The sequence below is a fragment of the Triticum urartu genome, chromosome 4, assembly GCF_003073215.2.
Source record: "Triticum urartu cultivar G1812 chromosome 4, Tu2.1, whole genome shotgun sequence".
Classification (NCBI taxonomy): domain Eukaryota; kingdom Viridiplantae; phylum Streptophyta; class Magnoliopsida; order Poales; family Poaceae; genus Triticum; species Triticum urartu.
In genome coordinates, this window is record NC_053025.1 from 609,635,109 (window position 1) to 609,706,498 (window position 71,390).

General features: G+C 45.4%; 4 protein-coding genes and 1 long non-coding RNA gene across 8 annotated transcripts; 1 reads left to right on the forward strand and 4 right to left on the reverse strand.

Moving 5' to 3' along the window:
- Window positions 1–17,788: 17,788 nt before the first annotated feature.
- LOC125554409 lies at window positions 17,789–18,933 on the reverse strand. Its single transcript, XR_007304406.1, has 2 exons — window positions 18,850–18,933; window positions 17,789–18,273 (listed from the first exon to the last, which is right to left on the reverse strand). It is a non-coding gene; the product is annotated as an uncharacterized LOC125554409 (long non-coding RNA).
- Window positions 18,934–27,807: 8,874 nt separating this feature from the next.
- On the reverse strand, window positions 27,808–31,820 carry LOC125553182. Of its 3 annotated transcripts, XM_048716973.1 has the most exons (4): window positions 31,606–31,820; window positions 31,276–31,444; window positions 30,080–30,242; window positions 27,808–29,172 (listed from the first exon to the last, which is right to left on the reverse strand). In XM_048716973.1, exons 3-4 carry the CDS (start codon window positions 30,141–30,143, stop codon window positions 27,971–27,973), a joined length of 1,266 nt encoding a protein of 421 aa, XP_048572930.1. In that variant the 5' UTR covers window positions 30,144–30,242; window positions 31,276–31,444; window positions 31,606–31,820; the 3' UTR covers window positions 27,808–27,970. The 3 variants fall into 3 exon arrangements, with proteins under 3 accessions (XP_048572930.1, XP_048572929.1, XP_048572931.1); XM_048716972.1 differs by lacking the exon at window positions 31,276–31,444; XM_048716974.1 differs by lacking the exon at window positions 31,606–31,820 and having other exon boundaries at window positions 31,139–31,277.
- Window positions 31,821–36,406: 4,586 nt separating this feature from the next.
- On the forward strand, window positions 36,407–38,649 carry LOC125553184. Of its 2 annotated transcripts, none has more exons than XM_048716976.1 (3): window positions 36,407–36,706; window positions 36,839–36,913; window positions 37,311–38,649. In XM_048716976.1, exons 2-3 carry the CDS (start codon window positions 36,911–36,913, stop codon window positions 38,460–38,462), a joined length of 1,155 nt encoding a protein of 384 aa, XP_048572933.1. In that variant the 5' UTR covers window positions 36,407–36,706; window positions 36,839–36,910; the 3' UTR covers window positions 38,463–38,649. The 2 variants fall into 2 exon arrangements, with proteins under 2 accessions (XP_048572933.1, XP_048572932.1); XM_048716975.1 differs by having other exon boundaries at window positions 36,407–36,694.
- A 5,031-nt stretch (window positions 38,650–43,680) lies between these two features.
- Window positions 43,681–46,050, reverse strand: LOC125554410. The gene is made up of 3 exons (XM_048717973.1): window positions 45,838–46,050; window positions 45,619–45,696; window positions 43,681–44,032 (listed from the first exon to the last, which is right to left on the reverse strand). Exons 1-3 carry the CDS (start codon window positions 45,989–45,991, stop codon window positions 43,884–43,886), a joined length of 381 nt encoding a protein of 126 aa, XP_048573930.1. The 5' UTR covers window positions 45,992–46,050; the 3' UTR covers window positions 43,681–43,883.
- A 5,164-nt stretch (window positions 46,051–51,214) lies between these two features.
- LOC125553185 lies at window positions 51,215–53,824 on the reverse strand. The gene is made up of 3 exons (XM_048716977.1): window positions 52,510–53,824; window positions 52,276–52,422; window positions 51,215–51,699 (listed from the first exon to the last, which is right to left on the reverse strand). Exons 1-3 carry the CDS (start codon window positions 53,428–53,430, stop codon window positions 51,364–51,366), a joined length of 1,404 nt encoding a protein of 467 aa, XP_048572934.1. The 5' UTR covers window positions 53,431–53,824; the 3' UTR covers window positions 51,215–51,363.
- Between the last annotated feature and the right edge of the window lie 17,566 nt (window positions 53,825–71,390).

Sequence of the window (71,390 nt, forward strand, 5' to 3'; positions counted from 1 at the left end):
CTAACATCCAGAGAGGTTGATCTGGAGAGTCAGACAAGCAAACAGTCTTAACAATCTCAGTGAGTTCCTCCCATCTAACTAACGTATTTTCTGTGACACATCTCCTAAATGTTAGCCGTAGCTCACCATCTACCCAGACCTGGGCCAGGGTAGACTCCTATTGTTGGCAAATACTGTAAAGATCCCAAAATGCAGTTTTTAGAGAGCAATCTCCTGCCCAAATGTCATGCCAGAAGGCAATGCTATTCCCATCCCCAGGAACCCATCTATAGAAGTTCTTAGCAGCTGCAAGAGCCCAAGATAAACTTTTCATAAATGGAGAACCAAGAACCACCCTAGTATTAAAAAAATTAGGACAAGTGGTATTATATTTATACTTCAACACTTTCTTCCAATCACTGTCCCTCTCATCATAAAATCTTTTTCCCCATGATGCCAAGAGAGCCATGTTAAATTCTCTAAGATTGGGTACCCCCAAGCCACCAAACTCCTTTTTCCTAAAAAATCAGCCCCCAATTAGCAAGGTGGTATTTATGAGAATCCCCCATGTTACCCCAAAAGAAGTGAGACATTTGAGAAGTAATCATATCAATTGCCCATTTGGGAAATTTCATAATAGACATAAGATAAGCAGGAATACTAGCAATGCATGTGGTAAGCAAAATCAATTTCCCTCTGTAAGATAGAAATCTCCCCAACCATCCCAAGATGTTCTTAATAATCCTATCAATAATGGGTTGAATGTCCTCCCTCCTCAACTTTTTAAAGTGAAGGGGGACACCTAAATATTTGAAGGGGAAATCCCCCATCTGGCAGCAAAAAACTTGGACAAACTCATTAGACAGCTGTTCAGAAATATTAATAGCATGAAAATCACTCTTATGGAAATTAATTTTCAAACCAGACAGATGTTCAAAGCATGAAAGAATCCACTTCAATTTTTTTGCATATTCCAGCGAATTCTCTAAAAACAAGATGATGTCATCAGCATATTGCAGGCTGACCACACTACCGGGGAAGGCCTGTGGCAGAAGCCCAAGAATTAAACCAATACTTGTAGCTTTTTGAAGCATTTTTGAAAACACATCAGCCACCAAATTAAAAAGAAGGGGTGAGTGAGGGTCATCCTGTTTCAAGCCCTTCCCCTAGAGAATTGGGGACCATTAGAATCATTGATCCTAACTTGGAAGGTGCTTTGATGAATGGTGGAGATCACCCAATCCACCCATTTATTACCAAATCCTCTAGATAGAAGCATCTCTTTTAAGAAATCCCAGCTCACTCTATCATATGCTTTCTCATAATCTAACTTAAGAACGAAGCCAGCAGTCCCAGATCTATGAACTTCATGAATGACTTCATGAGCCATAACCACACTTTCTAAAATGAACCTCCCTTTGATAAACGCAGTCTGATTAGAGGAAATTAGTCTGTCACATTGGGGAGAGGCCCTAGTGGTCATAGCTTTAGAAAAAATCTTAACAGCACAGTTACTAAGGCTAATGGGCCTGAAATTCTTCATGTCTTTAGCCATAGGGATTTTGGGGATAAGAGTAATAATGGCATGGTTGAGCTTATATATATCAAGGATACCTCTTTCAAAATCTCTAACCATCCACATAAAATCTTTCTTAATCAAGTCCCAAAAGTTTTGGTAAAATAAAAATGACAGGCCATCAGGGCCAGGGGCACCACTAGCATATGAACTCATCACAGCTTGCTTAATTTCTTCCTCAGAAAAAGGTCTCTCCAGATATTCTCTCTCATCAGCACTCACCATTTCATCCTCAGACCAGAAGTTAGTATTCAAATGGATATCAGGTTTGGGTTCAAAGGCAAATAACTCTTTATAAAAAGATGTAGCCACCTCAAGCATTTCTCCAGTCGAAGTGACCACACCATTAGGACTATTCAACTCAGAAAGATGGTTCTTTCTGTGTCTGTGATTAGCGAGAGCATGAAAATAAACATTATTCCTATCACCCTCTAGGATTTTTCTATCTCTAGATCTCTGCCAAAGGGCAGTCTCCTCTTTCTTCCACAATTCATCCAGCTCTTTCTTAATCTCTCTCATCCTGTCATAATCAGCAGTAGATAGTTGATGGGTTTCAGACATGACATCCAATATATCAAACTCCAGAATGAGTTCCTTCTTCTTTTTCTTAAGAGCAGCCTCCCTATTAATATTCCATCCCTTAGTTTTTTTCCTAAGATTCTTAGTTTTACACAACCAATTCTCAGCAGAGGATTTGACTGAAGAAACAGAATTCCATGCTTCCACCACCATTTGATGAAAGTCTGGTTGTGAGAGCCACCATTTCTCAAACCTAAACGGTTTGGGGGTGGTTGGGGCTCTGGCACCAGTATCCAGGACCAAGGGAGTATGGTCACTCCCCACTCTGGGGAGAGCAACTAAAGTAGAAAAAGGGAAGTGTGTATCCCAGTTCACAGAAATGAACACTCTGTCTAATACAGCAAAAACATGGGAGACCTGGTTGTTAGACCAAGTAAACACCCTATTGGAGATAGAAATCTCCATCAATGCCCATCTATTGATCCAATCATTAAATAAGAAAACAGTCTGTTGATTAACCAAACCACTACTCTTCTCCTTATCATTCCTAACCAAGTTGAAATCTCCACAGATCATAACTGGATAAGAAGCATTAGACAAGGTATCATGTAATTCAGTAATAAAATCTATCTTAAATTCGGGGTAAGGAGACCCATAAACCAACACCAACTGCCAGATGAAACCATCAGACTTATTTTTAATGGTAGCAACAATTGAAAACTTTTGATTAATAAAACCAACCACTTCAAAACAAATTTTTTTTGAAACCCACAAGGATCCCACCCGCATTATTATCAGCTGGCAAGAAATGCCAAATAAAATTATCAAATTTATCTATAGACTTGAGGAAACCCTCAGAAATGATCTCTCTATTAGTCTCTTGAAAACCAATAAAGTCAGGATTAGATTTGGCAATAGTATCACACAGGCACTGAATCTTTCCATGCTGGCCTAGACCCCTAATGTTCCAAATAAGACCTATCATTAATTAATTTTAAAAGGATGGGACAAGCCACAAGGCTTACTTTTAGTTAGCACCATAGGTGTTTCCCTAGAAGCATCAGCAGTGCCCACTGGTTCCAGGGGGCATACCATTAGGTGTACTAACCAAATCACTGGGGTCAAAATCAAGGTTATTAGGCAGCACAATTTCAGGATTGTTGTTGGCAAAAACCAAACACCTCTCTTTATCTACCTCTATCATCTCATCAATAGTAAGGTTTTTTTGATTATCATCCCCCCCAATCACCAAATTCATTTGACTCATCTGGTTAGCAAGAATATTTTTATCCATAGTAGAGAAGGATTTACCTTTGAATGTGGGTGGGATTTCCAGATTCTTCTTTCTCTTATATGCTGCAGCTTTTTCCATAATGTTAATATTGCCATGGCCTCTGGTAGCAGGTCTTTTTGCAACAACAGGTCCCCACCTTGACTTGTTTTCCTGAACAGCCTCTCCATTTTTAGCTTGAGAAAGTGATTCCAGCAAGAATCTCTTCCAAGTTTCACTCTGGAGAATTTGAACAGCCTCAGGAGGGAGAACCCCCAACTCATCTTCTATTCCCTCATCTTCAGAGTCACACATGTCCACTGATCTTAACAGATCCTCACAATATTCCATATTCTCAGTATTCTTCTCAGGGGTTATGTTAACAGATTTTCCTTTAATTGGAGCAGGAGTTTTGTAGGCATCTCCCTCTTTTTCCTCATAGTGTAGGTCTTGATCTGTCAGTCTACACATATATCCAGAAGCATGTCCATGTCCATCAGAAGATGAACCCTTAGAGTTAACTTTTGTGAAAGCATATTCCAGAATAAAGTCCTCCTGGTCAGTGTCTATGTTATCTTTCATGGGTGCATCCACCCTCCTTTGAACATCAGATTTTCTTGAAGAGTTTTGTTTGGATGAGAAATTGGCCTTGTCCAGTTCATCAATGGCTAGGTCACCACCTCCTGAACCATCAGAAATATGGTCACCCTGTGTCCCTTCCTGTCCTTCTGTCTGGTTCTCCTCAGCCTTCTCATCTTCCTCAAAATCCTCCTCATCTCCATCTACATCAATGACAGAATCAACCCCACCTGTTTGTTCAAAACCTTCCACAGTAAAGCCAAGTAAAAACAATTTCTTCTTCAACTCAATCAGTCTTTCAAAAGGAATTTTGGTAGGGTCTCTGCAAGCAATCTTGACTCTGACATTCTCAAAAAAAGTTCTGAACATCCCATTCCAATCCACATCTGTAAGGGCCCCAAACAATGAGGCAATTTGAGCAAACACTTTCCAAGTACACCACTTTGGAGGAATCCCTTCAATCAGCACCCAAGCTTCAATCAATTCACCAAATGGTTCACATCCACCTTTCCATTCAGTAAGAGTCACATTAACATCCTGTGGCAGGGAGAACCCAGGCAGCTCAATAAGATCTTCCACTTTTTTCCAAGGAGGGAACCTGACCAAGAAAGTCTTACTAGACAACCCTTTGATTTGCGAGGGCCAATTTTTAGATTTGCAAAATGTAGCAGAAAGCAATTCCCTCAGCTTAGCACCATTCACTTCTCCTTTCAAGATGTTAACCACTGCACAGTTTTGGAAGTTCAACCACTTGGACTCATTTGCAATAGGGACATCCACATGGTAGAAACCAAGACCTTGAGCTCCACTACCAAAAAAGGCAGCAGTAGGTTGAACCTTAGACCAAGCTGCACAATTGTTGACATTATGATTTTGCTGACAGATAAAACAGGCCTTCGGCTTCACACAATTTCCAACATAATGCCCCGGTCCACCACAATTGAAGCAGATCATGTCCTTATACCTAGGGTCAAGGACTTGTTCCACCTCAACCTCCACAGACTGGGATGACTGTACCTGAGCAGATCCAGCAGTAGAAGCTGTGGATCTGGTAGGCTTGGGAGCAGGAGCCTGCTCCTTTGTTGCAGGCGCAGTTGGTTTCCGCCCAGCAGGTGCAGCAGGCTTCTGCCCCACTCCCTTGGCTGGAGCAGCCACTACTAGGAAAAGGGCTATAGATGGAATTGACACTAATGGCGCACCAAACATGTGGTGCGCCATTACTATATACTAATGGCGCACCATGTGTTGGTACGCCATTAGTGTGGTAGACACTAATGGCGTACCACGTCCACGGTGCGCCATTAGTAAAAAAAAATTTAATTTTTTCAAAACTACTAATGGCGCACCGTGGGAGTGCTGCGCCATTACTAGTTGAACTAGTAATGGCGCACCACATCCACGGTGCGCCATTAGTAAAAAAAATTTAAAATTTTTGTCAAAACTTCTAATGGTGCACCGTGGGAGTGGTGCACCATTACTAGTTGAACTAGTAGTGGCGCACCATGCCACGGTGCGCCATTAGTAACTTGGCCACCACTTCCACCGAATGCACCCTCCCTGTGGATCGCCTTTTCAGTTTTAAAAAAAATAAAAGAAAATGATGAAAATGTCAAAAAATAAAAGAAATTAAGTTTCCCATGTGATATGTGGTCTAGTTGTTGGGAAAATTTGCAAATATGAATTTCGACTTCATTTGCAAAATCTCTCGAGAATTTGTAAAAATGGGCATAACTTTTGCATACTAACTCGGATGAAAAAGTTTTTTATATGAAAAATCATCTACTCGAAAAGTTACATCCGAATTTAACCGGGAAACCCCGTTAAACATTTTCAAAATCCTCAAAAACCTAACAGAAAAAAAAGATACGGGGCTTTTAAGATCTCGAGAGGCAAAAAAATTCAAACTTACTAATGGCGCACCTGCCCATGGTGCGCCATTAGTATCTTCCCGCCTTCAAAATTCAAAATAGGTCAACAAAATAAAAAAAAGTTACTAATGGCGCACCTGCCCATGGTGCGCCATTAGTATCTTCCCGCCTTCAAAATTCAAAATAAGTCAAAAAAATAAAAAAGAAGATACTAATGGCGCACCTGCCCATGGTGCGCCATTAGTATCTTTCCGCCTCCTCTCCTCTCCTCCACTCCCTCCCCTCCTCTCCTCTCCTCCACTCCATCTTCCCTTCTCTCTTCCACCATACTACCCTCCTCCTCTCCGGCAACCTCCTCCTCCTCCTCTCCGGCGACCTCCTCCTCCCTCCTCTCCTCCCCTCCCCTCCCCTCACGATTTATCCTCCCTCCTCTTCGGTGAGCTCCTCCTCCCTCCTCTCCGGTGAGCTCCTCCTCCCTCCTCTCCGGTGAGCTCATCCTCCCTCCTCTCCGGTGAGCTCCTCCTCCCTCCTCTCCGGTGAGCTCCTCCTCCCTCCTCTCCGGTGAGCTCCTCCTCCCTCATCTCCGGTGAGCTCCTCCTCCCTCCTCTCCTCCCATCTCCTCATGGTTTCTCCTTCCTCCTCTCCGATGCTCCGGTGAACTCCTCTCCGGCGACCTCCTCCTCCTCTCCGGCGATGTAGGCGAGCGCCTCTCCGGTCACCTCATCCTCCTCCTCCTCTCCGGCAAAAGAACACGGCAAAAGAACGTACAAGATCCAAAAACGGGAACAAAATTTGAAATAATATCGTGCAAAAAAATGAGCAAAAAACGAGCAAAAATGGGCAAAAAATCGCGATCCAGATCCAAATTCAAAATTCAAAAATAGCAATGGCTCACGGTGGGGATTAGACGGTGCACCACTACTATTTTCCCGCCTTCAAAATTCAAAAATGCTAATGACGCACCATGGTCTATACTAATGGCGCACCAGTGGCCTGTACTAATGGCGCACCGTGGCCTATACTAATGGCGCACCAGTGGTGCGCCATTAGTATACCAGATACTAATGGCGTGCTAGTAATGGCGCACCAGTGATGCGCCATTAGTAGGCAAAACTGGTGCGCCATTAGTAGGCCTTTTCCTAGTAGTGAGCAGGGTGGTTGCTTCCCCCAGCACGACGATCTGCCATCTTCACCCCACGCTTAACAGCCTCAGCGAAGAAGATAGAACTAGGGCCAATCCCCTCACGAGCAACTTTGATTTGTCTGGGAGGTGGGTCGAACGGCCGACGAGTTGCAGGAAAACAATCCGCAGCCGAAAAGGCTTTGCTCTCAACAAGGTCTCTCTGGTTCCAGCAAAGGAATCCGGATTTTTGGTGGTCTTGAGGTCGAGGGGTAGGGTTTCTGGGAGGGCGGCGGCGAGGGGGGGAGGGAATGAGCCAGAGCTGGCCAAAGTGCTCCTCAACGTTTTCTAGGTCTTTGGCTTTACGCAATCCCCTCGTGTTTTCTGCTTTCTCCTCAACGACACGCAATTTGATCGTTTGCCCAGGCAAAGCTGGATTCACCCCACGGGAACGGCACAGAGCCCCCGTTCCTGGGACGGGGTTGGGATTTAAAACCTGGCCGAGCCCCTCACCGGAAAAATTCTCCGATGAGGTCTCGCCCGCCGCAGAAGCAGCATCAGATTCCTTATTGTACTGGAAGCCAAGAGGGAGAACCCCCGAATCTATCTCCACATTTTGAACTAACGCATTAGGAACCGAACCCAATTGTTCAATCGAACATACACCCTTATGCATCCCCCGGCGGCGCAGTCGAAAATCCCGTAGCCTAGTTTTATGAGCTGAATTAGCACGGAAGTGTAAACCCAACTCACCAGGACATGGAGGAGGATCAATGGCTCAACGTTGTGCCCGAACTGGTTGGGGAAGACGATCTACTGACGACGTGGAGGCCAGACGGTCCCCGCAGGGATGAACTCCGGTGGGATCCTGGCGATCCCCTCCCACGAAGGCGGCCTGATGTTGAGCCTCGAGGGATTCGCCGTCCTGAAGTTCTCCCAGCGGGGGGCCTGCCGCGGATCTGACGATTCCGCCTCCTGAATCGCCCAGAAGAGGAGCTCCACATCCTCGCAGCCGTCGTCTCCGATGAAGCGCGCGCGCTCGACGAAGTTCGCGTGGCGGAGGATGTGCATGTGGATCTTCCCCCACTCGTCGCGGTCGGGGAAGCGCTCCATCACCACCCGCCTCATCTCGCGGCGAGCCTCCGGCGAGTGCAGATCGATCTCGGGCAGTGGCGCTGCAGCTGGCGGCGGAAGCGCCCACGGCTCCGCAACCCGTCATGCTTCTGGTCATGCTTCGGTCATGCTCCGGTCATGCTTCTTCTCTGCTCCGGAAGCGCTGCAGCAGTCGCGCTCCGGTCATGCTTCTTCTCTGCTGTGGATCTGGGGCGGGGAGAGCTCGGTGAGGTGTGGGGGTGGGTGGGAAGTTGTGGATTTAATGGCGGCGTCGGCGCTTCGCCCGAGAGGAAGGAGAGGGGGCGGGAGGGGGGCGTCATTTCGCAACCTAAATGTAAGTTTTTGTAGAGATTCCATTAGGTGGACTACATACGAAGCAAAATGAATGAATCCCCACTTAAAATGCATCTATATACATCTGCATGTAGTCTATAGTGGAATCTCTACAAAGACTTATATTTAGAAATGGAGGGAGTAGTTGGCATGCATGCACGTAGCTATCTACTATGATACTTTCATTATGAGTAGCCTTAAGGATGCGTACATTTTATTCTTTCCGAATCAGTTGTGTAGGCCATAATTCAGCTGCCTCCAGGAATGTATCCATCTACATAAAAAAGCTTCTAAGCGTAGGGAATGATGCACTGGCGTTAGCTGCCCCCATGCATGATGGTTTTCCTTAATTTGCCTGTCTACTCCAACCTCCAAAAGCACATGTCGTTGTCCCAATGTCTCCGGTGACTATATGCATGAGAGCCAATCAACACATGGTAAGGTATTACTAAATTCAAAATAAAAAAATTGCACGAGACACGGTTGCTTCTTCCTATCAATGTATGGCCGGGTGCTTGCCGAGCTTCATGCTGAGGAGACCCACCTTCACTCTGCAGGGTTGCTGGCGGTTCCGTCTGTCTTGGCTGCTCGGGCTCCAGTGTCGTCTGCTCAGCTCACTACTCCACCGCTCCTACCTACACCTGCAGGGGGGTGGGTCACCCTCCTTATGCTGAGAAGGGCCGGTCGCGCCGTGACACATTCTATGGCTACTGCTCTCGGTCAGGTCACCCAGAGTATGATTGCCGTGAGAAGAAGCGAGACCAGAGGCGCTCCTCTCCTAGTGGGACTCCTGCATCTTCATTGACTCCGTCACTCAGTGACCAGGATATTGTTCGGCTTAAACGCCTTCTGACTTCATCTGGTTCTTCACCGACAGGTTCTGCTGCTGCTGTGACTGCTTCCACCACTTCATCACCGCCGGCATCTACACCGTCAGGTACATCTTTGTGGGTTCTAGACTCTGGAGCTTTCTTTCATAAGTCCTCTGATTCTTCAGTATTGTCTTCTCTTCGCCCTCTTGATTCTCCTATTAATGTTCTTACTGCCGATGGCACATCTCTTCCTGTTTCTAGTCGCGGTATTCTTTCCACTTCATCTTTTTCTGTTCCTATTGTTTCACATGTTCCTCGCCTTACCATGAATCTTTTTTCTGCCGTCCAACTTACTGATTCTGGTTGTCGGTCATTCTTGATACCGATTCTTGCTCCATCCAGGATCATTGCACCAAGGTTTTGGTTGATGCTGGCCCCCGGCACCGTGAGTCCGAAGGTCTTTGGGAAGTTGACTGGCTTTGTGTTCCTTCCGCTGCCACCACTTCAGTCAGCTCTCATGCTCTTGTCGTCTCTTCGTCTGCGTCCTTCCAGCAGTGGCATCATCGCCTTGGTCACATCTGTGGCTCTCGCTTGTCTTCCTTAGTGCGCCAGGGCCTATTAGGGTCTGTATTTGGAGATGTTTATTTACCTTATAATGGTTGTAGACTTGGTAAACAGACCCAGTTACCTTATCCTACCAGTCAGTCGGTATCCCAGCATCCTTTTGACTTAGTTCATTATGATGTCTGGGGTCCAGCTCCCTTTGATTCGAAAGGTCATCGCTACTATGTTTTGTTTATTGATGATTTCTTTCGCTACACTCGGCTCTACTTCATGAAATCTCGTAGTGAGGTTCTCTCCATATACAAACGATTTGCTGCCATGGTTCACACTCAATTTTCCACGCCTATTCGTACGTTTCATGCTGACTCTGCTGGAGAGTATATCTCCCAGCTGTTGCGTGGCTTTCTCGCAGAACAGGGTACTCTTGCCCAGTTCTCCTGTCCTGGTGCTCAAGCTCAAAATGGCGTTGTTGAACGTAAGCATCATCATCTGCTTGAGACGGCTCGTGCGCTGATGATTGCCGCCTCTCTTCCACCCCATTTTTGGGCTGAGGTTGTGTCTACATCCACCTATCTCATCAACATTCAGCCATCGACTGCTCTGCAGGGTGGTATTCCTATGGAGTGTCTCTCTAGTCGCTCTCCTGACTACTCAACTCTTCGTATGTTTGGCTGTGTGTGCTACATTCTTCTTGCCCCGCGCGAGCGCACCAAACTGACTGCTCAGTCGGTTGAGTGTGTTTTCCTTGGCTACAGTGATGAGCACAAGGGCTATCGTTGTTGGGACCCTGTTGGTCGTCGCTTGCGCATCTCGCGTGACGTGACCTTTGACGAGCCTCGCTCTTACTACCCACGTTCTTCTTCCTCGAGCTTCTCTGTGGACGATATTTCCTTTCTTCTCCTTCCCGATACACCCTGCTATGTGCCTCACGTTTCACCTCTTCCTCCTACACCTCTCATTCATTCCCATTCTCCACCAACACCATCTTCTCCATCCTCCTCCTCCACCTCTACACCATTATCTGCCGTCCGTCATCCTCTCTCACCATTTCCTCTCCACTATACTCGCCGCCCTCGTTCTGAGGATGCTTCCCCCGACGTGCCTGACGCGCCTTCCACCTCTGGTGCACCTCCGTTCACGCCTACTCCGGTTCAGAACCTCCGTGCTCGGCCTCGCCCTCCGCCTGATCGCTATTCTCCTGATCGGTACGGTCTCTCTGTTATTGCTGAGCCCACTTCCTATCAGACCGCCATGACTCAGCCTGAATGGCAGCTTGCGATGGCCAAAGAGCTTGCTGCCCTTGAGCGCTCTGGCACATGAGATCTGGTTTCCCTCCCTTCCGGTGTTCGTCCCATCACCTGCAAGTGGGTCTACAAGATCAAGACTCGCTCCGATGGTTCTCTTGATCATTACAAAGCTCGTCTTGTGGCCCGTGGCTTTCAGCAGGAGCAGGGACGCGATTATGATGAGACTTTCGCTCTTGTGGCCCATATGACCACTGTCCGCACTCTCCTTGTTGTGGCTTCTGTTCGTCATTGGTCCATCTCTCAACATAATGTCTAGAACGCTTTCCTCAATGGCGAGTTACGTGAGGAGGTTTATATGCAGCCACCACCGGGGTACTATGCTCTTGATGGCATGGTTTGTAGACTTCGTCGCTCCCTCTATGGTCTTAAATAGGCCCCTCGCGCCTAGTTTGAGTGCTTTGCCTCTGTGGTGACTGCCGCTGGTTTCTTGCTCAGTGATCATGATCCCGCGTTGTTTTTCCACACGTCTCCTCGTGGTCGGACTCTTCTCCTTCTCTATGTTGATGACATGATCATCACTGGTGACAACTCTGAGTACATTGCCTTTGTTAAGGCTCACCTTCGAGACCAGTTCCTCATGACTGATCTTGGTCCTCTTCGCTATTTTCTTGGGATTGAGATCTCCTCGACCTCTGATGGCTTCTACATCTCCCAAGAAAAATATATTCAGGATCTCCTTGCTCGCGCTGCTCTCGGTGATCAGCGCACGGTTGTGACTCCTATGAAGCTCAACGTTCAGCTTCGTGCCTCTGATGGTGACCCTCTTCCTAATCCCACTCGCTATCATCACCTTGTTGGCAGCCTTGTCTATCTTACTGTTACGCGTCCTGACATATCCTATCATGTCCACATCCTGAGTCAGTTTGTTTCAGCCCCCACCTCTATCCACTATAGTCACCTTCTCCGTGTTCTACGATATCTTCGTGGCATGATCTCTCAGCGCCTTTTCTTTCCCCGCTCCAGCTCTCTTAAGCTCTAGGCCTACTCTAGTGCTACCTAGGCTAGTGATCCCTTTGATCGACGCTCGCTGTCTACTTATTGTGTCTTTCTTGGTGTCTCTCTTATTGCCTGAAAGACAAAGAAACAGACTGCAGTTTCTCGCTCGAGTACATAGGCTGAGTTGCGAGCCATGGCTACGTTGACGGCTGAGGTGATCTGGTTACGGTGGTTACTTGAGGATTTTGGTGTGTCTGCTACTACCTCGACTCCCCTACTTTCTGACAGTATCGGTGCTATCAGTATTGCACGTGACCCGGTGAAGCATGAGCTCACCAAGCATATCGGTGTGGATGCCCACTTTGTGTGTGCTGCTGTGCAGGATCAGACTCTCGCTCTTCACTATGTGCCCTCTGAGTTACAGTTGGCTGACTTCTTCACGAAGGCACAGACTCGAGCACAGCATGGCTTTTTCCTCTTCAAACTCAGTGTTGTTGATCCACCATGAGTTTCAGGAGGGGTGTTAGATATGTATAGTTCCTTGTGTACATCCCCGTTGTATAAGGGGCCTTTCTGCATTTTACCACATCTGTATATGTACTGGCTTTGGCCCTCAGTAAAGCTAATTGCTCATTATCCAACAGAAGGAACTAAATTTTTGTATCACTCATATCCGTTGTAGCCAACATACTGCTAGTCACTATATGGCAAATGTTGGTAGGACTAGTGGTTGTACGGCTGTCACACACACGCGCGCGCGGGCGCGCGCCCTCGGAAGGCTAATATGGTCCCGCACAATCTTGCAAGACATACTTTTGATTCGAACACTCCAGTAGTTTAGGATGGTAATCCCCCATCTTCTATCTTGCAGGATGTAATAAACGATGTAATCCATTTGAAGTTTAAATGAAGTGCGCCGTATGGCATCGCCTAAAAAAACCCTGATAGATCGAACCAAGATCTGCAAATGACCACATGGTAACCCGCCTACTGTACTCTACAATTTATTTAGGTCAGTGTAGTGAGCCAAGTATATATTTTTTTAAAGTACGTTTATGTTTCACTACTTTGGATCGAAAATGTGGACCGTGCCATGGAGGTGCATTTCGTGCCCGCAGAGTTGCTGACGAGAAGCATGCTCGAACATCCCTGTCATGGTCATACAAGGGGAGTGTCTCTGTGCAGTGGTGAAGACTGACGTCTGTTCAGTGGTTGCAGAGAGAGCCTTGGCTCAGTGGTTGGGTATGTGGTTGTGCAACCCAACGACCAGAATTGACAGGTGATGCACGGGGGTTTTCCCCCGTTTATTGAGGATCAAGCTTGATGTGTGATGGAACCACTCATCAAGAAATATCTTGATACTCATTTAAAAAATTATGAGGACCATGTTTATCTTGGTACTCATACTAAAATGGTCGTATGCATCCTTAATTGGTGCAGAGGCCGGGAAGTGAAAATCTCCCCATTTTTATAGCAGAGAGAGCCTTGGCTCAGTGGTTGGGTATGCGGTTGTGCAGCCCAACAACCCGAGTTCAATTCCCAGAATTGGCAGGGGATGCACAGGGGTTTTCCCCCGTTTATTGAGGATCAAGCTTGGTGTATGGTGGAACCACTCATCAATAAATATCTTGATACTCATTTAAAAAATTCTGAGGACCATGTTTATCTTGGTACTCATACTAAAATGGCTGTATGCATCCTTAGTTGGTGCAGAGGCCGGGAAGTGAAAATCTCTCCCATTTTTTTGCAGAGAGAGCCTTGGCTCAGTGGTTGGGTATGTGGTTGTGCAACCCAACGACTCGAGTTCAATTCCTGGAATTGACAGGTGATGCACAGGGGTTTTCCTCCGTTTATTGAGGATCAAGCTTGATGTGTAGTGGAACCACTCATCAAAAAAATATCTTGATACTCATTTAAAAAATTCTGAGGACCATGTTTATCTTGGTACTCATACTAAAATGGCCGTATGCATCCTTAGTTGGTGCAGAGACCGGGAAGTGAAAATCTCCCCATTTTTAAGAGTAGCTTTTTTTTCCTTCGAGATCTGAACAAATGCATCTGCCTCCCGGGTTGCTCCTCCAGGCGACTCCGGAGGCCTTCCCAGCCGCCACTCGAGAGGCCACCCAATCCTCCTCCCTTCCTCCCGCCACCGCCGGAGGACGCCGCCGGCTTGCGCCCGGAGGCCGACGGCGGTGGCGGGGGCTCTTCCTCCCTCCCGCGTCTCAGGGGTGGCGGGGCCCCAACATGCGTGGAGGTGCGGCCGATCTAGAAGAGGCGACAATGACTTCGACGGCGGCGGCGGCCGGCCCTGCCTCGGGCCACGGGCGGTTGCTGCGGTGGCTGGCCTGGATTGGGCAGCGGCGCGATGCGGTCTTCGGCGGCATGTCATCTGGCTTTAGATCGGCGACGGCGTCGAGGGCCTGGTGGACTGCTTGGCGGCACATGGCAGATCTGTTCTGGCCGGTGTAGCTAGTGGTGGTGGTCATCTTCTTCGTCGGAGGTGGCCGGCCAGAGACTTGGTGATTCGATCTCGAGATCCATCATCTAGTCCTGGCTGCGAGTTGGGGAGACATGGTTGCCGGTGAAAACCGAGCCGACGGCAGGCGATGGCGGCGTTCTACGCCGTTACCTTGATGAAGGCATCGTCGTGTAACTACCGTCGACCCACTTGTGCTGCTCCGGGGAAACCCTAGGACCTGGTGTTCCAGATCGGACGATGGCGGCACTGCGGTGTCGTTTCTCTCTTGGGAGCATCGTTTGTGGAGCAGAGCTGGAAATCAGAGGCAGGAGGTGGAGCGGCTTCGTCTTGCGCGGAGCTTCGGTGGAGATGTCAAGTCATGCCTGACCGACAGGTGCTACGCTCTGTCATGCCTGGTCGGTAGGTGCTACGCACGACAGATCTTCCAAATACTTCAAGCTGTGTCGGCTGGTGGTACTTGGCAGCATATGGTGCTGAGGTGTATCAGTGGCGACCGCGACGTGCTCAGCTGTTTGCGCGTAGGGAGGAGGTGCCGTTGGGCGTCATGGTGGCGTCGACGATAGCTGGACCGAGCAAGGTTGATGCATCAGTACAGTTCTGAAGATGAGCGGTGGCAGTTGGCGGCGGCGGCCTATGAGAGCAAGCCGGACCGGTGAGATCCATGCCCGGCAGGCGTTCTGGATGGGACCTCAGGTCTTAGATGTTAGGTTTGGCTGCGATGTCTGTTTGGTATTAGGCCCAGGCTATCTGCGCCCCTTCATCAATTGGATAGGTGTAGTGACAATTTGTTGCTTAGACGGCGGCTTTAGTCTTACTATTGTATTACTTTGTAAGGTCTTGTGAGAATAATTAATAAAGTGGCCGTATGCATCGTCCAGATGCAGAGGCCGGGGGTCATCCTCTTTTTCTAAAAAAAAATTGTCATCAATGGTTCACTGTCTCTGCAAATATTTCTTTGCAAGTTCTTTTCTTTCAAAAGAGGTTAGAACCCCCAACCTGCATCATTGTGATATATATGTAGCACCACAATGTTTCAGAACATGCGAGAAACGGAAACACGTAGACACAAAGGACAAACCTTATTTTGAAGGGGGGCAGCTCGTCTTACGTAGAGGCGCGCCGCCATCTGATTTGAACTTGCCATCTTGGATCATTCCCTCGACAGTGAAACTCAATGTCCTCCAAGATGTCTTCAGCTTCATAGAAAGCATTCTTAAGATCGTTGAAGAGCAGCTCCACACAAGACCTATCGGGGAACTTCTCAAATAATTCCACACATGATCGTTGGGAACATAATATACTAGTCAAGTGATTCCTTGCAAGACTCTTTGTAAGATTGTACAACGATTCAGATTTGCGCATGCATCATAATACGACACGTATAAAAGCAAACACGGGAATTAATATATGACATGAATGGTGAAAAGTCATAGCTCCACCGATGAAGCTATTTCAACTAACAGTAGGTGTCAGTTACACAAAGAATAAGTCAATTCTTGAATACATTGCATCCACATAATAAGAGGAAAATACATAAAACAAGTACCAGTTGGCATGTTTGTCTCGCAGACTCACACTGCAGGCTGTCTTGATAATCATCCGCATCTGCAACTGCGCACGGCTGAGTCAAGACTCTGCAGTAAACTAACAGCTTAATCAGACACTGCTGGCCAAGATAAAAGCAAAAGAAAAATGGTTCTTAAATAAATCTGGACAGATCCCGGTCCAATTTCTGAAACAGGAATCAACCAGTTTATGCACAATTTGTTCCAGAGAATGGAATACGAAGACTAGGAAAAATATATTGCCGAGTTGGACCAGATTGTACATTAGTACATTTGTTTTAGTTTGCACAAGAATTTTGACTGACGGCCAGATTGTACCAGACTAGGAAAACATATTGCCGAGTTGGACCAGATTTAAGATGTAACTTATCAGGGTAACCTACCATGCTATATAACATGTGGCTGACTAATATGGCATATCTGTGATTGTTGACTAGAGCAAAAGAAAAATATGTCTAGTATCAAGAGCTAATGACCAGACTTGCATATTATGCAAATTCAGAAATAAAATTGAACTCAACCAAACTTTGGCGCTAAGATGGAACCTTCTACTCTTAGCCGTAGAGATGTACTATCAGGAAAGTGTGCCTCTGTTATAAGAGGTGGATATCTGTACAACAAAGGCATTTTCATTATTTTTCTGCTGCTGCATACCTTGCTTCATTTTGGTCTCCATATTTCTAACACTATCTCTATCAGGTGATTTTCCAGTATTACTTGCGGCCACTTTCTACTAGTTCAGGTTTACCAAAGTACAATTCTGGAAGAGAATTTGAACACAACCCTCCAAGAAGTGCCCAGACCAGCCTGCAGTAGACAACTAGAAAAGCAGTGTTCAAATATATTACCCACACTGTAATGTAAAGTCCACACTAATTCATGGATATATTGCATCCACATTTTATAACAAGGAAATACATAAACAAGTACCAGCTGGCATGCTGGTCTCACAGACCCACAATGCAGTCTGCCTTGATGATCTTTATATTCATCCGCATATGCAGCTGTGCTTGACTCTGTAGTAAATTAACAGCTTAATCAGACACGGCCAGCCAAGATAAAAGCAAAATAAAAATGGTTCTTAAATAAATTTGGACAGATCCCAGTCCAATTTTGTAAAGACGAATCAGCCAGTTTATGCACAATTTGTTCCAGATAATGGAATAGGAAGAGAGCAACTTTCCCAACCAGTTTATACTTAACATATTCTTTGATTAAATTCCAAATCTACCACACAAATGTGGAAACAACGATAATTTGTTCTACCCTGCTGGAGTAAGAGTGCACATCGACAGAGAAGTGCAAACCTTCGGTTCAAACAAAGAATCACCTTCTGCCTCCAGACCGGATTTTCAACGCCACTATTCATTCCTCGTTTTCCAAGCAGCATCAGCAAGCTTCGACCATCGCTACAGGAGAACGAAAGCTTGTGGTTGCAACCATGGGCTTGGGCCACTAAATTCTTATTCGACTTTCTATATTCATCAATTTGCCGCTCACAAATTTCCTTTTCTTTTTGACCCTCATTTGGCCACGACCAAAAAACTAAAACAAGAAGGAAAATGGAACATCATTTCCGAGACACCAAATTAGCTATCATCAAACAAGCTGTTTGCTATGCAGAAGAGATGCTAAAAACATAATCTCTATCATCGTATTTTACTGTTTTTCACCTGGTACCATTTTCTACTATCCCAAAGTCACATTCTGAAAAGAGAATGCCTCACAAATTTGAATCAAACCCTCCAGGAGGTGCACAGATCAGCAATTTGAAAAGTAGTGCACAAATAATACTACACACGCTGTAATGTAAAGTCGACACCAATAAGTATTTTTTAAACCAATATCCATCATCGCTCTAGCAGAAGCCATGATCACTTATTTTATGAGATTATTATCATTTCTTGACCATACCCATCAACAAATTATTATCTTCGCAGAGGAGGAAGATTCAAGTGTGAGTCGCTCCTTAATCTGACGCCTGCTAGCTTCATCCACCTGGGATCTCCTCGGATCAATGGCATTGCACTCCTTGCATGGGTCCTCACCATGAAGCTCGATTCTCTTCAACCTCACAACATGTGCCATGACTAGCCTTATATAGTTTGTCACCTTGACCTCCTCCTCGAACCCTAACATCATCAGCAACTTCAAGTTCAGATGCTTCAGATCCTTCGATGGCTCCCACACCACATTCGTCTTTTCGGCAGTATCGTAAAGCTTTTTGCCACATGTATGTCGAGTTCGAGATAACTTCATGCATGGACATAGAAAATAGATAACACATGTTAACTAAACTTGCCACCAACCAATGCAGGACAATGTAAACAACAACTGCAATTAAATATTTTGACCACTTAAAAAGTTTCAAAGCACTTAATGCTAATATTTAAATCTAGCCCCCTGTGGAGTTTTTGGATGAATTTGCATGAACTGAATCCTACGTAAAGTAAGATGCACAAATATGCTTCTGGGATTCCTATGAAACTACAGCTATATATTCCTCCTATGCTGCTCACCGGTTTATTTATTTCTTTCAACCAACATACCTTGTAATAAATAATTTTAATGAAAAGGGATATGTGCATCTTTCCTCCTTGCCAAAAAGAAAACAAGGAGAGAATTTTGGAGAACTCTAAAACAAGGTACTACAATCCAGAAGAATTTGTTTTGTGTTGCACAGACATTGTCTTACTGCAAAATTAAAATGAGGACTGCACACTACTTCTAACATTCGTGGTAGATTAGAAAATCAGATCAATTTCCTGCTATATTGTTAATGCTGAATATTCCAGTAACATGCCATTCTAGAATGAATCACATCCATACCTTGAAATTCCGTAGGGCAGGTGCAGCTTCTAGGATAAACAGGGTCCAGCTCAGATCACACTCAGGCAAGATACCAAAAAGATATACGTCGGTCAGGTTTCTGAATATAGCAGTGAGCCGGTTCGGCTGCTCCGGCTGAATCCAAATCTGCAACATGGAGAACACAAAATACACAGCTGAAATTGGTAAAAAAGAAGCGCGGGAATGCTTTTCCACAGACTTCTTCTCCTCAGCCCGGTAGAATTGAGCAGCATCAAATAAGCTGCGTGGCAGGTTCGCAAACGCCCCTAGAGAAATAAGAATTCAATTTGTCGCTTCGAATTTCTCCTGTTACTACATAAAAATCGCTTTGAGTAAAAAAGCCTTACCAGCCGCAATCCTCCTCGCCTCATGAATGTCCTTCAGAGCACCTCGGGCTTCCTCCCGAACATCATTTGCGGCTTGGAGAGCTTGGGCGAGTTCGGATTCTTTCCCTGCTAGACTCTGCTCCAAGGTCTCGCTTTTCTTCACGGCCTCCTGGAGCTCTCGTTCAGCTTCAATGACCCTGGCCTCGTGCTTCTCGCGAAGAGCCTGCTCCGCGGCGGCCTTCTTGTCGGCTTCGGCCACATCCTTCTTTAGCGCCTCAATTTCGGCATTTGCTCATAGAGCACATAATACAAATAATTTCATCAGGCACAACTACTCATTTGTGCCTAACTTATCAAAGGTTTCGACATACCTTGCCTGTCCTCCAACTGCTTCTTCACTCGGCCAAGTTCTTCTTCGGCCCGCTCCAGACTCTGCTTTACTCCGGACACTTCCGCAGTATGAGAGGCTGTCGTCGCTACAGACGCATGTTTTTAAACAAAGAGATATATGTCATTAACTGAGTCTCCTGTGAAGCGGAAATTTGATCCCCTGTCCCGTTCTCTCTTTCACCGGACAGTGCATCAGGGGCTACTGTTCATACTATGAAAATCTTCAAAGGTTCCTAAAACATACCTCAAAGCCTTTTATAAGGCTAATGCAGGATTCATTTAGTTCGCTCTCAGCGGACTGAATCTTTTCAATCACCGCACCCATAAGTGCGCGATGTTCATCGACGATGGACGCACTCTTTAGCGCTGTCGATAGGCCGCCCTGCAGCTCTGCTTGGACAGAAGTTGCTGGCGGAGCGGGCTCGCCTCCTTCCATCAAGGGGGGCTGCCTGCCTGATCCTGGAGCTTCAAAGGTCTCCAGGACCGTGTCCGGCTGCGGGTCGAATCTAAGATCGCCCCCGCCGTCGACGTTCATGGGAACCGTTGCTCCCGTGTATCCGGCCCCAGAGGTGTGCCCTCCCTGGTCTGGGTCCTGCTGAGACGACACCTCGGTTTCACGCCTAGGCTTCGGGGAAGGGGCCTCCGGAGGCGTCTCGCTCTCCAGAGCATCTGAGCTCAGGGAATCCTCCGATGAGGACTGTTCGGCGCGAGACCTCGCTGGGCTGCACAAAGCATGGCGCAAGTTAAAATATTGCACCCTAGTAATCCTGGGCGCGTGCGTGTTCGGATTTCGTGTACTCACGATTTTACCAGGGGCTCGGCCCTGGGATCCCACTCCGGGCTGCTATTGGTAGCCGTGGTGGATGCCTCTGGAAGGGGATTTTTTCCCCTCTTCGGCGATTCGGCCTCCAAGGATGAGGAGGCCGTCCTTTTCTTTCCTCCCCCCGTGGAGGACTCGTCTTCTTCCTCCTCCTCTTCATCTTCGGAGGAAGGATGGGCGTTGGAGTCTTCGGATTTTATGTCCGAAGCACCGCGGCGACGGAGGCCGCTCCGGGTCTCCCTGGCCTCCTTGAAGGCCTCTTTCTTCGGCGCCTTGTAAGGCGCTGGGACCAGCATCTTTGTCGGAAGAGGTCCTGCCGGTTCCTCCGGCAGCGGGGCCGGACAATGTATCCGCCCCGCCTTCTTTGTCCATTCCTGGGGTAATTGCGGAAAGCATGATAAAGCGTCTCCCTCGGGATATGCCAGCTAAACATGGATAGACAGAACATAGCAATAACTTACCGGACTTGCGGAGCGGGATAGTTGATACCCACGGTCCTCGGCGGAGTCCGGCCACGGCTTGCTGGACTTGAAGAGAACCTTCCAGATATCCTTGTGTGAGGAGCCGTAGAGCTCCCACGGGGTCTGTTGCTCGGTTGGGTCGTATTCCCACAAATTACAGGCCCGGTGTTGGCAAGGAAGAACCAGGCGAACTAACATCACCTGGACTACATTGACGAGTTTGACATCCTTGTCTACCACGCCCTTGACGCGTGTTTGGAGCACCGACGGCTCATCAGATGAGGACCAGTTCAGGCCCTTCTTGGGCCAGGACGTGAGCCGCAGGGGGGCTCCGGATCTAAATTCGGGAGCAGGGGCCCACTTTTTGCCGCGCGGCTCAGTGATGTAGAACCAATGCTGCTGCCACTCCTTGATGGAATCATTGAAGGTGCCTATCGGCCATGTGACCTTGGGCATCTTGCTCACCATGGCGCCTCTGCACTCAGCGTGCTCGTCGTTCACCACCTTGGGCTTCACATTGAAGATCTTCAGCCATAAGCCAAAGTGTGGCAAAACACGGAGAAAGGCCTCACACACGACGATAAACGTCGAGATGTTAAGGAAAGAATTAGGGGACAGATCATGAAAATCAATCCCGTAATAATACATGATGCCGCGAACAAATGAGTGAAGGGGAAACCCGAGCCCGCGGACGAAATGAGGAAGAAACACGACCCTCTCATGAGGCTCCGGATTAGGGACAATCTGTCCCACCGTCGGAAGACGGTGGCCGATTTTCTTGGCCAGGTACCCGGCCTCTCGGAGCTTTTTGATATCCTTCTCCTGGGCGGTAGAGGCCATCCATTTGCCTCCTGCTCCGGATATGGACATCTTCGGAGAACCTCTTTTTGGTGGAGAATACGAGCGCTTGGGCGCTAGGGCTCGAGCGAAGGGGAATGGACGAGCGGAAGGAAAAGGCATGGGTAAAGAAGAAGAGGCCTTATCTCTTTATAGAGGCCATAAAAACTTTTGCGCCTCCCTACTTGCCTGATGGAACCTGCTCGTTCCCTACTCGCCGCGATTGGCGGTACGGTTGGGCTACCCGCACCCGTATTGATGAAAGTCCCGTGATAAGGGGACACGATCTCTGCTTCGACAAGACGTGCGCAGGAAACTGCCTCGCCATATGCGCAGTAGCTGGTTGGGAAAACGGTTCGAATGATGACTCGGCCATGGTGTGATGTCACGTTATCTAAAGTTGTCAGCAGATTATATTTGTGGGATATTGTTCTCCCTACGGTGGTATATGAAAATCGTCTTGCAGAGCCGGGCATGACTTAAGTGTTCAAGATTTACTTTGGAGTATTCAGAGATGGAACCCGCCTTGCAATGCCGAAGACAATCTGCGCGCCGGACTCATCGTCATTGAAGCCTGGTTCAGGGGCTACTGAGGGAGTCCTGGATTAGGGGGTATCCGGACAGCCGGACTATATACTTTGGCCGGATTGTTGGACTATGAAGATGCAAGACTCAAGACTTCGTCCCATGTCCGAATGGGACTTTCCTTTGCATGGAAGACAAGCTTGGCGATTCGGATGTTAGATCTCCTTCTTTGTAACCGACTTTGTGTAACCCTAGCCCCCTCTGGTGTCTATATAAACCGGAGGTTTTAGTCCATAGGACAAGAACAATCAGAATCATAGGCTAGCTCCTAGGGTTTAGCCTCTTCGATCTCGTGGTAGATCAACTCTTGTAATACTCATATCATCAAGATCAATCAAGCAGGAAGTAGGGTATTACCTCCATCGAGAGGGCCCGAACCTGGGTAAAACATCGTGTCCCCTGCCTCCTGTTACCATTAGCCTTAGACGCACAGTTCGGGACCCCCTACCCGAGATCCGCCGATTTTGACACCGACAGGGGGGTCGATATATATACCCCCTCTCTGATAACATTTTTATCTATGTATATGTCGTTGTTGTCGATATACCCCCTCCCCGATAACTTCGATATATCCATCTCTCATGTTTATATATTAATTGCCATGTTGTAATATTTGCAGAAACTATGGATCATCAAAGAGACTTCGATCAAGAAGAGATATTGGGGGACATAATACGTGACGGAGGTGATGTAGTCGCGTCGTTTCTCAACGACATCGAAGAAGGTCTGCAAGGAGAGGAAGCAGGCTGCGTTGATCAAATAATGGAGGAAGGTCATGATCGTGATGGTGGCTCCGGCGACCGTGATGACGGCTCCGGTGACCGAACGGAGTCGGGATCAGCTGTTGCAATGTCCGGCGAGGTATATATATATAGCCTGTGCTGACTAGATAATTGTGCATTAATTGTTTTAGTATGTACATATATTAACTCTTCTTTCTTATTTTATATAGCCCCCCGGATCAAGCAATACTTCAGTAAAGAAATGAGGCCCGAAGAAAAAGTTGCACCAGGATGAAAGGTTCACGATCACAGAAATCGCGCGCGATGGCCAACCGATTAAACCCCTCTGGACCAAGGAAGCATTTTCTGCTCAGTACGGGGTTCTTGTTAGGGACATGATCCCGATCAGCATCGAGCAATGGAATGAGCCCAAGAAGGAAGAGCTTCTTCAAGTTTATTTTGTCGAAGATAGACAGAAAGTAGATCTTTGGAAAGCACTGAAGGTAAATTTCACCCTACCGGAAGAGGAGGATCCGGAGAATCCAGTTATAAACCATTGATCAAGTCCTATGCTCTCAAGAAGATGGCAGATCTATTCAGGAGGTGGAAGAATGAGTTGAAAACAACGTATGTCAACCAATACAAGACTCCAGAATTCAACGGCCGATTTGAGAAGATAAGAGATCACTGGCCCGCATTTGTGGCCAACAAGACATCGGAGAGGAGTAAGAAGATGTCAGCGTCTAACAAGATAAATGCTGCAGAGAAGGAGCATTACCATCGCATGGGGTCAAGTGGCTACCTCAAAGCCCGGCCGGTGTGGGACAAGGCTGAGCAGGACCTGTTTGCTAAAGGGGTCGAACCAGAGACATCACACTGGCCAGACCGTTGTAGTACTTGGTTCTTCGGGGCGGGTGGAACATTGGACCCTGAAACAGGGAAGTGCTGCTGGACGGACGAGCAACGTGCAACACCCGTCACGAAGCTTCGGAAAGCAATCAACGAAGTGCGGGAAGGGAAGTTCATTCCCGACAAAGAGAAAGACGATCTCACAAGGGCCCCCAGGAATCCTGAGCACCCTGGACGAACACGAGGCACGCCAGGCTCCGTTCTGTGGAAGGTTTGGTTTCCCGACGCAGGCGGTTACAAAACCCAAGAGAGAAGGAGGAAAGTGGAGCAGAGTGAACTGCAGGAGCTTAAGGCCAGGGTAAGAAAGCTAGAGGAATGAGATGCTGAGAACCAGTAGCTGCGAGATCCTGCCAAAGATGCTACCCCGGAAGCTACCCCGCCATCTCAGTGGAGAAGCGGCGTGGCTTCCACCGAGCTCGTTCAGTAGCCTGACTTGACGGTTCCTAGCTACCCCATGGATTTTATCACAGATTCACACCAGTGCCACCTTATGACGCAATGGGATCAGCTCAAAGTCAAGCTGACTGTCGGCTCTATGTTCCCTCCTTCACCCGGAGCAACTTTTCACTTCCGTTCGATTCCACAAGGCTATGCTGTTGTGATGGTGGATGAAATAACGGAGGGATTTGAGGAGCTCCAGCTTGGCCACCCTACAGGTGATGGGGAGACTCAGCTGGGTCTTGCTATGCATACTCCGTGTCTATGGTGGAAGGAGCACATCAATCTTCTGAACTTCATGGCTCTTGCTAGTCAGCTGGGCACTCTTCCTCGTCCGCATCCTCCTCCACCTCCGGCGAGTGATCAGGGCACTCCGCCTCCTGCTCCAGCGCGTGAGGGCGGCAGTACTCCGCCTCCTTCTCCGCCTGCTCCGGCCCGTCCGAGCAGCCCGCCTCCTCCTTCACCGCCTCATAAGCGACGGCGGAACACAGACGCCACCACTCCGGCTGCTCTGGTGCGTTGTAGCAGTCCGCCTTCGACTGCTCCGCCTCTTAACGAACGAAAGAAGACAGCCGCAGCCACAGCCGCTTTGGCTGCTCCGGCGTCTAGCAGTACAGCCAGAGGCGGGAGGCAATACAGATACGGTCCATCGTCTATCAAGCATATTGAACGGGAGGCAGTACAGCCAGAAGCAGAACGAAGAAAAGGGAAACAAATTCCCCAGCTCGGTGAACAAGCGAAGCAATCGTGCCCCCCGCTCAATGTGTCTAGCGATATCGTCGCTAATCTTCCGGGGGTGCTGCCCGGTACCAACCCTGGAGATTACATGGTCGACGATGATGCAATAATTTTTGGAACAATGGAGGTGGACATATTCATATTCGAGCACGGGAAGCCTCTCGTTAGACCTGGTACTTCCCTAACAACGATGATGCGAAGATTCCATGATTGGTACATGGACATCTGCACGAAGTCTGGGAAAAATACTTTGTCGCTATCGGTTAAAGAGGAGCACGACCTTGTTGGAATTGATTTGTTGTCAGTTCCATTTGAGGAGTTCTTCCAATTCTACAATCAAATGGCCCTCGATAAAATAATCATCACTTGCTACTGTCCGTAAGTACTACTTCTCTGTAATTAGTTAAGTCTCTCTCTCTATATATATATATAGCTCAGCTCTTTCATTGCATGTATATATAATTATCCTCACTATATTATGCAGATTGAAGATCGCCAAATTGAAGAAAAGACAAGTAGGTGATATTGGGTTCATTAACAAAAAATCTCATGGATAAATGGAGTGTTAAATATGATGCCAGACAAACCGAGGCCAAGTTGCTCGCATCGTTACTTCGAAATCAAAACAAAGCTACAATACTCTTTCCTTACAAATACAAGTGAGTGTTACTGTCTTGTGCATATTCGGTTTCCCTTATTACTCGAGGTTATAGTAATGTAATTGATGAGTTATGCATGCATGCGCAGGTTCCACTTAATTCTGCTAGAGATTAAGCATGAGCAGGGACTAGTAACCGTCATACACTCCAAACGAACAAATCCGGAGGAGTATGCGACCATGACTAAAATGCTCGAGAAGTAAGTTCAATCGATCATTATCGCACCATATCGGCAACTTTGTTCATTTCCTTATATCAAGTACTTGTTTTCTTTGTCTGGGAGGGTTTAGAAAAAGTTCACCGCACAAGCTCCGGGATTGCCGGCGCAATTGCGATTTGACCACCCGAAAGTAAGTACTAGCTACTAGCTAGTTTCGCGCATCTCTCATTGATTCTAGCTAGTTTCATCAATACCATTTAGCATGCTTGCTTATCAGTTTGATTGACCTCTATTTCTTGTAAAGTGGTTGTGGCAGGAACCCGGGAATGATTTGTGTAGATACTACATTTGCGAGTTCATCCACCACACCACCTGTGAGCGGGGCTACTCTAAACAACAATATGAAGTGCGTAAGCAATAATATTCATAATTTTTTATTACCATCATTTGTGTTCAATTTCATTCATATATATGTATTGACCCCCTTCTTGAAATTAGATGTGGCAGACGCGGGATGAACTACCACCACAAGATCGCATACGAGCAATTCAAGAGGAAATGGCGGGATTCTTTCTTGACCACGTCATCGACAAACACGGAGAATGCCATGTGGAAGTCGAGTTCAGATGTTAGGGGACGTAAGAGATCTTATATTGTATAAATATATGTAGCAAGTAGCATCGGATAGATATACGAAAACTTGTTGTTCGACCAATCTATCGGAGAAGGAGAGGTCCATCACTTCTCTGTGTTCATGACGATCTTCTGTACATAATGGTTTCATTCATTTTCTTACTAGCTAGCTAGCGTGTCGAGTCCTCTCTATACGTAGCGTCGACCAAGCACGGAGATAAGAGAGGACACTCCTCTCTATTAGCTAGCTAACACAATATATGAAACCCCTAAATTAACCCTACAAAACCCCCCCCCCCCCCCCCTTCAGAAAAAACAAACCCATCCCCTGAACTGCTGACGCGTGGAGGCCTTTTGGTCCCGGTTGGTGGCACCAACCGGGACAAAAGGTCCCCCTGCCTGGGCAAGCCGCTACGGCCACGTGGAGCCCTATCTGTACCGGTTCCCGATCGAACCGGGACTAAAGGTGGAGGGCTTTAGTTACGACCCTTTAGTCCCGATTCGTGAACCAGGACAAATGGCCCTCACGAACCGGTTCGAATGGCCCTTTTTCTACTAGTGGATATTCAACTTGTTGCTACTGCTTTGCCTCCAGAAATAGCTGTTGAAATTTTAATTATGGGCCGGTGGAATATTTGGATGCAGAGAAACAATCTGGTTTTTCATAATATAAGAACCCACCTTCTCACATGGAAGCTTTTGTTGAAACAGGATCTCAGGATCATGAGCCATAGAGTAAGACAAGTTATATTCCAATTATCTGGAGTTGGACTGAGGTCTATCTACTAGTTTAGCACTTCCAGTTCCGGCAGTTTTTGATGTTTCCAAAGAAAGGAATTGGTCAAACCTGTAATTTTCTTTTTTGCTACCTTTGTAAATATTATCCTGTTTTTAATATATGAAAATACCATAGAACAATTGTTCTACGGTCAATGCTTAAAAAAGCAATTAAAGGAGGCAAGGATAGTGTGTTTTCTTCTTGCTATAATAAGTTACAAACTGTCGATTAATTGTATATACAGTCTTCAAATATCATAAGATGCATACATAACTAGCTTAGCAATCCAGGTAGGTATAACTATCTCTCTTTCTCCCCTCTTTCCAACTATACTACTCGCGCACATGCAACATGTACAAGTACTAGGTGGTGCTAGCAAGCAAACATGCAACACTAGTACAGTACAGACTACATGCACTAGCTAGTAGTTAGCTAAATTGCTTGTTCCTTCAGAACTAACTAACTAGCTAATTGATGCGTGTGCACCCAAGACTCCAGTATTAACATGCAAACTGACACACATACATGCCGCCGTATATGTAATTATGTATGCATGTATGTACAGTGTACACACACATACAGCACCGCGTGTATTTTACAAACACTACACAACACTGGATATGGTACACAACAAGATCATTATACTAATTTGAGTAGTTAAAACCCAAAGCATTACTAACATATATAACCGTTGCATGCAGTGGTAGTTGCAGACCAAGCCGGGCAGAAACCAGACACCTGAGCAGCAGGGACGCAGCCGCCGCTATGAGTAAAGCGTATGCCCATAATTTGAGCATACCGGAAGCCCCACCATCCTTGCCAGCAGCTGCTACTTGTTTCTTCGGCCAGTGACTTAGCATGAACACAAGGTAGTAGCTCAGAATCCCTGAGACGCCACATGACACCTGGAATGTCGTAGACCAGCCGGAGAGCCCAACTTCATCCATGGAGTTGGCCAGGTAAGCAAAAGGAGGAGCTACCACCATTGCACCGAGGAAGATGAGCCAATTTCTGTGTGGTTTCAACTTGTCAACGCTGATGATGGAGCTGCTTCCTGGTTTACGGTCGAGATGGAGGCTGAACCAGAGAAGCACAGGGATGACCTCCGGCAAGCATAGCAGAACAACATCCTCGCCCAGCCACTCTGCGGCCGCGATGTGCGCCGTCGCCAGCAGGAGGAGAAGCAAGGTCTTGTGGAGCATCTCCGTCGCCAGTGCTATGCCCGGTGAGGCGCCAGCGGGCAGCTTCATCACCATGCGCGTCAATGCCGCCACCGTGCAGCTTAGGAACAGGAGGAACTGTGAGATGGTGAACTGGGCAGCTGCATGGTCTGGAAGCTGGTCCATAAGCAGTAGCGCCCCCAGCGTCATCATCACAATGATCCCAACCTCCATAGTTTTCATTTTAGTCTCAGCGGCGTTAGAAGATCCTGGATTAACTTTACGACTGCTGCCCCCAGTACGCCGATTGAACTTGAGGTGCAACGCTCGTATGAAAACAAGAGCTATGACTGGAAAGATGGCGAGCCAGACGAAGCTCAAGCTGATGTCCACTAATATCACGTAAGCTATGAGCACAAGAATGACTGCGTCTCTGAAAATCCAGACATTAGGACGGCATGTGATCCATGACTTCCGCACCCGCAGATTGGACAAGCACTCGTGCGATTTCACAACTATATATGGGACGGAGATGGCAACCTCCACTGTGCCAGTTACCAACTCACTATATTCTTTGTTGGTAAAACCATCATCGCTTAATTGAGACACTTGGAAATTGACTAGACAGCTGGCCAGTGTGCACGTCACAGCTATGAGGCATATTCCATCCGATACCCCAAGATTTTCTGAAATAAAAAAATAAGATGATCAGATCATATATATCAAAATATAAATGTATATACAAATTAAGTTGTAGAATTACTATTATCTGTCTGTGTATCAAATAAAGTATTCTTGTGCCTGTTTTTAATAAAAACACCCCATTTACGATAATGCAGTACATATATAGAAAATTCACGGCATGCCACCCTGAATATTTACGTGAATTCTCGCTGGATTAGAAATATATTTTTGTATGAATTATACAGTGGGTCTCTGCTGGAGGGGTCGGGGTGGGGTGGGTTGGGTGGTGGGAGCTGCCTCTCTGTTGAGGAGCACGTCAGAGGGACAACGACATGGAGGTCCAACCTTGCAATTTCTGGCCAAACCCTAGGGTCTGCAACACATAGAGTAGGTAGCATCGGTTCACTGGGTCGAAGGCCTTGGATATGTCTACTATGAGGAAAAGACTCGTTTGCAACTTTTTGTGCAAATCCTCGATTAAGTCCTGAACCCGAAGGAAATAATGATGGATGCATCGCTTCCGGATGAAAACAATTTGACTCGCGGAGACAACTATCCACACCACCATATTTGCTTGGAGAATATCTTGGAAATAATATGGATTAGACTGATATATAGGTCAAACTCAATGAATGAAAGCATAACAGCAAGGAAGAACAACACACACAAAAACGTATTAGTAATTTGATCAAACTTTACATATGGTTGATTAACATATTGGTGGTCGTTCCAACCTCCCAGTCCAGCTCTTGTGGGTTGTAGGTTGAGCAAGGGCTCTGTGGCCCTCTCTATCTAGCTTGTTTTTCTTTTTCTACAAAAATGAAAATACATGCCTACATATAGATATATATACATAAATGTCGCAAGTGTTAACAATTTGGACGTCGAAGAAAGTCGCAATAGACTTACCGATAAATCCTGGTGGCACTAGAGGGTGTACATCGCGTGACTTGACTGCCTGCTGGCGCCCCATTGGTTGATTATTATCGACTTTGTGTGAAGAGGTTTTCGCAGCCCGCTGGCCAATGGATGGGCCAACTTGGTGCGGCTATGTAGTCGATCTAACCTGGCACTGCAATGCAATGGTAGCAAACTCATCATTGATAGCCCTGCATTAATCACATCGTCGATCGAGCAAAAGATTCCTACATGATCCATGCATGTGAGTAGTCATTGTTGTAGTTTGGTCATTGTGGATCCGATTTCTTTGGTTTTTTTACTCGCATATGCATAGCTTTAATTTTATCATATATGACTTTGCTATTTGCTGCCTCGGGGTGCATGTTTAGTCCCCATGCAAGAAATGGATTTCAAACATTGAGAATCTTGATTTTTAAATTTCAATAAATCCAAAACTTAGTTGAAGTTCATGAAACTAAGTTTTGGACTTACTTACATGGGGACCGTAAAGTCCCCACACAGCGTGTTCTTGTGTGTGCGTTGGTGTTGGCGGTCTGCATCCTAGCTATGCAAAGACCAGATGTGCTCATTGTGCTTTGTATCCTCCTGACGATCCATTTTGATCCAATAAAATCACTTTTGTCAAAACATTCTATCATTCCAAATTTAAGATAAAAAAGCCTTCGTATAACAGATAGGACCTCTAGTGCATCACAGATGAAAATTCAATATTTTCTGAAAATAATAACTAATATTTTCATGCTTAGTAAACCTCTTAACAGTCTTATACTAAGCTACCTAATAAAACTTCCATCCAAAATGATAAAAGAACAAGCAATTTTGTGTCGTGCAAAAACAACAAAGTGGATAGTTTAGTTTTTATTTTGATTTCTTGATAGTTTAGTTACAATACTTATGACTTGTGATGATTTTTTAACAAATTTCTAAATATTTTTACCTGTATAAAGTTTTCAGAACTTTTTCAAGCTTGAAAAAAAAATATGCTCTAGATCATAGACGGTTCTACATAAATTGCTTTGTAGTAACACCTGAACCAATTAAAATCACCTATTGAACCTGCAACCCATTTGTCATGAGTACATCTATACTGGTGGGTCCCCGGCCGTCTTTGATGAGCCACAGGAAACTCGCAATGAAAGCATGTGATATATCTTAGGCGACTCTCAACGAGAGCCATCAGTGACCTGAATATACCAACAGCAATTTTACTGAGAGCCTTCTATGAACATCCGACGACCTCATATGAACGTCCTGAAATTTTGAATCTCTTGCTTGAGACCCGTCCTGATGTTTGCCAATGACCATCATCATGTCGACTACCTCTGGTTTGGGTTTTCTTTTATTGTGTCACAACTGCATATGCATGAATGAGAAGAAAAGGCTAGAGGTAATATATAGCCAGCTAGCTAGAATGAAACGAACGAAGGAGTAAGAAGTAAGAACACACACCCTGTACAAGGGAAGAGGGCTCACGAACAAACAACATAGTGAGTACATAGCCAGACCTCACGTACCTATATATTACATCGACGATGCTCTTGCGCGCTACAGAACGATGGATATGCTTGCTTATATAGATGTAGGGGCTTGAGAAACTCCACCCTTAGACTATCCATTGATCTCAGCCCCGATGGCCGGCTCCTGCGCTTGTATAGATGGTTTTCTTCTGAGGGAGGCTGGACGGCGCGCGGTCGAACCGATCATGAATTGGCGTGCAGATTATGAGAGGTTGGAAGACGAAGCAAGTTTGCTGGCTAGGTCCATTTATAACAAGAGTGGTCTGAGGACGATTTCGAGGTTTCATATTTTATTGGAGTGTTATTGTAAATTTTTATATTGTTTTCTTTCTATAAACATAGTTAAACTTTATAAAGATTGACATAAGATAAAACTAATATGTAGAGTAAATGAAAACGAAGGGAGTAAGACGCCTGCTACATGCACTCTCTTAATGGAGCAGTATACTCAGCATTCACCTATAACTGACATATATTCAGAGTTAGAATATCAACTTTTTAAAAACTACTCTCACAACATGCGCGTACACCCACCTATAGGAACGCACAGACGAGCACCTCGTAGTCAAGGGGGTTCAGGAAATTAATATAAAGCACTCATGCCAAATCAATGTAGAACTTGAATCCGGATGAACTGGTTCTAACACAAGAAATGCTTTCCTAAGAAAATATATTCGGGGTCAGAACATAAGAGGCGGCAAGAACTGATTGGCATGTTAACCAATAATGACTAATCCATATTGAAAGTCAGAATGTAGAGCCAATCGCACCATTTCTTCCCAAACCGTCCATGTCACCACCCCATTAACTAAGGCCCTCGTCAACGCTTCCGCCCTCGGCCCCTATGCTGCTAGCTCATCCGTCTGCCAAATCTTGTACCAAAGACAAGGAAACCGGCGGAAATAGCGTGCAAGCCACCTCGGTCACGTGGGCTAGAATTCCTTGCCGACGGAAAGCATTACAAGCTGGGCACGAGGCCAGCTGCCCATGGACGGTGGTGGGTCGAGATGTTCAAACTCTTGTTCGTTGGCCGGGAATAAACGAAGTTGTTATAAAACCCATTTTTAGCCATGGCCGAGGTGAGGTCCAATGGCAGAAAGCTGTGGCGCTCATATTAAACTTCCAACATACTAGCGTGTAGTGTCAAAAAATGTATTACGGAGGAAGCAAGGAGGAGTTCGTACACGGTGCCAACTGCATGCAAGTGCCAACAACTAACACATACCCATTTTCTTTTCTTGAACAATTTGCTTTCTCAAACCATCGGCGGCCGGTACTTAATCTACAATATCGATATGTACAACCGGGATTTAATAATAGATCGTGGTGGGGCTGAGTAATTTGACTTAGCCATATATATAATACAACTAGATACTGTACTATAGTGTCAATTTAATATACTTATTTATTTTAACACATTACAAACGCAAGCGCCCATATAAACGCGCATACACTCTATGAACGAGCACACACCCCATCCCTATGAGCACCTGCTAGAGACTGAGGCGACATATCATCTTGAGATTGACGGAGCCAGCATAGACGCCTCGTAGTCAAAGGAAACATCTCCTCACACTGAACGCGCATGCCGGAAATCCTGAAACAATTTTTTTTCTGAATAAAATCCTGAAACAAATTTATAATATACTTATCAACCATTTGCACAAGTGATTCCACCGTGAATGCATGTGCAGTGCATAATTGAGGTAACTCTGGGTCACGTGTCCCCCCTTGCAGGTTGCTCTCAATAGAGCAAAATGCATTTGTTTACTCGAGCTCAAGCATGAGGCGTTCTTTGGCAACACTAAACACGATGAGGAAGAACCCAACAACATAACGAAGACCGTGCGCGGACGGTGCCGTTCTTGCGTCTAGGGAGGTGGTGTGGAGCATACCATGTAGAAGTCGACGTGCAGGGAGGGTGTAGTGGATACATCTAAAATGTACCAATTCCTTTTGATGTTTAATTCCTACTCCCTCCATTCCAAAATATAGTGGGCTCGCGCTTCCCGAGGTCAAACTTTGACCATAAATTTAACCAATGAGACTGACTGTGATGGGAGAAAAAATTATATAATTAAAAACTTCTTTTGAATATGAATTCATTGGTATAACTTTTGCTCCCGCCGCAGTCGATCTCGTTGGTTAAATTTATGGTCAAAGTTGAAGCACGGGAATAGAGGAAGCACTATATTTTGGATCGGAGAGAGTATGTTTTTTAAAAAAAATAGACTAGCATACCAATAAAATGCAAGAAGGCATATTTCCCTTTTTGAGGTGCTGCGGGAAATAACTTTGAAATATTCATAGGACAATATTTCCTCGGATCACAAAGGCCTGCAAAATGAGGGATTTTAGGCCCCATAGGGGACATTGCCCGTCCCACGCGTCTTAAGGCTGGGGCGGGTTGGACCCACCTCCACCAATGTCCTTCGATCGCAAACATTGTATATGCCCATATATTCAATTTGCCTACAAGTTTGAGAGGTTTTTTTTGCCGCCCCCACATAGAGGTATTTTTGATCAGGGCCGAACTCTTCTAGATTGCTCCTTTGGTACTCCACGAGAGGAAAAAATTGTCTCATATCTTTATCATCACTGCCAAATCGCTTCTCGATGAGTTGTGAGTGGTCTACCCCCAAAATACTTGTTCTATGGTAGTCTCTCTCTCTCTCTCTCTCTCTCTCTCTCTCTCTCTCATGTCTAGATCATATGAGTTGTCCTAAATGCTTATAATCATTTATATAATTCATCCGTTGGATATTTTGATATGTGACAAACAAAGCACATTAAAATTTATTTTGTAAATGCTAAATTATAGAAAAGTCGGTGGCCATGCTCGCGCTTGGAAATATGTGTGGGTGATATTTCCATGCTTGGTTTGAGCCCAAGGGATGAGCAGGTACCCAAGTCATAACATGTTGGGGACTCTGAAAAATCATTTTCCTACGATTTAGAAGACAAGAGGCGGAAAACTTTTCCCCTCGATCCGGTGCAGCTGCGGCTTCCCCTACCCTCCACCGCTTGCTAAGACAATAAGAGGGCAAGGGAATCACAGGTATGTGTGACAGGACCATTCTTGTAGGGTCCTCAAGCGTTTGTCCAGAAACGGTGGAGTCCTGCAAAGGGGATAGTTTTGCGGTTTGTTTTTGTTCTCCAGTTCCATCTCCGTTTAATGAAGCTTAGCCAAATACAACTTTTTAGGGGAACTTGTGAGATTTGTCCATTTGTGTTCCGCTCCTCTGTATGGATGGAGTTGGGATTATCCTATGGCCCTTCTCAGTGGTAGTTTCTCCTGGATTATCCTTTGGCAGATAGATTTTATTGAAAGTGTGACTGTTACATGCCTTCTTCCGAGTGGCAAGGTATCATTCCACACCATGTAACATGGTGTCGAGCCCGAGGGTTCCCCTCTCCTATGCTTGCCTCCTTGGTCGTGTGAGTGTTGAAGAATCCTGAAGCCCTCTATGTCAACTCCTGCTAGATAGGTCGGGGTTACTGCTCCAGTGGCGAATAATGTTTCATCGAGTCTGGTGGCACATCGATGGTGGTGGTAGCCCTGACTGGTGAGGTATGATTCTACAAGGTTGGTTGGCGAGGCAAAGGTAGTAGCATCCCTTTGTATTCTGGTGCTCTAGTGTTGTCTCTATCACATCGGTATATCCTTCGGTGCTAGCGAGAGCCTCTGAGAAGTTTTGTAGGTTTGAGTCTTGGATATGCGACTCTTCAAGCGGCCGCGGCTTTTCCTCCAATGCCATGGTCCAAAAGGACTATGGCCTTGACGACATCATGCATGCCGTCAATAGTGGCATCATGGCTCCGGTTATGGGTTGGAATGCAGCCTTGCGAGAGGAACACAATGGTCTTCTGCCAGGGACCCTGTAATAATTTATGTATTTTTAAGTGGTATTTGTACTACTAGTTTGGTTAATAGATTAGACCCCCAATAAACCCCGAACGTTTGGATTTTAAGCCGCGGCCGAAAAATGTCCGGGTTGCCATGAAAAACGTCCTGGTTGCCATGCTTAAAATCCAAACCTTCTGAATTTATCATTTCCTAATAGATTTGACTGCATTTTTCAAACCAAAAGAGACGAGCATACCTAAAATTTTCTTTCAGCATTCTTACCCTCGACCTCCTCCTCTAGTTGTCTATCGCTGCTGTCATCGAGCACTAAGTTCGTTGGCTTCCTCTTACCAATGTGGCATCTGACTAACTGGTCCAACTTCATGATAACCCAGCCAGCAGACCTAAATCAATGGATGAGTACTTAGTATAATGATGTGGCGTCCCAGTGTTCGTCGTCCGAAAAATAAATGGGAATGGTGTATTTTTGTAGCAAAGTTGATACTATCACTGGAAAATCTTGATGATTATCACATTCATAAGAGAAAAGTAATACACTATAATTTGCTCTTGGTACATCGACACTAGCTTTACAAAATGGCATATTATGTTTTAAATAAAATGAACGTTCAGGCAAGATGTCCCAAGTTAATCTTGGCAGTACATGACTGTTCACCGGAGGCCTAAATTTTAATAAATACTTCGCAGTAAGTCCTAAAAAAGATTGTATGCATGTTGTCTCCATCTCTTGTAGACGAACAAGACTCTCATGTAGTTTATTCACACGCGTGCAACACACAAAGGGTTTATTGGAGTACTAGAGTCGTGGAGCATATGGGATTAATGAAGTCGCCAACGAACGCTTCCTTGCTGGCCGATATGTTGCTTATCATTAAGTGATACCGTATTATTATGCCCGGATAAGATTAGAATCCTGGCTAAGCAAAAATAAAATGACAAATCTGGTTTTGATGGCTCTTCTCTACCGATTCCTAGGTAGGGTATCTCAGTGCGCTCTACATGCATGTCAACTTTGTTGCTAATCATTATATTGACCCCATTCGAAGCTTCGCATCTCCTAACTGGCAGTGTTGTTTCCGCGTGATTTGCTTTGGTATTTCGCTTAAGAATGCACCTGTGTTCAAGCCTGCTACCGGCGGGCAGGTTCATATATAGCTCCATTCCGCCTTCAGCGAAGACAAGGGCCAGATAAGCTCCGTTCACCATCGTCAAGCAAAGGTTAAGAGCTTCGTACGTTTATCTTGGCCTCCTCTTCTCGTTCGTCCTTTTATTATTTCTTTTATGATTTTCGCCTTTTGTCCATAAAAACGATGATCAATTATAATGGAGTTTGACAAAATGAAACGTGATCTGCTACTACAGGAACTTAAGCAAGCTGCTTGCGAACCCAAACTTCACCAAGTTATCTCTGGTCGATTCTCGGTTTTCGTTCAGATGGTAAGCAGCCTAGCTCTCTCTATATATATCCGTTGAACAGGCGGCATACACTTTTTCCTTCCCCACTATTCCGGTTGAGTGAAACTTAATAAAGTCTCCAGTTTTGAAATTCCAAGCTTTTTTGCAGAAGTTAAATGGTCTTTTTACAATATGATAAAGTTACATGTTAATTTCTCTGATGAATGAAACTTAATTAAGTCTCCAGTTTTGAAATTCCAATCTTTTTTGAATAAAGTTAAATCTTCTTTCTCAATAGGATAAAGTTGAATGCTAATTTGTCCCTTGGATGTTTATAAGTCTCTACGCATACATAATTGCACAATCATTGATCATTCTTCAAAAAAGAATCTAGATGGCGACTTTCCATTCAATGTTCTGATTTATTTATTTTATTTAGGCCGCTGAACTGATGAACCGTTCCCGTAGCTTGGCCGAAGGAGCTGTGGTCATGGTATGCCCTGTGCTTCTAGCATTGTCTCTTGACAAGGTCGACCTCAAAGTGTATGGGCGCCCTGCTTTCTTCGCCATGCTTGCCATGGCAGGTATCACTTTAATAACCGCTATCTGCCCCTTGCTCGTGTGTTGCTTCACCAAGAGGTTCCCAAACATGGGTAACATCGAGCCTGCCCCGGTGACGGCGAGCCTGGCAACCCTCTCATCTTCTTGCCTCCTCATCCTCGCCTGCTTCATGGCGCAGCTCGTTGTCTCCAAACAAGTTTTAATCGCCGTGGGCGTCCTATGTGGAGCCTTCATCCTAGTTCGAGCGGTCTCGTACTGCCTCGGCGGAAATGGTGACCCGTATTCACCGGATCTGCACAAGGTACTGGATGAATCACATGAGTTCTTGACGGGCGTCACTGGAATCCTCTTTCTGGGGCTTGAAGGTTTGGCACTAGAAGGTCATGAGAATCAGATGGTTCAGAAGGTCGGGCTTGTGGGCACCATCAGCTTCATAGTTTGCGCTCTTGGTGTGTGCATGATGTACCTCGAGATGATCCCCCCTTTATACTTCAAGAAAAGGGGAGAGGGAGAGATTGTGTGTTTAACTCTGATGCTCGACAGCATCATGGCTGGTGGTACCTTCACGGTGTTGATGGTTGTCATGCTTAAGCTCATGGGTCCTCCAGCCCTGATGCTCTTCGCACCTCCAGCATTGATAATCGTCGAACTTGCGTATCAAATGGCCGTCGATCGGAGATCCCTTCTCGCCGACCAAGCACCCGGCGCTGTCCAAGCGTCCACAACGGCTTCGTTGGAACTGACAAGAGTCACCTTCACTGGATTCTTGGCTGTGTCGATAACAGCCATCCGCAACACTTCGCCCAGCATGTTGACCAGTTGTTTCCTACTATTTGCGGCATCGGCTATTGTGTTTGGTCTCTCATGGAGGCTCCTGTCACAGACCCAGATAAGGAACCGTCTGGCCCATCGTGCTTTATCGGATCTTGTTGCTTCCTCTGCTGACCTGGCTTCCTTGTGCACACATTTCTGCATTGTAATCACTACGATTCTATTCCTAGCAATGGCCGGGACAGCCAGAGGAAAATGATGCCCAGTAGTGAAGCACTACGTGTGATATTTCCTCCTACAAAATTTGTTAGTTGCACCTGCGCTCATGTGTTATAAGTTCTAACATGTTTGTTCTATATCTATAATATCTGGTTCAGTTCTTCTTGTAAATACATACAATTAGTTGGCTATCATTTAATGGTCTTCCAATCTGTCACATTCGTGTCTGACTTACACTTCTCCAAATTTTTACATGCTTGTTCTTACACCTAGGGTTGCTATGTAATCCACGAATGTAAACTAAATACATCCCTAAATGTAAGTCTTTTTTGGATGGCATGCAAGTTAAACTTTCTTAGGTTTGATCAGGCCCCTATACAATTTACTTACAAAAATTAGGACTATAAACATAATTTACATCCATGTTGCTAATAATGAATTTTATTTTATTTAAAAACGGGGTTGGAACTCCAGGCCTCTACATTATTGTCAGGCACACATCCATATTTTATTATAGTTGATGTAAGGCAACGAGGCCAAAAACATCAACAAGCAGAGTACATATATAACATATTCAATCACATTCGAACCACTACAAGATATGATGCCAGCGATTAATGTTGATTTCTTCTGCAACAACTCCAAGAGGTCACTACTAGTATGTCGGTTAATACCTCAACTTCCATCTTGCATTTTTCTAATGATGAGATTATTAATAATGCAAACCAATTAGGAATTTCACTAGGTAGTAATGATAGTGAAATTTCAAATTCCGTTAATGATATCCTGGATTTAGAGGCAGAGCGGGCTTTAGAGATGATTCGTAACTTAGCAGCGGTTAAACCCATGAATGATTCCGATATTGATGCGTTGGGGGTCATGGTGCTCGATAATTTTTGTGCGGATCTCGCTCCTCCCCTTCCTGAGTCTGAGGAGGAGGAGGAGAGTCTTGAGAATGGTGTTGTCATACCTTCTGAGCCTGGTTGTGAGGACCGGCTGGAGAGTGAGAACATTCCTAAACGCAAATGGAAGCGGAAGATCTATCCGACTTCCGCAGTGCGTAGGAGTGCTAGGATCCGCACGGCTAAAAAATTCCATGATGAAATATGAAAGGAATCTTTTGGAATAGCAGAGGTCTGAAAGACTTGGCTAAAAGAAGGTTTCTTGCAGAGGCGTCTATCGAGCATAGGTTGGACTTTATCGCATTATCGGAAACTGGTAGAGATAATTTTTCGCCACAATTTCTCAATACTTTATCGGGCGGTATTGATTTTGATTGGCATTATTGTCTACCACCGCGAGGAAGATCGGGTGGGATTTTACTCGGAGTGAGATGCGATTCGCTCGAAGTCCGAAGTGTGGTCATGGGAGATTTTGTTGTTAAGTTTAGGGTGCGGTCGAAGGCTGATGGGTTTAATTGGGATCTGGTGGCGGTATATGGTGCCGCACAGCCCGAACTCAAACCTGATTTCTTGGCGGATCTGGTTAGGATTTGTGGTTCTGAGCAGCTTCCAATCCTGGTGGGGGTGATTTTAACATCATTAGAAGGTGTGATGAGAAGAACAATGATAACTTTGACGGCAGATGGTCGTTCATGTTTAATACTATCATTGAAAGTTTGGATCTGAGAGAGATAGAGCTTTCGGGAAGAAAGTTCACCTGGGCTAACGCGATGCCAAATCCGACGTTTGAAAAGTTGGATCGAGTACTGGCTAGTGTCGAATGGGAACAGAAATTTCCCTTTGTGACAGTTCAGGCACTCTCTCGTGGTATTTCTGACCACACGCCTTTATTTCTTGACTCGGGTGAGGCCACCCACTTGGGAAACAAAAATGCATTTTCGTTCGAGCTTGCTTGATTTGAAAGAGAAGGCTTCTTTGATCCCATAGCCAGAGAGTGGGCTAAGGATGCAGGAGGTAGGACTGCGCTTGAGCGTTGGCAGAATAAGATTAGGCACTTGAGAAGTTTCTTACGTGGGTGGGCTAAGCATCTTAGCGGGATTTATAAGGTCAAAAAGGAACGGCTCCTTACCCTTATTCAGTCTCCAGATGTAAAAGCAGAAACCACGGCTTTGCCAGCCTCAGAGCTTCATGCCAAGCTTGATGCGGAGATGAGGTTGAAAGAGCTTCTTCGTGAAGAAGAATTAAAGTGTGCGCTGCGGGCCAAGGTCCAAAGAGTTGTCCAGGGGGACGCAAACACTCAATTCTTTCACATGATCGCTAATGGCAAACACAGAAAGAAGAGGATCTTTCAGCTTGAACAAGATGAAGGAACTATTCTAGGTCAGGAGAACCTAAAATTATACATTACTGAGTATTACAAGCAGTTGTTTGGGCCTCCAGAGGATAACTGTGTTTCTCTGGATGAGTCTAGGATTGAGGATGTACCTCAACTTACTGTTGTTGGGAATGATATTTTAGCTACTCCTTTTTCTGAGAAAGAGGTGTTTGAGGCCATTTCGCAGATGAAAAATAATAAGGCTCCTGGCCCGGATGGATTCCCGGCTGAGTTTTATAAGAAGTGCTAGCATATTATTAAAGGGGACCTGTTGCCGTTGTTCCATGATTTATTCTCTGGACAGCTTCAGCTTTTTCAACTGAATTTTGGAATGATAACCCTGCTCCCTAAGAAAACAGAGGCTGTGAGAATTGAGCAATTCAGGCCCATCTGTCTTCTTAATGTTAGTTTCAAAAAATTTACCAAGGTCGGGACTAATAGGCTCTCACATATCGCGCATGCTGTGGTGCAGCCTACCCAAACTGCTTTCATGCTGAACAGGAACATCCTCGAAGGGGTTATGGTCCTTCATGAAACGCTCCATGATATTCACACGAAAAAACTAGATGGAGTTGTTTTCAAGGTGGATTTCGAGAAAGCGTACGATAAAGTCAAATGGCCTTTCCTTCAACAGGCCTTACGCATGAAGGGTTTTGATGAAGCTTGGCGACGCCAAGTAGAATCTTTCACCCAAAAAGGGAGTGTTGGAATTAAAGTGAATGACGATATAGGTCATTATTTCCAGACACGTAAGGGCCTGAGACAAGGTGATCCAATGTCTCCTATTCTGTTCAACATTGTGGCTGACATGTTGGCAATTCTGATAGGTAGGGCAAAGGAGGCCGGTCAGGTGGGCGGATTGGTGCCTCATCTAGTTGATGGTGGTGTATCCATCCTGTAGTACGCTGATGATACGATCATTTTTATGGAGCACGACTTGGCAAAAGCGAGAAATATGAAGCTGATGTTATGCTTATTTGAACAATTGACCGGATTGAAGATTAACTTTCATAAAAGCAAGTTGTTCTGTTTTGGTAGAGCCGATGAGGAACAAGAGGCTTATAGCCAATTGTTTGGATGCGAATTGGGGGCATTACCTTTCACGTACCTAGGTATACCATTCACCATCGTAAGCTGACAAACAGAGAATGGAAGTGCATCGAGGATCGGTTTGAGAAGAAACTGAGTTGTTGGAAGGGCAAACTTATGTCATATGGAGGCCGATTGATTCTTATTAATTCGGTGCTCACGAGTATGCCCATATTTCTCTTATCTTTCTTTGAAGTCCCAGTTGGTGTTAGGAAAAGGCTGGACTTCTATCGATCCCGATTCTTCTGGCAGAGTGATGAACTTAAGAGAAAATACCGACTCGCCAAATGGGATATCATCTGTCGACCAAAGGACCAGGGGGGCCTTGGTATTGAGAATCTTGAAGTCAAGAACACATGTCTTCTCAGTAAGTGGATGTATAAGTTATCAGTTGAAACTGAGGCCACGTGGGCGCAGATTCTCCGTAGTAAGTATCTGCAGTCCAAGACTTTGTCCCAGGCGACAGTGAGACCGACTGACTCGCCGTTTTGGAAGGGGCTTATCAGAGTCAAAGCTGCCTTCTTTAATAGAACAAAGTTTATAGTCGGTAATGGCAACACCACTCGCTTCTGGGAGGATACTTGGCTTGGTGAAACGCCGTTGGCGCTTCAGTATCCGTCCCTGTATCGTATTGTTCAACAACGTGATGCTCTTATTGCAATGATTATGCAGTCTATTCCCCTTAATATTCAGTTTAGGAGGGTGCTAAGCATGGCTTTATTTGGTGAGTAGACTGATGGAGATTCAGCTATCTCACCAGCCCGATCAGTTGTGTTGGAAGCTTACTAGGTCTAGAGAGTTCACAGTTAAGTCGATGTATATCGATGTCATTAACTCTAGTGCTATTTCTAGTTCCAAAGAGGTTTGGAAAGTCAAAGTTCCTTTGAAAATTAATGTGTTTATGTGGTTTGTACATAAACAAGTTATTTTAACAAAGGACAATTTGGTTAAGCGCAACTGGACAGGATCTACTAAGTGTACTTTTTGTGATCGGGACAAAACTATCAAGCACCTCTTCTTTGACTGCCCGTTGGCGAGAGTGTTGTGGCACACGGTGCATATTGCCTTTAACATAACTCCTCCGAATTCGGTTAGTACTTTATTTGGAACGTGGCTTGTTGGGATAGAGTCCGAAACAGCTAGACACATTCACGTAGGAGTATGTGCTTTGTTGTGGGCAATTTGGAACTGCATAAATGATTTGGCTTTTAACAGAACAACAAATATTCATTTTTGCAGATTTTATTCCGAGCTACTGCGATGATCCATATGTGGTCGTTACTCACTCCGACGGAGGCCAGGGAGCGTTTGGTTACTGGATCTGTCCGGTGGGAGATGGTAGCGCGGGATATCTTCAACCGGTTTGGATGGCGGTCATGTAGTAGGATAGGCGATTAGTTTACCTATCTTTGTTATGCCAGCCGATTGTGGCTTTTGGGCCTTTTATTTTTGGCATTGTGGCTCTTTGTGAGCTTGCCGTTATTTTGTTTTCAGACTTTAAGACCTTGTTGAACCTCTTTATTTATCTATTAATGTGGCCGTATGCATTGTTCTGATGCAGAGGCCGGGGAGTCCCCCCCTTTTCAAAAAAAACAACTCCAAGAAGGAATAAATGCCCTTGCCTCACCGTATCAACGTTCAGATATGACCTAGACAAGGGTTTTCATCCTAGTTGTCGATAACAACCAGTGAACACCAGCACAACAAGTAGACAACAAGATACGACGCCAACGATTAAGTCTAATTTCTTCCGCAACAACAACTCCAAGAAGGAATAAATGCCATCGCCTCACCGTATCCACGTTTGGATATGACCTAGACAAGGATTTTCATCCTAGTTATCGACACCAACCAGTGAACACTAGCACAACATGTAGACAACAATATACGACGCCAACTATTAAGTCTGATTTCTTCCACAACAACAACTCCAAGAAGGAATAAACGCCCTCGCCTCACTGTATCCACGTTTGGATATGACCTAGACAAGGAATCTTGCATCCTAGTTGTCGATACCAACCAGTGAACACCAGCACAACAAGTAGATAATGCATTCAACAAGAAGATGATACAAGTTCGTCATTGTTAAGCCCGATCAATAAATGCTAGGACAAGAGTTTTCGCCCGGACATGAAACGGTGCTCCCGTCACCATCTTGATGATGGATCTTCCGATAGTCACACCAACCAGTACTCCATGCCGTGTCGGAAAAGGCACTAGTAGATTGGTGGGACGTCTTCCAACCTTAGAATAATGAATTTTGTGTTAAAAGACCCCAAAGCACTATTTGCAAAAGCTAAAAGACCACAAAGCACTATTTGCAAAAGGTAAAGAACACAAAGATAGACAGAACAAAATATAGCTCATAACAAAGACCACTCAAATCCAAAAAAAATACAGTTATGGGAAGGAACTGCTATGAGTACTCCATTATGCAGCTCCTTAAGTATAGGGACGTTCTAAATATTAATTATGTCACTGGGCAAGAGGAAAGAGCAGACGGTTTACAATAGGTTTCCGCTTTGAAGTATACTCCCTCCGTCCCAAAATAAGTGTCTCAACTTTGTACTAGCTCTAGTGCAAATTTGTACTAAGCTCAAGACACTTATTTTGGAACGGAGGAAATAGTTGTTTTGTCCATCATAATAGCATCGTGCTAATATACCGTTCCAGACATCCATTCCAAGAATAATCGTTGGCTAGGGTGTAGGCAATTCTTTTAACGAGAGATAGGAGTTCGGCCTTTTATATTGATGAAGGAGTAAACAGCTCTTTGCAAATGCCATATAGGGTAGTTCCTCCATCGTCAGCCCTCCTCTGTCGTTATATTGCCTGCTACCTCCTCTACCAGCTTCGCCCATGGGGTGTGCAGCAAGGACCTGATCTACTGGTCGGGACTTCCAAGGTCTCTGCTAGTACTCCCTCCTTTCCTAAATGTAAGTTTTTGTAGAAATTCCATTAGGTGGACTACATCCAGAGCAAAATGAATGAATCCACACTTAAAATGCATCTATATACATCTGCATGTAGTTCATAGTGAAATCTCTATAAAGACTTATATTTAGAAACGGAGGGAGTAGTTGGCATGCATGCACGATAGTACTAGCTATCTACTACTCCCTCCGTTCCGATTTACTCGTCGTGGTTTTAGTTCAAATTTGAATTAAAACCATGACGAGTAAATCGGAACGGAGGGAGTACTATGATACTTTCATTACGAGTAGCCTTAAGGATGCGTACATTTTATTCTTTCCAAATCAGTTGTGTAGGCCATAATTCAGCTGCCCCCATGAATGTATCCATCTACATAAAAAAGCTTCTAAGCGTAGGGAATTATGCACTGGCGTTAGCTGCCCCCACGCATGATGGTTTTCCTTAATTTGCCTGTCTGCTCCAACCTCCAAAAGCACAATGTCGTTGTCCCTATGTCTCCGGTGACTATATGCATGAGAGCCAATCAACACATGGTAACGTATTACTAAATTCGAAATAAATAAAAAATTGCACGAGACACGGTTGCTTCTTCCTATCAATGTATGACCGGGTAGTAGTATATATGCACGCGCATTCCTACGGATTGAAAACTCGTATACTGAAATTACGATGATGATTAATTCGACATAGATTAACAAAGATCACATCGAGGACTTGTCATCCAACTCGCAAACAAATAGCTGAGACTAGGAAATTTAATTTGCGTTTTCATGTTCCTATCATTCATCTTGTGTTCTCTTGGCTCATTCCTTGAATCTTCTCAACAAAAACTATAAAGGAGGAAATAAAAGGATGGCTAGGGTTACCCAATCAACACGGCTCTAGGGCCAACTCACATTTGTTGACTTGTGTTTTCTGGAATGCTACCACCATACTGATAACTCCAAGTGTACCACCGTTTATATCAGAGACAACTGTTTTGAAATTAGAAGCAACGCAATCATCAGGTGCTAGATGAGTACGCCTGAGATGCCAACGGTAGAGCTTCGCAGCATGCGTGAGCTTCAAGCGTAGCTGCGTCTGTTACAGCCTGGAAAGCAAGTGTAGATACATACCTGAATCATCACGACATATCGCACAAACTGAACCTGACTGGTTGTCCCTGGACAGAGCCCCATCAACATTCAATTTGACAAACCCTTGAGGAGGAATCCATGTCTTTTGTAAGAGTAGCGATGGAAGGCTATTACAACCATTACTAGGATTCATGGAGTTCTATCTTGCAGAAGGAGGAGGGGGAAGGTAGGACAAGCCGCCGCCGTGCCAGGTTCGTGATCCACTTGATGCCTCTCTCTCTCTCTAGCTTTTATCGTCTCGTTAGTTCCTGAACGGGCCAGGCCTGTTAGCTGGTCCAAGGGGCCAGCCCATGTACATGATGATAGGAGGGCTCGTAACATCTTTGCACATGTTGCTGCCTTCCCACTCGAAGCTCTGAGGTTTAAGAGCATCTCCAGCCGAGCCCCCACGACGGCCTTCCCACGCGATTTCTTCGCACCAGCGCCCAAAAATCGACCTAGTCACGTCCCCAGAAGCCCGTTTTTTGCCGGTTTGAACTGAAATTAACGCCGGAGAACCCAAGCCAAATCCAGCGCGCTGGGGAACGCCTGGGGGCGCCAGGGAACGCGATTTTGGCGCGAACGAGGATGGGCCCGCCGAGTCAACGAGACGCCGCTTCGTCGCCCTCATCGCCTCGGTTCCCTCGGGAATCAATGTCAAGGCTGCCACGCTGCCGTGCCGGTCAGCCTCCATTGATGCCTCACGGGCGGCGCAGTGAAGGCGCCGCTGACGCGCGGCCCGCCCGCTCCCGCCACGCGTCACCCGGCATGCAGCCTCTCGCCGCCCCGCTGCGGCTATAAAAGGTGACCTCCCGCTGGTGAACGCCACAGCTCACATCCCCCCCCCCTCGCATCCGCCGCACAAAGCAGCACTCCCCCCCTCCCGCCGACGAGCAAATGGCCGAGAGGTTCCCAGGCGAATGGCTTCGGCCGCCGCCATCTCCAAGAGCCGGAGGCGCGCCTCCTCTACTAGGCCGAGTATCCGGCGCCCCCAGACATGTGCGTGCCGGGGGCGTGGAGGCTGAGCGCTGGCGGCGTCCCGGTGCCACCGGTGCCCGAAGGGGTGGCACGGCGGGCCGAGATCGCCCGCATCCGCTCGCCCCTGACGGAGGAGCAGTGGAACGAGCCGAGGTACGCCGCCGACAGCGAAACGCTGTGGACGATGTACTTCGAGTGCCGCCGCCAAGAGCAGATCGCCTCCATCAACAGCATCATACCCCGCGACCGCCTCAACGCCGAAGGACGGCGCGAGTGGTGGAGTATGCCAGGCCGCACCCTCGAGGCCGTCCTCGACCACATCGAGACTTTTTTGGCAACGTGTCGCGCCTCAAGTACCCGGGGCGGCCGTCCTTCTCTCGCCGTTGTGGCAGCTCCTGGACGCCGCGGCGAATGGAGCCGACGTCCTCGTCGTCGGGCTCTGGCTCGCCGGCTCTCCGCCCCGTCAAGCCAGAGCCGGAGGAGGCACCGCTTCAGCGCCGCACCCGCAGCGGCGCCCGCGTCATCAACGAGAGCACCCGCTCCTCCCCGCGCTCCCTTCGCCTGGTCCGGCCGAAGCCTGAGCCGGGCCTGCTCCCCGTGAAGCCGGAGCACATCGACATGGTGGCCCCCGACGACGAGGTCGCCATAAAATGGGCGAAGGAGGACTACGTCCGCGAGCAGGTGCGTCGCCAGCGCCTGGCATACGCGAAGCTCCAGGCCCAACGCCGCGGGCGCAAGGAGGACGGCGTCATCGTCCTCGACAGCGACGAGAAGGACGAGGCTGGACCGTCCAGCGCCCCACCACGCGTTGGCGACCCCGGGCAAGGGTGCAGTAGGTACGGCGGCGGCTCCGGCGAGACGCGCGACGACGACGACTACAGCCGTTTCTACAAGCTTCTCGGCATGTAGATGGCGGGCGGTGGACGCGGCGCAGTGGCTAGGCGTAGTTTGCTTTTATCTTTTTTGTACAAATTTTAATGGAATTTCGTCGAGTTCGTGCCGAATCGCCGAGTTTGCGCTAATTTGTACGAAGTATCACCGAGCTGCGCGATATTGGCAGCGACCTGATGGGCGACGACTCGGAACAGAGTCGCCCCCATGCGCCAAACTTGTGCCTGTTCACCCCTAAGAGGCTTTTTTCCGCCACCCTGGGGGCCCGAACGAGATGCTCTAACTAGGTGTAAAACTTCCAAGTGTGACAAGAACCTAGTCTGATATTCTCCTTCATGTAATAACCAGCTTGGTGAACCCCGCATGCGATAAATAATCCCTCATTGAGAATATCCAATCTTTTGCATTGCATTCAGTCGTTGTTAGCATGTGCTCAACTAATTCTGAATCAGACAGTGCCCATACCACAAATAGCACAATAGGAGGAGGAAACCATGTTCTTTTATTCAGGATATCAGCCGTGGGTAGTGGTGATGAAGGAACTAAATTTTTGTATCACTCATATCCGTTGTAGCCAAAATACTGCTAGTCACTATATGGCAAATGTTGGTAGGACTAGTGGTTGTACGGCTGTCACACACACACACACACACACACACACACACACACGCCATGCCCGCACACACACACACACCCGCGAGCGTGCGCCCTCCGAAGGCTAATATGGTCCCGCACAATCTTGCAAGACATACTTTTGACTCGAACACTCCAGTAGTTTGGGATGGTAATCCCCCATATTTTATCTTGCAGGATGTAATAAACGATGCAACCCTTTTGAAGTTTAAATGAAGTGCGCCCTATGAAATCCCCTAAAAAAAACCAGATAGGTCGAACCAAGAACTGCAAATGACCACATGGTAACGTGTGATCTACTGTACTCTACAATTTATTTAGGTCAGTGTAGCGAACCAAGTTGTTTTTTTAAAGTACGTCTATGTTTCAATACTTTGGATCAAAAATGTGGGCCGTGCCATGGAGGTGCTTTTCGTGCCCGCAGAGTTGCTGACGAGAAGCATGCTCGAACATCCCTGTCATAGTCATACAGGGGAGTGTCTCTGTGCAGTGGTGAAGACTGACGTCTGCTAATTGTCGTCAATGGTTCCCTGTGTCTGCACATATTTCTTTGCAAGTTTTTTTCTTTAAAAAGAGGTTAGAACCCCCAACCTGCATCATTGTGATATATATGTAGCACCACAATGTTTCAGAACATGCGAGAAACAGAAACACGTAGACACAAAGGACAAACCTTATTTTGAAGGGGGGCAGCTCGTCTTACGTAGAGGCGCGCCGCCATCTGATTTGAACTTGCCATCTTGGATCGTTCCCTCGACAGTGAAACTCAATGTCCTCCAAGATGTCTTCAGCTTCATAGAGAGCATTCTTAAGATCGTTGAAGAGCAGCTCCACACAAGACCTATCGGGGAACTTCTCAAATAATTCCACACATGATCGTTGGGAAGATAATATACTAGTCAAGTAATCCCTTGCAAGACTCTTCGTAAGATTGTACAACGATTTGCGCATGCATCATAATACGACACGTATAAAAGCAATCATGGGAAATAATATATGACATGAATGGTGAAATTTTAGAGCTCCACTGATAAAGCTATTTCAACTAACAGTTGGTGTCAGTTACACGAAGAATAAATCAGTTCATGGATACATTGCATCCACATAATAACAGGAAAATACATAAAACAAGTACCAGTTGGCATGTTTGTCTCAGACTCACACTACAGGCTGCCTTGATAATCATCCGCATCTGCAACTGTGCACGGCTGAGCCAAGATTCTGCAGTAAACTAACAGCTTAATCAGACACTGCTGGCCAAGATAAAAGCAAAAGAAAAATGGTTCTTAAATAAATCTGGACAGATCCCTGTCCAATTTCTGAAAGAGGAATCAACCAGTTTATGCACAACTTGTTCCAGATAATGGAATAGGAAGACTAGGAAAAATATATTGCCGACTTGGACCAGATTGTACATTTGTTTTAGTTTGCACAAGAATTTTGACTGACGGCCGGATTGTACAAGACTAGGAAAACATATTGCAGAGTTGGACCAGATTTAAGATCTAACATATCAGGGTAACCTACCATGCTATATAACATGTGGCTGACTAATATGGCATATCTCTGATTGTCGACTAGAGTAAAAGAAAAATGTGTCTAGTATCAAAAGTTAATGACCAGACTTGCATAGTATGCAAATTTAGAAATAAAACTGAACTCAAGCAAACTTTGGCGCTAAGATGGAACCTTACTTCTACTCTTAGCCGTAGAGATGTATCAGGAAAGTGTGCCTCAGTTATAAGAGGTGGATATCTGTACAACAAAGGCATTTTCATTATTTTTCTGTTGCTGCATACCTTGCTTCATTTTGGTCTCCATATTTCTAACACTATCTCTATCAGGTGATTTTCCAGTATTATTAGCGGCCACTTTCTACTATTTCAGGTTTCCCGAAGTACAATTCTGGAAGAGAATGACTCGAGAATTTGAACACAACCCTCCAAGAAGTGCCCAGACCAGCATGCAGTAGACAACTAGAAAAGCAGTATTCAAATATATTACCCACACTGTGATGTAAACAAGTACCAGTTGGCTTGCTTGTCTCACAGACCCACAATGCAGTCTGTCTTGATGATCTTTATAATCATCCGCATCTGCAGCTGTGCGTGGCTCAGTCAAGACTCTAGTAAATTAACAGGTTAATCTGACACGACCAGCCAAGATAAAAGCAAAAGAAAAATGGTTCTTAGATAAATTTGGACAGATCCCAGTCCAAATTTGGAAAGAGGAATCGGCCAGTTTATGCACAATTTGTTCCAGATAATGGAATAGGAAGAGAGCAACTTTCCCTACCAGTTTATACTTGACATATTCTTTGATTAAATTCCAAATCTACCACACAAATGTGGAAACAACGATAATTTGTTCTACCCTGCTGGAGTAAGAGTGCACATCGACAGAGAAGTGCAAACCTTCGGTTCAAACAAAGAATCACCTTCTGCCTCCAGACCGGATTTTCAACGCCACTATTCATTCCTCGTTTTCCAAGCAGCATCAGCAAGCTTCGACCGTCGCTATAGGAGAACGAAAGCTTGTGGTTGCAACCATGGGCTTGAGTCACCAAATTCTTATTCAACTTTCTATATTGGTCAATTTGCCGCACACAGATTTCCTTTTCTTTTTGACCCTCCTTTGGCCACGACCAAAAAACAAAAACTAGAAGGAAAATGGAACACCATTTCTCGGACACCAAATTAGCTATCATCAAACGAGCTGTTTGCTATGCAGAAGAGATGCTAAAAACATCATCTCTATCAGCGTATTTTACTGTTTTTCACCTGGTACCATTTTCTACTATCCCAAAGTCACATTCTGAAAAGAGAATGCCTCACAAATTTGAATCAAACCCTCCAGGAGGTGCACAGATCAGCAATTTGAAAAGTAGTGCACAAATAATACTACACACGCTGTAATGTAAAGTCGACACCAATAAGTATTTTTTAAACCAATATCCATCATCGCTCTAGCAGAAGCCATGATCACTTATTTTATGAGATTATTATCATTTCTTGACCATACCCATCAACAAATTATTATCTTCGCAGAGGAGGAAGATTCAAGTGTGAGTCGCTCCTTAATCTGACGCCTGCTAGCTTCATCCACCTGGGATCTCCTCGGATCAATGGCATTGCACTCCTTGCATGGGTCCTCACCATGAAGCTCGATTCTCTTCAACCTCACAACATGTGCCATGACTAGCCTTATATAGTTTGTCACCTTGACCTCCTCCTCGAACCCTAACATCATCAGCAACTTCAAGTTCAGATGCTTCAGATCCTTCGATGGCTCCCACACCACATTCGTCTTTTCGGCAGTATCGTAAAGCTTTTTGCCACATGTATGTCGAGTTCGAGATAACTTCATGCATGGACATAGAAAATAGATAACACATGTTAACTAAACTTGCCACCAACCAATGCAGGACAATGTAAACAACAACTGCAATTAAATATTTTGACCACTTAAAAAGTTTCAAAGCACTTAATACTAATATTTAAATCTAGCCCCCTGTGGAGTTTTTGGATGAATTTGCATGAACTGAATCCTACGTAAAGTAAGATGCACAAATATGCTTCTGGGATTCCTATGAAACTACAGCTATATATTCCTCCTATGCTGCTCACCGGTTTATTTATTTCTTTCAACCAACATACCTTGTAATAAATAATTTTAATGAAAAGGGATATGTGCATCTTTCCTCCTTGCCAAAAAGAAAACAAGGAGAGAATTTTGGAGAACTCTAAAACAAGGTACTACAATCCAGAAGAATTTGTTTTGTGTTGCACAGACATTGTCTTACTGCAAAATTAAAATGAGGACTGCACACTACTTCTAACATTCGTGGTAGATTAGAAAATCAGATCAATTTCCTGCTATATTGTTAATGCTGAATATTCCAGTAACATGCCATTCTAGAATGAATCACATCCATACCTTGAAATTCCGTAGGGCAGGTGCAGCTTCTAGGATAAACAGGGTCCAGCTCAGATCACACTCAGGGAAGATACCAAAAAGGTACACGTCGGTCAGGTTTCTGAATATAGCAGTGAGCCGCTTCGGCTGCTCCGGCTGAATCCAAATCTGCAACGTGAAGAACACAAAATACACAGCTGAAATTGGTAAAGTAGAAGAGCAGATGATGTGTAAATGCCCAGAAATTAACTTTACCGTTTGGCTGAAAAAATTGAGATTCAGTTTCGACAGATTTCTGGAACTCCTTGAAAGGCACTCACTCAACATGAATGGCGCTTGCGACGCCTTGGCAAGATAGCCGAGGTTCACATGGCAAAGCTGGGGAACGTCGCCGAAGCGCACTGGAGGGTTCTCGTAGCGCCGAGAACAGCACAGTACTGTCCTGAGCTCGGGGACGGAGATGAGTTCGATCCGTTCACAACGAAAACGGATGCAGTCGAGCCTCCGAAGCCCCGAGCATGGGGTATCAATCCTGAGCGCCGACCGCTGATCAACCAGTCTGCAGGAACTCAGGGTGAGGTGCTTGAGCTTACTGCAAGCATTAATAAGTTCGGTGACGTCGGAATGTCCAAACACAAGGTTCTTGAGTGTAAGCCTCGTGAGCCACCAGAAGGCGACCGGGTAGGCCTGGGAGAAGGACATGAACTGCTGCCCGAATTCAGCAAGCAGGTTGGCGTTGCTCCCTCGCGGCGGGGATATGGAGAACTCAAGGCATTCGGTCTTGCCGTAGATCACAACGTCCTCGACGGTGCGGCCTATGGCGCTCAGGTGAGGGGATGACAGGTAAAAGCTGAGGATGAGGGATTTGATGGGAATGATGGCAGCACTGGCGCCCTCGCCCTCGGCCAGAGGAAGCGCCACAGAGAGCAACCTCTGTGCCGCGCCCGTGAAAGCGTCCATGACCTCGAGCGGCGTGGCGCCTTGGAAGTGACCGACGTCGAGGTGCAGGCGCGATAGCCGATACGGGAGGTCACGCCACCGCGTCGAGAGTGCGCCGGCGCGGACCGCCTGGCGCAAGTCGAGGCGCTCGAGGATTCCGACGAGGAGGTCGTCGGTGAGCGCGCTGATTCGGTCCTCGTCCCGGCCGACATTGAGCTTGTGCGGCGGCGACTCCATGGCCGGGATTAGGAGGCCGATTTGTTGGTTGAAACCCTAGATAGAAGTAGAACCGAGCGCTGAGATGCGGGCCAGGCCCAGGCGGCGGCGCCCTGCTCCGAGGACGCGGCTCCTCATCCCCCTCCCGCGGGTGGTGGTGGATCTGGATCCGCCGCGCGGAAGCTCGATGGATCCGGCGGCTCCTGCCTCCTCCTCGATCCCCTCCGCCTCCGGCGTGCTGCTGCTATCCGATGAGGTGCATGGTTAGCATCGATTTGGAGGCTGATTGGATAGTGGATTTGAGAATGGATTGGAGCTGTCGAGAGTGGGGATCGACAGAGACGGAGGAGAAGAAGAAGCCTCGTGATGTGCTGTGCTGTGCTGTGCTGTAGAAAGAAGGCAGTCATCTTCCAAATATAGTTTGGAGTACTCACGTTCGTGAGGTAGGTGAATTTTCACTCCCACCCAAATACTCCTATATAAAGTTGTGGGTTCATCTTAGATCAAATTAACACTAAAACTCATGGCTATGCACGTACAACAAGAAAGCCTAACCTCATTGCCTCGAGGAAACGGCAGGAATCCATGTCAGAGCTCCGTCGAATACGTCCCAATCGACAAACTCGAGAAGGATCGGAGAGCCCAGAAAACAAACTCGAAAACGAAGCGTCGCCAATTGCCCCAGCGCCACAGCTACGAGGACTAAAAAAACTTAACATAAACTACTAGCCCGAGTGAAGGCACTAGGATTTCCCTCCCCGCCACAGGCCGCTAAAGCGGCAAAGAGAAGGGGCTAATCCATGAGCTTGTCGGCGAAGTCTGAAGGAGAACATTTACCCTCGTCGCCACAGGGAAGGGGAGAAAACTCGTGAAGATTAACTTGGGCTCACGTACTGTCTAAGAGCATATTCAACTGGATTGACATATCTTCCCTTTGGGGACATCCGATAAAATTGGAACAAATCTGGATTGACGTGCCGACGAAAACCCCATTTGTCCTCGAACGCAACTACACCCTACATTTGACCGCCCCACTTATCCATAAAATTGCAGAGAGAGAGAGACAGAGAAAGGAAAGAGAGAAAAACGGAACAAGAACATACGATTTGAAGTGTCCAGTTGTATGCATTTTTCTTTCTCTCTTTTGTTTGGGTTGTTCGTCTAGGCATATGAGAAAGAAATGAGAGGTCTTATTGAAAATGTTCTAAGTAACTCACATACACTGGTACCCCATCGGTGAGACATAATATGACACCATGTGTGTTGAGTGCTAAATATTATTCGGATGAGAATATTTTCAAGGCTGGACCAAATAAGCTCCTCATACAAGTGTTGTCTCTGGAACTCAAACTTGTAATAGGGTCTGTATTATGGCGAGTGTGTACTGTTGGGGAACGTAGTAATTTCAAAAAAGTTCCTACGCACACGCAAGATCATGGTGATGTATAGAAACGAGAGGGGAGAGTGTTGTCTACGTACCCTCGTAGACCGGCAACGGAAGCGTTGACACAACATAGAGGAAGTAGTCGTACGTCTTCCCGATCCGACCGATCCAAGTACCGAACGTACGGCACCTCCGAGTTCTGCACACGTTCAACTCGGTGACGTCCCTCGAGCTCCGATCCAGCCGAGTGTTGAGGGAGAGTTTCGTCAGCATGACTGCGTGATGACGGTGATGATGTTCTACCGATGCAGGGCTTCGCCTAAGCACCGCTACGATATGACCGAGGTGGAATATGGTGGAAGGGGGCACCGCACACGGCTAAGGAACGATCACAAAGATCAACTTGTGTGTCATGGGGTGCCCCCTGCCCCCGTATATAAAGAAGGGAGGGGGAGGTGCGGCCGGCCCCTAGGGGTGCGCCTGGAGGAGTCCTACTCCCACCGGGAGTAGGACTACCCCCTCTTGCCTTGTTGGAGAAGGAAAGTGGAAGGGGGGAAGAGGAAAGGGGGGCGTCGCCCCCCCCCCCTCCCTTCCTTGTCCTATTCGGACAAGGGGGGAGGGGGCGCGCGGCCTGCCCTGGCCGGCCCCCTCTTCTCCCTTAGGGCCCATGTAGGCCCATTAACCCCCGGGGGGGTTCCGGTAACCCCCCGGTACTCCGGTAAAATCCTGATTTCACCCGGAACGATTCCGATATCCAAATATAGGCTTCCAATATATCAATCTTTATGTATCGACCATTTCGAGACTCCTCGTCATGTCCGTGATCACATCCGGGACTCCGAACAACCTTCGGTACATCAAAACACAAAAACCCTAATTATGATCGTCACCGAACTTTAAGCGTGCGGACCCTACGGGTTCAAGAACTATGTAGACATGACCGAGACACGTCTCCGGTCAATAACCAATAGCGGAACCTGGATGATCATATTGGTTCCTACATATTCTACGAAGATCCGTATCGGTCAAACCGCATAACAACATACGTTGTTCCCTTTGTCATCGGTATGTTACTTTCCCGAGATTCGATCGTCGGTATTCCAATACCTAGTTCAATCTCGTTACCGGCAAGTCTCTTTACTCGTTCCATAATACATCATTCCACAACTAACTCATTAGTTGCAATGCTTGCAAGACTTAAGTGATGTGCATTACCGAGTGGGCCCAGAGATACCTCTCCGACAATCGGAGTGAGAAATCCTAATCTCGAAATTACGCCAACCCAACAAGTACCTTCGGAGACACCTGTAGAGCACCTTTATAATCACCCAGTTACGTTGTGACGTTTGATAGCACACAAAGTGTTCCTCCGGTAAACGGGAGTTGCATAATCTCATAGTCATAGGAACATGTATAAGTTATGAAGAAAGCAATAGCAACAAACTAAACGATCAAGTGTCAAGCTAACGGAATGGGTCAAGCCAATCACATCATTCTCCTAATGATGTGATCCCGTTAATCAAATGACAACTCATGTCTATGGTTAGGAAACATAACCATCTTCGATCAACGAGCTAGTCAAGTAGAGACATACTAGTGACACTCTGTTTGTCTATGTATTCACACATGTATTATGTTTCCGGTTAATACAATTCTAGCATGAATAATAAACATTTATCATGATATAAGGAAATAAATAATAACTTTATTATTGCCTCTAGGGCATATTTCCTTCATGTACGGGTTCTGGAATCAATATTTGGAACAATTCTTGGATACCTTCTAGTCCAAACCGAATGGTAATCAGTCCAAGAGGGATTTTTATGATGTCTAAGGTGAGGAGTTGATTGATCCAATTCCTGGCTTATGGGATGAAGCTCTTATTCAAGATGTATTCTCACTAGTGGATGTTCAACGTATACTCGAAATGTCGTTTAATGTGCAAGTGATAGAAGATTTTTGTGGCCTCGAATTATACCTGCCTTGGTACATTTTCAATCCGGTATGCATACCACAAGGAACGAGAGCATCAATATGGGCACAGAATAAACATAGCATCAAACAAGCTCAAGAACATCAAAATCGGAGTCCGTGTGAAGAAATGGCCGCCAAAACACGGGAGAGGGACAGAATGAAAGATGAAGCATGGTTGTATGGATGATCGTATGATATGCAGATAGCTCCGAATGTTGCCCTTTCAGACGAGATTCTTCATCGATTTCGTCCCCGTTTGTTCCCATAAGATCCTTGGACAATATGGAAGGGTTTAGGAAAGGATAAGGTTCATCTAGAGCCCTTGGATGCATCCCATCAACGGAGGAGACCGAGGAGGCATCTTATATATATACCTCCATACCCTAGCCGCTGCTTCATCCACCACCATAGAGGACATGGGATAAAACCAAGGGGAAGAAGAGGAGGCTCCACCACCTTGAGCACAGCCTGAAAGGCTGGTGCCATCTCCGCTGCACCGGTGGCGCCATCTCCACCACCATCGCCGGCGCCGATGTCTCCATCACCACCACGCCTTCTCCCTTAACCGTCTCAATGTCGGCTTGTAACTTGACCCTCTCCTTTATTTTTGAGTAGTTGTATTTTTTCTGAGGATACGATGAACTCTTTTATGATTAGAACTATTGTTCCCAAGCGATCCAATATGCTCTTTATGATTAGTAAATTTTTTATTTTTGGGTTTAAATAAAAACAGTAAGATAATAGCAACAAACAAATAATGCAATGAAGTTACTCATCCTCTTGATTATAAAGTTACTATGAAGTTGTAGCCACTAATCTTTCAGACATCTCCACTTACCTCGGTGCATCGGTACTCGCCCAAGAGTGAGTATGAATTTACCTATATGATGTCGATGCACCGTAAGCGAGTATGCCTCGGACCGAGCTCTTCTATGAGGTCTTCCAAACCCCGGTCAAAGGTAGGTCTCACACTCGAGGGTTGGAATCCCTTGGGATACGGGTGGATGACCTTATGGAGCACCGAAGCCTAACTATATGGCTATAAAGAAAGCACTCCAAGGAGGTAACCAGGAAGTCTGTAGGTGTCCTTCTTAGCTTTGTGCCTTGAGTCTAGTTGCATTGGCACTTTTATTGTTGTTTTACGTAGTTTCTATTAGAGTTGGTTTAGTGATATTTTTGTGGTAAAAAAATTAGCATGTCGGTAGTCAGTATTTTGTTGCATACCCCGTCCCCCATTTTTATTGCAAATATGATATGTGCCTAACGTGAGGAGGAAACACAAAAAATAATGATGCAGTTCTGTAGCTTCAGATGAAAAAACGGCGTAGCATCCGACCACCACAGTAGTACACGCAATCGTTTGAGCTCGTGGCCGCAAGCAATAGGAGGTCCAAAGCAAAACATGCCTTACCATACGAGCACTCGCGCTTGTATGCACGGTCGTATCAACTGGCGACCACAAAGGAGTATCTTCACACAGAGAAAGATGGCGTACCGAACGAGCGCTTGCGCTCGTACGTGCGCTCGTATGCCTTGTCCACCCCGACAAAAAGACCTCTAGAGAAAAAGACGGTGTGCGGTACAAGAGCTCGCTTTCGTACACTCGCTCGTATGCATTGTATAGGAGTGAATTTGTGGGTTGGTCGAAGCTCTCGACAGTGAGAATTGGATGAAAGGCGAGGAGGAAGGAGACATGCAGTGCTGTGCTAGAGAAGGAAGGGCAATTTGGGTGTAAATTTCAATTTGGGTGTAAATTAACATGGACTGGAGCTCTCAAGAGTGGGGATCGACAGAGACGGAGGAGAAGAAGAAGCCTCGTGATGTGCTATGTTGTACTGTGCTATAGAAAGAAGGACAAGGTAGTGTGTCATTAAACCCAATTTGAAAATATATTTGGCATCTACATGCACCAGGGAAAGTTAAAATTTTTTGTCTAGAAGGTGCTAAGCTTGAAGTGTTCCATGCAACCGGCATTCTATGTGGAAGTATCATGGCCTCCCAATTGGTTAGGGTTTATCAATTTATGAAGTGGGTTTGAGCTCATTTCCTTGAATATCAAGATAAAAGTTAAGGGTTGGAGTGCAAAAATGCTTAGTGGGGCTGCCAAAGAGTCCTTAATTAAATGTGTATGGTTTGCATGTAGTCCAATTATACTATTTTAGCTTAGTTTTCCTCGTTCACACTTTCTCGTAGTTAACAAATTCCAGATTTGTTGTTGACAAGTTGCCCGAATGTGCGATTCCTATCAGTCGATTTCCGGAGGGCAGCTCCAAAACGGACACAAGAGCATTGCACCGAGGCCTCGGCCACCACCAGTGGATAGACGCTGGGGTTACTAGCGCCAGAGAAAAAGAGTGGTGGTAGCTTTAGAGGGATAGCCCAAGATGGCGATGGACATAAGGAGGTGGCCGATTGAGGAGGGGCTGAGGGCGGTGCAATGAGTCGTGCCTACAGCGCCTCCAACCATGGGTGGCTGAGGTAGGCAGCCAAGCATGCGTCGCAAAGTGATAGGAGGAAGAACATGGCGGGAGGAAGGATAAAAAACATCAACCGATGGACTAAAATCAGAACACCGTATAAAAAATCGATCGACAATTATATATAGGTTTGAATCTTCCAAGACCGTGGAATGAGTTTCAAATCAAGGTGTCCGACGAACTGATGGAGTTATTCAGAGCGGCTACTCACACCCATGCATGTAGGCAATGAGCAGACAACCTCGTTTTGGGAAGATCGATGGTTGCACGGCTTCTGGATTTACGAGATTTCCCCACACATAGATGAGAGGATTGGCTGGTGTATGAGGGCAACACTCATGGTGCAGCCTGTGATCGTGAATGGAGCTTGGGTTGGGCCAGTAGGGCGGGATCTAGACTTGAGATCACTCCATGAGTTCTTCCTGCAGGCTCAGATTAAGAGGGTGCAACTTGACCCTATGAGAAGAGGGGGATGTATCTTGTGCACCGGGGCAATTGGTGCTACCGATGGATCCGTCCGCCGTTGCACATACAAAAATATTCAAAAAATCCCGGGAAGTTTAGTGCATTGACACAACATCAGTGTATGCTGTCACAAAAATTGAATTCAAAATTTCAAACATTGCTCAATATACAATAATGACAAATTTGACGTTGAATAGTACATAACACAAGTTGGGCAGTTTTGGCCCATTAGCACATTGATGTCAATTTTGTCATTTTTGTATATCGACCAACATTTTGAATTATGATTTGAATTTTTGTGACAACATACATTGATGTTATGTTAATCCACTAAATTTTTCCTGGATTTTTTCGAACAATTTTTAATGTGTAACGGGGTCCGGTGTACCGGTACCACCAATTGCCCCAGTGTATCAGATACGTTCCCATAAGAAGAGACACCATAGCTTGGTCTTTTGGATCCCAATGGCAGATTCTCTGCTCGTTCTTCTTATGCCCCAAATTCTAGGGCGGTGAGGTTGCCCCAACAACGAAATTCACATGGAAAGGCACCATTGTAGTGCAAATTCATTACCTCGCTAGCGCTCTGTAATAGGTGTTGAACCGTCTGACAGGTTGGCTAGCTAGGTGAGTTTTACCGCACTAGGACTCTTGCACTTTCTTTGTGCAACATGAGAAAAGGATGGCTTTATATTTTACGTATTTTTAGAACTCATTTATTGCATGTTCTGTTCATATATTATGTCCCGTTGAACCAAATAGTTGTCATTATGCATGGTTATTGGTTTTTACACTTTTCCTTGTGAGCATTGCACATTTATTATTTTATTTTGTTCTTATTACTTTTCTATGTTTTTTTTGTATCTACATGTGTTTTGGAGCAACCTAGGACCAAACACGATGAAAGGGCTAAATACGGAGGACTTGCAATACCAAACTTAGGCGTTTCAGAAGGCGAAAAAACTGATTTTTTTTTATTCTTCACAAAGTACTCCAAATCAAGACCTAAGACCAGAAATGGATCGGTGTCGCTCTCCTGAATCCAACAATCTCAAGAACATCAAAATCGGAGTCCGTATGAAGAAATGGCCGCCAAAACACGAGAGAGGGACAAAATGAAAGATGAAGTACCATACGACCATGCTGGTCGTATGACATGCACATAGCTCTGAAAGTTGCCCTTCCAGACGAGATTCTTCATTAATTCCGTCCCCGTTTGTTCCCATAAGATCCTTGGACAATATGGAACGGTTTGGGAAAGGATAAGGTTCATCTAGAGCCCTTGGGTGCATCCCATGAACGGAGACTGAGGAGGCATCTTATCTATACACCTCCATACCCTAGCAGCCGCCATCTCCCATAAGCCACCTTCATCCAAAACTCCATCTCCGTCGCTGCTCCATCCACCACCATAGAGGACAGGGGACAAGACCAAGGGGAAGAAGAGGAGGCTCCGCCACCATGAGCACCGACCTTCAGGCCAGTGCCATCTGGGCCGCACTGGTGGCACCATCTCCACCACCATCGCCGGCGCCGCTGTCTCCATCACCACCACGCCTTCTCCCTTCACCGGCTCAATGTCGGCTTGTAACTTGACCCTGTCGTTTATGTTTGAGTAGTTGTATTTGTTCTCAAGGATACAATGAACTCTCTTATGATTAGAATTATTATTCCCAAGCGATCCAATATGGTTTTGTTTATGATTAGTAGATTTTTTTTATTTTTGAGTTTAAATAAAAAAAAGTAAGATAATAGCAACAAACAAATAATACAGTGAAGTTACTCATCCTCTTGATTATAAAGTTACTGTGAAGTTGTAGTCACTAATCTTTCATACATCTCCACTTAGCTCGGTGCATCGGTACTCGCCCAAGAGTGAGTATGAATTTACCTAATATGATATCGATGCACCGTAAGAGAGTATGCCTCGGACCAAGCTCTGCTATGAGGTGTTCCAAACCTCGGTCAGAGGTGGGTCTCACACTCGAGGGTTGGAATCCCTTGGGATCCGAGTGGATGACCTTACGGAGCACCGAAGCCTAGCTATATGGCTATAAAGAAAGCATTGCCAAGGAGGCAACCCGGAAGTCTGTAGGTCTCCTTCTTAGCTTTGTGTCTTGAGTCTAGTTGCATTGGCACTTTTATTTTTGTTTTACGTAGTTGCTATTAGAGTTGGTTTAGTGATATTTTTGTTGGTAAAAAATTTAGCATGTCGGTAGTCAGTATTTTGTTGCATAGCCCTCCTCTATTTTTATTGCAAATATGCTATGTGCCTAACGTGAGGAGGAAACACAAAAAAATAATGCAGTTATGTAGCTCCAAATGAAAAGATGGCATAGAATCCGACCGCCACAGTGGTACACACAATCGTTTGAGCTCGCGGCCGCAAGCAATAGGAGGTCCAGAGCAAAACATGGCTTACCATATGAGCACTCGCCCTTGTATGCACGGTCATATCAACTGGTGACCACAAAGGAGTACCTTCACAAAGCGAAAGATGGCGTACCGAACGAGCGCTTGCGCTTGTACGTGCGCTCATATGCCTTGTCCACCCCGACAAAAAGACCTCCAGAGCAAAAGACCGGGCGCGGTACAACCGCCTGCGTTCATACGCTCGCTCGTATGCGTTGTATATGAGTGAATTTGTGGGTTGATTGGAGCTCTCGACAGTGGGAATTGGATGAGAGGCGAGGAGGAAGGAGATATGAAGTGCTGCCCTAGAGAAGGAAGGGCAATTTGGGTGTAAATTTCACTTTCGAGTGCGCCTGCCAGTGTTGTCACTTTTTCACGGGGTGAATCTTAGTTTATTTATTTCCCAATATTATTTGACCACGAAAATTGAATAATGATTTGACGTTTCCACGATGTCTCATGAAGCACATATACAAATGTATCAAAAAATAACCATAAAACCGCATTTAGCATGAAAATTTGTTATGATTTTTACAAAAAGTAATATCAAAATGATAACAAATTTAATCTATTCCTCTATCCTATAACAATCAAACAACAAACTAGGTTCCTGTCATCAAATCCTTTAATTGTGATTTTTTTTCAGCTCTAAAAAAAGTCTTTTTGTATGCACGTCTCATGTTGAACCTAATACAGAGTGTGATCTTTTTAAGAAAGAAGGTGCACGCCCTGCTTTAATAATGAAGCCCACAAGTCTACGAGCACAACACAGTGTCTCATACAAATCCTCTTAGGTGAACCAACCTTACTTTATATGGTTATTTTTTTTGTTGTTGTAATCAGCCCACATTGGTTCAAATTCCAGACTTGGCACAGATGCTCGCATGTTTGCTGATTTTATTGCAGTCTTTTCGACATTTTTCTATCCATGGTATGCAGTGCGCGTTGACTACAAGGTTCCAGTGGCGACTTCTACAATCATGTGGGTAACTTCTGTGCGTTGTGTTCATAGGGATGAGTGTGTACATATTGTAAGCATATGCAAGTGTACCGTGTTTCTAAGAAAAATCCTGGAATGATAAAAAGCTCAAAAATAAAAATAAAACGAAGAAATGATAAGTTGTGCCGACAGAGAAGTGCATCCCTCATCTCCGCTCTAACAACTCCACTAGCCATCTCATTAGTGGAAGTGATGGGGTGGTTTTATGAAGCTTCTGTCAGCGGTTTGAGAAGCTTCCACCTGGTTTTGGGAGTCTTCCGAACAGTTTTTCAATTTTTCTTTTTCTTTCTCTGTCCGGTTTTCTAGTTTTCTCACATTTTTTCTCTTTTCTCTCCTTATTTTTAATTTTTTATTTCTTATTTTAAATTCATGAAAATACCAATTCATGAACTTACTGTATAATTCAAGAACATTTTCTCAAAATCAACTTCACAATCATTTTAAAAAATTCTGAACATTTTTCCAAATTCTTGAAAATATATCAAATTCACGAAAAAAATTAATTCACATTTTTCTAAACTCTCTGAACATTTTCCCAATTATATAATTCATGAAAATTTAAAATTCGTGGGCATTTTCAGAAACTTTTTTGAATTCAACATTTTTCTAATTCATACAAATTTTTATTTTGCTAACATTTTTCAATTCCATGATTTTTTTAAATCATGTTTTTTTTCAATTCATGAATATGTTTTCAAATTCTTGTTTTTTTTGCATTCGAGAAGCTTTTTGAACTATGTAGATTTGTTTTCCAAGTTTGTGAAACATTACTTTAGTCGGCAAATATTTTTTCAAATAATGAACATTTCTTGATTATTTATTTCAAACAATCGTAGTGAGAAAAAGGAAAAATAGGTGAAAAAAAAGGTGAAAACCAAAAACATAGTGTGCTTGAACCTAGCAATGCCTAGTGTGCGCTGATTGGTCGGTGCCCCGCCACCCTAGAGACGAGGTCTGTAGGTTACCGCATTGATATGTATCGCAATCAGCATCCTATTCAAGAGAGCCCCCTATTGTGTCAAATAGCTGGTTTGACGCATGTTTCCAAGATGTAGAATCCATGTTGAAACACCACTTAGCACTAGAGGAAGAAGCCCCGACTAACTTCGTGGCAGTAGTCGCGGTAAGACGGGGTATGCCACAACCTATCTCGCGTTGTGAGTTATAAAGTACCCACCACGGAGTGGACCAAGAAAGATGCAGACAATTGGGACCATGTACCTGGTGTATAGTAGTGACTTGGTTTCGAGTTGCCGATCGGTCTACTGTCGCAAGACGACAGGTGTTGTATTATGTTTATGTTTGGTATAGTAGCGCCTTTTTTGTTTTCATTCAGTTTTTTAAAAAATCCGGAAAAATATATTTAAAAAGTGAATATTGTTTGAGAATATGTTTTTAAAGCAGTCATTTGTTTCGAAAATGCATTAAATTTTTTTGGACATATTCTCAAATGCAAACAATATTCGTAACTTCAATCATTTTTCATAAACTCGATTGTTTTGGGAAAATGTGCACATTTTCTAAAATTGTGATTTTTAAAATTATTTTTTTTTGAAAATTTGAAATTTTGTTGAATATCCAAACATTTTTCGAAATTATAAGCATTTTCTCGAAACATGAATTTCTTTTTTCAAAACAAAAATAATTTTATAGAATTTTTAATCATTTTATGAAAAACGTGAACATTTTAATTTTTTGAAAACGTGATTTTATTTTTAAAATTCCTATTTTTAGAATACAATCATTTTTTACGTAATGAACATTTTTTAATACATGAACATTCTTTGATATCTCAAAGAATTTTTCAAACGCAACTATTTTTCTAAAGGAGGAACATTATTTTGTATTAGGTTAACAACTTTTAAATTTTCTAATTAAACTGGAAAAATATTTTATAAATTACAAAAGAAAAAACAATAAAAAAAAATAGTCAGCAATCTAGAAGTTTTACAGAACCAGTAAACACCTATTTAAACCGTCTAGATGGCTCAAATATTAGAACAAGAACCCCTCTTCCTATCAATAAAATGGGTCAGCCCACTTGCTTTCCTCGTGCGCTCGTCATTGTGTGAAACGGTGACTGATCACCACAATGTGCGGATAATTGAATTTGCCCCCCATTTGATTCCCACTTCTCGTTCACAACGCACACTCAGAAGGCTATAGGCTTAGAAGTACACACTAGGCTAGGCCATCGCAATGAGAGATATATAGTTGGTACATCTTTCACTGTGATGGCCTATAGCGTGTGTCCACTGGGTCAACCCATTAGTGGGAGTATGAGAACCGATGTTTGGATTTTAATTTCTAACACTTTTTCGTGTGATTGAATTTCTTTTTTAATTCATGAAAAAAATTGAAATTTGTGGAAGCTTCCCAAAATTTTTCTTTTTTTAAAAAAATCATGAATATTTTGTCAATAATTTTTAAAATTCACCAAGATTTATAAATTCATAAATATACTTTCAAATTCATGAATATTTTCTAATTTCACGTATATATTTTGAGTCCATGGAAATTTTTCATATTCACGAACATTTTGAATCCATGGTTTTTTTAAATCATGAATATTGTTTCATATTCTAGAAAAATATTTGTTTCCGCAAACATTTTCATATTCATGAACATTATTCGAATTCATGAGCATTTTTAAATTCATAAAAAACCAACCCAAATTAAAAAAAGCAAAAAATTCTGTTGTGATTTTTTTGAGGGAAAAATAGCGTTAGGAAAATTGGGTGAAGAGTTGTGTACGTTACTGAGCTAGCCCAACTGTATGCGTTTTAGGCGACCCGTCTGTAGCGCCCCCCATGAGGGATACATAGTAGGGCCCCCATTAAATGGGTCCTAATTTGAGCCCGTATATGCCAAATATTTAGCAAAAATGATAAGTTGATTTCTAAAGAATAAGAGAAGAATAAAAACATACCTAAGTTAGAATATGTTATTAATTTATCTCAAAAAATGAGAATACGTTATTAATTGATTCCACATATAACAAGGACCATGGTTGCTATATAAAGGATCGCTCCAGATCTATTCATCCACAAGATAGAAAGTAATATTACCATTCGAAACACAACTCATATAAACAATTCCTACTACCGTCCACAAGTTCTTCTATCAAGGATGATGACTAATAAGGTGGTGCTCCTAGGCCTTGTCCTTTTGGTGCTTTGTTCAGGTATTTTGTAGGCATGGGTTCTTATTTTCTAATGGACATGTGTATGAAATATTCTAATTAGCATTGAATTCATAGGTGGTATGTCAAAGGAGAGTATAGATGATGGATATTATTTCCCCAGGGATGCAATATACACGTTGTCTCCAAGTCATGTCCATCCAAAGATGTATGTCTGACACAATGCAAACAAACATACCACTCGGGCAAGGTCTATGGTGAATGTGCTCCTGATGGATGCCATTGCATAGTCTGTGTGTTATCTGCGGGAAATTGAGGATACTGGCATGCCTTGCACGGCGCACGCTGCATGTTGTTTTCTAAGATTTAGTATATTTGTAGCAATAATATTTACATGTTCATTTAAAATAAATCTTAAAGCATGTGGTAATTTGTGTTCAGAGAAGCATGATTGAAGTCTTCTGATATTTAATCGTGATATGTATTCTTGCATTCAATCTTAGGACAGTCCATAAGCTCGACCATTTTACTTGATCTCGTGAAGGCAAACTAATGCAATGGAATGGCTAATCTCCATACCCCATAACTATCAGAGTAACGGAAGATATCATTTTTATGCATCAATCTTTTTTGGGACACAATAAAGTATCCCACTTTTAGTTAATGTATGTACAGTTAGATTATATACGAATTATGAGATTTATCGTCTTGTACTAAACCATTTATGTACTACATTTCTTTGTGGCAATGTTGTGGGAGACTATAAGAAATCATATTTACTTATCTTGAGGCAATCATATTTACTTCAATTATTATCCATAATTTATGTCATGATTCATTTTGGAGAAGTGTCCGCTAGAGCCTTGGATTGATCCATAGAAAGAAAGACACTTTGCTGCCTAGTACGAGTACGAGGTTGATCCACCGTTTGGTTTTAGACGCTATGTACATATGTTTCTAGTCGACGGCGACATGACTTTCCAGCCCTCTTCCACTCTAGTACTACCTCCGATCCATAATAATTATTGCGGTTTTAAATCGAGGGAGTAGTATTTTCCATCGTCATGACAGAGCCTGTAACGGACGTGTTGAATTCTCCGGCTAGCTAACATGCTACACGAATGTAAAAAAATAAATACATACTACAAGGACGAGGTTTTTTTTCTTCTTCTTTTAACTGACTACACGGACGAGTTGAGTTGCCAGGCGCCAGATATGAATACCGTTCTCCATTGAAAGTTGAGATTAATTTAAAGTTGTTGAGACTTGAGATCAGATTGATTATACATATGTATGGTGCGCCTGCAATCCTTTATAATTGCGCACCATTTTTTGCTCTTAGTTTTCCTCCGTCCGCATTTTTGGTAGTAAACAAATTTCGGGTTTGCTATTAGCAAGTTGCCTGAATTTACAATTTGCGTCAATTGATTTCTAGAGTTCAATCCCAAAGTGAAAACAGGGCACCACAGCGAGGTGAGACCTTGTTCGGACATGACCCGAAACCGGGGATGATGCCACAACGGTTGGTGTTGGAGGGAAGAGGTTGATGGTCCATGATTCCATAAGGGGCAAGGGTAGATGTCAATGTCGGAGAGAAGAGTAGTGTTGGTGGGTGAGGGGTTAGAAGGATGGCCGGGGTTGGCAACATATACCAGCGGAGGTGGTGGCTTTGACAAGGGCGGTGCAGCACGGCCGCTAGACGTGGGTGGCCAAGGCAAGCGGCCCGGCCCGTGTTGAAGGTTGGCAGGAGGAAGAACATGACTGGAGGGAGAAAGAACATTAAATGTGTTATTTAAATCAGAAGGCCCAAAAAATCACCTTACTGCCAATTTTTCTAGATTTTTTTCCTTTTCTGACAACGATGAAGATGAAGATGAAGATGATGCTTTTGAGGACGATGACATTGCAATTCTCAAGTATGACTTGGGCTCTAATTGCTTATCACAAATTAAACTGCCAGACTTCTCTGGTGACTCATCACTACGTGTCGATGGTGTTATCTTCATGGTGACGCAGGATGGCAGTTTAGGGTTTGCACACGTGGACGGGTTAACGCTCTACCTGTGGTCAAGGCAGATGGGTTCTGACGGAGTCGAGTCATGGGCTCACCGTGCAGCCATCAATCTCAAGAACATTCTTTCCATTCAAAATCCAAAGAAAAGACTTAGACTGATTGGATATGTGGAGGGCACTGATACCATTTTCGTGACCATAGATCTTGGCATCTACAAGGTTAATCTCAAGTCACTATAGAAAATGAAGCTACGCGAGAGACAGAAATACCGTGCTTCGATTCCGTACATGAGTTTCTTCAAACCCACCTGGTATATCTATTATCTCCTTTTCTAATTTTGGAACAATTCTTATATAAGTAATAGATTGTGTTCTGAACCAAACTTTGGTTGCTATGTAGCAGTACTATTGGGGATATAGCTATCAGTTATGACCCGCCCAGGAGGGGCCGGGTCAGCCCCAATGGCGGGTTACAAAGGAAGCCCAGTAAACATTCAAGACGATAGTTTATCAAATCTTATAGAAGGCCTAAAAGCCTAGAGGCGGCTTAAGGCCCAATATTGTAAACCACCGTATGTAAGGAAAGACTTGTAAAGAAAGGCATGTAAAAGAAGTCACCAAGCCGGACACGATTTATGAGCCGGCCGGGACTCTGTAGGCCACCAGGCGTCAACCCGAGTATATAAGGGGACGACCCGGTGGCGGCTTAGGGCAAGAAACAAGAGATCGATAACCAAGCCGGCGAGTTAGCCTCTTGGTGATCGAAACCCCAGCAATACCAACACAACTAGACGTAGGCTTTTACCTTCATCGTAAGGGGCCGAACTAGTATAAAACCTCTCGTGTCCTTTGTCCCAATTAACCCCTTTAAGCTTCCTAGTTGTGATGGCCCTACGACTAAGTCCTTCCACTAGGACATCTGCCGTGGCAATTCCACGACAGTTGGCGCCCACCGTAGGGCAAGAGCATGGTGGATTTGAGTTCTTGAAGGGCAACTTTGAAGGGCTCAAGGGATACGCTGTGGTCTGGATGACCAAGAGTCGTCGCGGCAAACTCTGCATCGACGACGAAGGCTGGGCCCCCGAGGCTGGCTCAATCGAGTACGGGTACCGGGTCCCGTTCGACGGAATTCATGTCTTCATTGGCCGGATCGGTGAGTCACGGCCTGAGCCGGACGTCCACACCAACCTCGTCGAAACGGCTCAGCACGCGAGGACCACCCGTGTTCAATCTGTCATGAAGCATGCTTTCGTAGGCTGCGTCCACGGCGGTGAATACTCCGAAGGATCGGTGGATGGCGGTGAGACGGCCGTCTGTTCTGACGTTACATCATCAATGGGCGAGACGGACTCTTTGTATCAGCTGCAGGATGGCATGCTCGGGGGCTGTTCCGATGGCAGTAGTATTCCGGACCTCCTTGAGCCGGAGTCTTTATGGCAGGAACACAGCCGGGCAGAACTCCACAGCAGCAGCAGCAAAAGCTACCGGGGCGGCCGCAGTCGGGTCAGGAGACCCCGCGCGCCTCCCGGCTCAGATTCTAATGGACCTCATGGATAAACTGACGACTCTGTTGACTGTCGTGATAGAGCCAGCGGATAGAGCCCAGCATGACGCAGAGGTGGCACGCGTACGTGAAGAGATGGCACAAGCTAAAGAAAATTTAGCAGCAGAGGAGGTCAGGATGGCAGCAGAGCGGGCGGCTTTGGACGTTCGTGCTCAACAGCTTCAAGCGGAGACTTTCCGGCTCTCGGTGGATCTGAACACGTCAAACGAGGTCATGAGAAGAAGGCATCAGAAAACTCAGTCACGTCTACCTCTGACGCTCGATCCTAGGAACCTTTTTCATACACCCGGGGCTAGGGCAAGCAACCCGCTGGAGGCAAATCGGATCACGACACCGGGGCACCGGTTCAACCACGCGCCATGGAACCACCTCGTGTACATACCGCTCCACCTCATTATGTACCAACACCGCCGGGTCACTTCTCCAATCCCTTGGAAAACCTCATTGCAGCGTCGGCTCATTTGGCGGCTCTCTCGATCGAAGGTGACTCGCCGGCAGTGACCGAAACGCGAAGGGTGAGAGAACTTCTTCAAACAACTCTGGCACAGCAGGATGCGTACTCCTACAGTCGAGACAAGATCCATTCAACTCCTCGCCCGAACCGGAGCCCAAGCTACAGTAGGCATATGGATTCAGCTGACATGTCAAGCAATTCTCAACGCCGCAACCGGCCGCACAAGTATGAGCCGGGGCAGGCTGGAGCCCTTAACTTGCCGGAACAGGAGAGGGTCCGACAAGAGGCTGAGCGGGCGGTTCAACTAGCAGCAGAGCAGGCGGCTCATCACACTTTTTCGGCTTATCCAGCAACCTCGGTCGAGGCAGGAGTGGCCATAAGAACCGGAGGTGTCCCTTGCCTGGTGCCGGCCATACGTAATGAGCGTTTGCCAAAGGACTTCAAGGGGCCTCGTAAGGTGCCCAATTACACAGCTGACCTGCAGCCTGGGGCTTGGATTGAGAGTTATGAGATGGCTATGGAGTTGTTGGAGGTCAGCGACGCGACAATGGCTAAGTATTTCACCATGATGTTGGATGGAACAGCTCGTACTTGGTTGAAGGGGTTGCCACCCAATTCTATCGGCTCATGGGCGGAATTGAAGGCCCAGTTCATTCAGAACTTCAAAGACACATGTAAGCAACCTATGTCGATTGTGGACCTGACTAATTGTAAACAAGAGGACGGTGAATCTACAACCCACTGGGTGCGCCGGATCAAGGAGATAATACATTCATCTGATAAGATGGATGCTGGCTCAGCGGTCTTGATGTTGGAGAAAAACTGCCGTTTTGAACCTCTGAAGCAGAAGTTGGGGCGGCTCAAGCGTGACTGCAATGACATGGGCCAGTTGATGGCGGCTCTCGTCAAGTATGCTGATTCTGATAGTACCAAGGACCCGGTGTCTGACGAAGAAAAGACAGGGAAGGGAAAGAAGAACGACAATGGCAAGGGTCACCAACATAACCTGGCAAATCAAGGAGGTAATAAACGTAAGGCTGATGAATTTGTTGCTAACACCAATGCGCAGGGCAGAAATCAACGACTCAAGGGCAGG

Coding starts and splice junctions, on each gene's coding strand:
- LOC125553185 (XM_048716977.1), bottom strand. CDS start 53,430: ATGGAGTCGCCGCCGCACAAGCTCAATGTCGGCCGGGACGAGGACCGA. Junction 52,423..52,509: donor TCAATTTTTTCAGCCAAACG/GTAAAGTTAATT, acceptor TTCACGTTGCAG/ATTTGGATTCAGCCGGAGCA. Junction 51,700..52,275: donor CTGCCCTACGGAATTTCAAG/GTATGGATGTGA, acceptor CCATGCATGAAG/TTATCTCGAACTCGACATAC.
- LOC125553182 (XM_048716972.1), bottom strand. CDS start 30,143: ATGGGGCGCCAGCAGGCAGTCAAGTCACGCGATGTACACCCTCTAGTG. Junction 29,173..30,079: donor AGTGCCACCAGGATTTATCG/GTAAGTCTATTG, acceptor TTTTTATTTCAG/AAAATCTTGGGGTATCGGAT.
- LOC125554410 (XM_048717973.1), bottom strand. CDS start 45,991: ATGAATCCTAGTAATGGTTGTAATAGCCTTCCATCGCTACTCTTACAA. Junction 45,697..45,837: donor GATATGTCGTGATGATTCAG/GTATGTATCTAC, acceptor ATTTCAAAACAG/TTGTCTCTGATATAAACGGT. Junction 44,033..45,618: donor GAAAACACAAGTCAACAAAT/GTGAGTTGGCCC, acceptor CATTATTCTAAG/GTTGGAAGACGTCCCACCAA.